The 70,624-nt window shown below is 48.2% G+C and overlaps 1 protein-coding gene across 1 annotated transcript; it reads left to right on the top strand.

Moving 5' to 3' along the window:
* The first annotated feature begins 6,314 nt into the window (after positions 1 to 6,314).
* Positions 6,315 to 46,513, top strand: TYRO3 (TYRO3 protein tyrosine kinase). The gene is made up of 19 exons (XM_074149467.1): positions 6,315 to 6,402; positions 9,944 to 10,127; positions 12,416 to 12,516; positions 16,551 to 16,721; positions 19,420 to 19,506; positions 23,607 to 23,722; positions 26,537 to 26,714; positions 27,183 to 27,325; positions 28,653 to 28,797; positions 33,072 to 33,201; positions 34,028 to 34,128; positions 34,593 to 34,688; positions 37,036 to 37,116; positions 38,855 to 38,947; positions 39,642 to 39,763; positions 40,036 to 40,145; positions 41,596 to 41,755; positions 43,157 to 43,293; positions 46,138 to 46,513. Exons 1-19 carry the CDS (start codon positions 6,315 to 6,317, stop codon positions 46,511 to 46,513), a joined length of 2,619 nt encoding a protein of 872 aa, XP_074005568.1.
* The last annotated feature ends 24,111 nt before the right edge of the window (positions 46,514 to 70,624 follow it).

Here is a 70,624-nt window from a genome sequence, read left to right on the forward strand (position 1 = left end):
TCCCTGCTCCTCTGTTTCCTGCCTCTCCTCCCATCCCACCCTCAGTCTGGTTTTTTTTTTTCATGTTTCAGTCACAGCATTTGACTGCTGTTGCCACTGGAGGATTTATAAAGCCTGTGTTTTGCAGGGTATTTGCCCTTTGGATGCCCTGCAAGATAAGAAACTCAGATAGAGCAAGGCGAAAGGCACGCGGCCAGACAGAGTCAAGTCAGAAGGAGAAATCAGATCTGCAGGCGCTGAGTCACCTCCTGCAAACCCGAAACAAGGTGCTTTTTTATTTATTTTATGTTCACCAGTCTTTTTTCTCTTCTGTCATTTATTCTCTCCTTTCTTCATGTTTCCTCCTCTTGCTTTACCTTCATCTTCATTTTTTTTTCAGTTTTCTTACTTCTGCTTTCCAATTTTCTCTGGGATTTTGCAGGTGAGGATGTCTTTCAGGGTGTAATTGCCTTCCACTGGGCAAAAATAAGGTATTCACGGCACAAATGTCACTGACTGCTGACACAACCACAGGCTACGCCCCTGAGAAATGCTGAGGACTTTTTTTCCAAACTAGTGTCATGCACCAATAAAGCAAAAAGCCCTTTGCTCACCTTGTCCTGCCTGGTCTGCAGCAGAGATGCTGCTGCGTTTCCAGCTGTAGTTAACCTTGTCCGGCTCCACCCCTGTTAGCAGTCTTTGAGAGCTGTAATGTAGATCAGTGCCCTGTTAGTGCCACTATTCTTAGGACTATAGGTCTGGTTTGTGGTTGTTTCATTCCTACCACTTGCTCAGAGCAGCACGGGATGGACAAGGGGAGAGGGGCTGGAGAGGGAAAGGTAAATATGGTATTAACCCTCCCACAGATAGTCCAGAGCTGTTAGGAAGCTCTTCCACCCACAGCGTCTATTGGAGCAGTTGCAGATCTGCTCATTACCCTCAGCTTTCTGTGTGCCCTGGGGAGAGGTTTTGGCCCGTAGCCCACTGCCACCTTCCCACCTTCCAGGCTGGATGCAGTGCCACCCCAGCCCCAGGCAGGGAGCACAGCTCAGAGCCAGCCTCACTAGCTGCTCCTGATGGTGCTTCAGGCTCTTCCTGCAAGGCTTCCCGCAGAGCAGGTGCAGCACCTTCCAGAAACTATCAGATTAGTCCCAGCAATGCCAAACCCAGAAGGTGTCCGGTCCAGGCAGAGCGGACCGCTGCACTCTGGGGTGTGGGCTGCCCTCCTGGCCCAGCCGGAGACCCCCCTGAGAGCCAGGGACTGACCCAAGAAGCTTATGGCCACACTGAGGTCCCACCAGGGACCTCGCACCTGCCAAACCTCCATCCCATGAGTGATGGTCATATGGTGAGCAAGCTGCGTACCATTTTGTCGTGTGGATGGCAGAGATTGTTCTCCACCTTGACTCACAGGAGAATGCAATACGATCGCAATACAGTCACTTTCAAAAACAAAGTGTTGTCATTCCCTACTGCAAGTAGGTAAGAAACCAAGCCCCCAGAGGGGCTGGCAACAAATGCTTCCTCCCAAGTCCATTCTGTGTGTATCTACGTGTAATAGGAGGTTTGTAAAGTCATATTAGTATGTGTAGATTATATATAACTCTGCATACTTATATGGTGATTTCTTATGGCATTGACTGTTGCACCATGTTAAATACATTTTGGTTTGGTTTGATGACTCCGTTTTGATGTGCTGTCTTTATTTCAACTCCAGAAATAGAAACATTGGCAATACCTGGCTACCCTGCTGCAAATGATGGCACCACCAGAAAGGTTGTTTAAATTAGCATGAGTCGATTTTTTTAATGTAAATACTTTACGTATGATTTATGTGACATTTTCATTCTGACAGCTTGGCATTTATCGCAAAAAATAGATAACACATATGATGTGTTAGTTTATCACCTCTAAAAAAGAATAACCATCCCAGACACATGGAGGAAACAGGTTTGGGCTTGGGGTAATGATTATGTTTGGGCTGGGGCCAAACTTGATAACACTGAAACTTAGAGAAAAATCCAAACATAGATCCACCCTACAGTGACCCAGTCCTAGTCTCCCATCTATACCGTGCCACCTACCACCCCCGGGCAGAGCTGGGAGAGTTTGGGAACTAGGAAGGGATCAGGCCTGAACTTAAAGCTCTGAATCATCACTGATTTACTTGTATTCTGGAGACGAAGTAAATGTAAGTCTTTAATATGGTTCCCTGCCCTTATCTTCATTCACACAGAAACTTAAAACCAGCACATATGGAAGATTTAAGAGCTGGAGGAGGTGGAAACATCACGAAACAGAGAGGCTGGAATATTTCAACACAGTTTCTTACTGAAGGAGGTGGTAGGGAGGAAGACAAGAAAGGAGAAAGGAAGGGATGGTAGAATAATATAAATTAAAAGAGAACAGAGTTCAGCTGCAGCTAAGATAATTCCCAAATGAGCAGCATAACTCAGTTATGGCAAGCTTAGCCCAGACACAGGCAGGATGAGTTCCAGTCTTCTTGTGTTGCTGTTGCAGCCACCTGTGGCTTTAAATTTCATGTCCAAGGTCTTGGCATGGCCAGTTTGGTCCCGTATGTATTTCGAGATGGAGAGTTATATTTGGGTCCTCAGAAGTGGCCACGTTAAACAGTATTATTATCTGAGATGAACAAGCTCTGGCAATCCCATTATTATGATGGGCTGGGCAGAGAACAGAGACAGTTTTTGCCCAGTTTAACCTTTTCAGTGTCCTCAAAAGCCACTGTAATATCCAGCAGCTCTCCAGCTGTGTCCTTGGCACGGTTTGGACAGCCCAGAGGGTTTCTGCTTCCTCACTCTTTGTGTTCTGGCTCAACTTCGGGGCATTTATTTGAGAAGCCATCCCTAAGCTGCAAAAGCCCTCACACACATGGAACTCCTTCCTGTCACTTGCTGTAGCCTCTGGTGGTGACTGAAAAGCTGGGAGAAGCTCCTGTTCTGGCCTGGGGCTGAATATGCTGGTTTCAACACATCACCCACTCAGGAAGCACCTGAACAGCCATCCTGGCTCTCCTACACCAGAGAGCAGAGCTGCTCCTGCGACCCTTGAATGCCACTTCATCATCACTCCTGCCATCGCCGCACCTTCCTGACACAGGATGAGGGATCTGTCCCTTAGCAATGCAAGGAACGATGCTGCTCTTCAAATCCAAAGTCAGAGGATGGAGCAGACAGATTCTCGAATCCGAGCGCAAATCAGGCAGCTGTATAGAAAATGCTTTGTATGTAACGTGGGGATTTTGTATCCAATTGCAGACTTCAACAATACAGCAGTGGCATGCACCAGCAGCTTTTGCTGAACTTTTAAGCCTATGGCTTCTCATGCAGAAAGGAGTGGTTTTGGGTGCTTTCTCACTGGGATAACCCATCCTTGTCCTGTTGGGTCTCAATAATTAGAAGAGGCTGAAGAGCAGAGGAAGATGAGGAAGTCCAGCAAATAATTCTGTCACTCCTGCCTTCTCTCTCCCCCTCCTACCTCCCTTTCTTCTTTTCTTCCTTTTTCCTTCCTTTCCTTCTCCCTCCTCTTCCCAGCACTGGGAATTCACCTCTTGATTATTATTGAGCTCTTCAAGCATTTTCTAGAACACGCCTACACCACCCAGCAAGTCCAGTGAGATGTGACAACACACTATCGCAACAGAAGAAGTAAGGAAAGGACGTGAGCCAGGAAGGCACTGGCTTACTTATAAGCCGCTGTGCTGTATCCCGTGCGTGTGAGCAGTGAGCACTGTCAGTGGTGTCACGGCCTGTAGAACAAAGCCACATTGCTTAATTCAGTGGCATGAATGGCCAGGAGACTTTATTTGTCTTTGGTTCCTAAAAGCATTACAGAATCACCAGTTCCTTTGATTTCTGCATGGTAACATTGCACTCCTCCGTAAGTTTTCCCACAGCAGTTTGCACTCCAACTGGCAACGTCTGCAAGATTTCAGTCCAATTTTCGTATGGCTCTTCCTGCCTATCACTGTTGACAGAAAGCCCTTCTTGGAAGAGCTGAAGCCAGATTCCCTGCTGGGGAAAATTCCCTTTTGTCTTCTGCTTCCAGCAGATCTTTGCTCTCAGAGTCTGGCCTCTACAACAGAGTCTCAAAGTCTGGGCTGTGCTACAACAACTTCCGATCCCGTACTCCTCTTTGCAGATGAAAGCTCCTTTCCCCTCCTTCTTCCCGTTCCCAAAGCCTCTGGGAGCATCGTGTATAACATTTGGACGAAGCACAACACGCGTGTCGAGGTAGAGGCATGCTCTGGGAACGCAGCTTGGAGTCAAGCCTCTCTCAGCCACTGCCTCTCCAGATGGGCTTGGCCAAGTCACAACACTTGCCTGTGCCTCCTCTCTCCTGCTTCGACACTGGAGCTTTTCCTGAACCCATGGGGTCAGGAAAGCATTGCAAGCCTCTGTAATTGTAAGGCTGGAAGAAATCCTTAGAAGGAAAACGCTGTAGAAACACAGCTCTATTCTAATGGCCTTTTTTTTTTTTTTTTTCTCATGAGACAACTAAAATCTGCAGAAGTAGCTACTTTCTGGAAGGCGCTACCGCCATGAGTAAGTGCAGAAACATGCCACGCACTGGGAGAGATGGGTATATATGGATACACGGGGGAGAGAGAGAGCAGCGACAGCAAGTGCGCGTGAAGCTTTTTGCAAGCACCGGCGCAGAAGCTCTCAGCCCAAGGGTCGTCATCCTGATCCCAGCGAGAGGCATGTCACGATTTCCTGTCCCCAAGAGCACCCAGGCTTCCCGCAAGCTCTCGGGTGGATGGTGTCTCCTCCCGGCCGCCTCGATGTGGCGAGAGGCACCGGGGAGGGAGTGACATTTCCATTCCAGTCATTAATTCTTCTTGGCATTGCTCCAGTCCCCTAGGAATTCCTATCAGAAAAGCAAATGGCTTGGGGAGGGGGGAAGATCAGAGCTTGGGAGGGAAGTATGTGAGCTTTTCGTGCCTCAGTTTCTCCATCCCACTAATGGGGAAAACGCTGTTTCCCGGCACTCCTCCGTTTAGCCAGGTTTCCAGAGTATTGCTGGAGCCGCTGGGCAAGTGTTGCACACCCATGGCTGTGGCAGAGCTGAAAGCTGCATCGTGCTGTAGTGATTTTGCTCCTTATGGTGCCTTTCAACCCAGATTCTCACCGTAACTCCTACAAAAAGGCATCACCAGACTTTTTTGAGAAATGGTGTGTCGGTGACTTTTTCCACACCGCGCTGCTAACTCTGTGGCAGCAGAGATCTCCTTCCTCAGTCCTCTCCCTACTTTTCCACTAAAGGGGAAGAGAAAGGAGGGCAAGGCCGAGCAGATCCTACTTGAAGGGCGCGGGCACATCTCCTCCCGTTGCTGGTTGCTCCTCTACAGATCGGGCACCGGCACAAGGTTGTCCGGCATCCCAGAAGCCGAAGTTTGACTGGCGAGGGGAGCGCAGCCGAGGCAAGGAACTGGAGAGGTCTGGCCAGGGAAGATGATGGGGCCAGGGGTGCTGCTCATCCCGGCAGAGCCTTGGTCTGGGGGGGGGCTGAGCCCCGGTGGTGGCCCCAAGCCCTCCTCCCCAGAGTGGGCTGGAGGGCCTCCTGCCTCCATATGTAGGTAGGGGAATAAGCGACCTGGTTTCCCCCTCCCCGCCCGGTGCCCCGGCAGCTCCCGTCGATGTGGGTCACCCGCCGCCGGCGCTCTGGAAACCAGGCCGCCCCGTGGAGCAGCACACACCCCCCCCCCGGGGGGGAGCCGCCCCCTCCCCGCCCCGGCCCGCCCTCCGGAGGGGTCCGATCCCCGGGCATGCCGCGGGGCGGGGAGGCGTCCGCGCCCCCGGTCCCGTACCGGCGCGGCGGAGCGAGGGGATGGGGCGGCGGGCGGGGTGATTCGCCGCTCCGGGGGCGGCGGGCGCCCGGCTCATGCATATTCATGAGCGTGATGTCAGAGGGGGAGCACGGCGCGCGGTGACCGCCCGAGAGCGCCATTTCCTGGAGGAGAAGGCGGCGGCTGAGGAGGGACGGACGGAGGGACGGACGGAGGGACGGGCGGGCGGACAGACCGGGGCTGAGGAGCCGCCGAGCGGCGCCGGCAGGGGGAGACCGCCTGGCGGCGGCGCCCGCATCGCACCGGACCCGACCCGACCCTGCCGACCGCTCCGTGGCCCCCCGCCTCTCGCCCGGGACGGAGCTGCAGCCAGAAGTTTGAACGTCCCCGTAGCCTCCCGGGGGAGTCCGGTGGCGGGGGGCGACGCGGGGCTGCCTTAGCCGCTGTCGCCGCCGCCGCCTGCGCGGGCGGTGGGAGCCCCCCGCGGCGCCGGGAGCTGGGGGGGGAGGATGTTGGTGCGGGAGCGATGGAGCTGAAGCGGAGCATGGCGATCCCGCGGCTCCTCTTGCTGGGACTGTGGGCTGCGGCGCTCCGGGACGTCGCCGGCGTGGCAGGTGAGAGGGGCGGACAGCCCGCCGGCGGGGCGGGGAGGGCGGCCGCTGCCGCTCGCCGCGGCTGAGGGCCGGGGGCGGCAGGGCGGGCAGTGCCCCCAGAGACCCCCCTGGGCGCGGCGGGAGGGGCTGCGGGGCACGGCTCCCGCCGCCGGGCCCTAAGGGGGGAAGCTGCCCCTCCGCCGGCCGAGTCCCCCCGCGGGCAGCCCCGGCCGCGCCGGCTCTACAGGTGTCGGCTCCCGCCGGGCAGCGGCTGGGGGACCGGGGTTGCGGGGTCTGCCCGGTGTGGCGGCCGCGGGGCCTCGGGCAGCCACAGGTGGGGGTCGGGGGGAGGGGGCCGTTTTGGGCCCCCCGTCCCTCTCCGTTGGCGGTGGGGCGCCGGGGGGCTCCGCCGCCTCCGTGGGTCCAGCGGCCGGGCCAGATACACGCCGCTGGGGAGGCGGCGGGGAGCCCGGGCTGTGGGGGGGGCTCCCGCCCGCAAGTACGGGAGTAGTAAGTCGCAGCCCAAATAATCCTCCTCGTTGTTTGCGGAGGCATTGCCCTGGTATTTGCCTGGCGCGGATTGCCGCCGAGGAAAGCCGGGCGCTCACGCATTCCTGAGGGGCTTTTGTTGGGTTTGGGTTTCTTTGGTGTGTGGTTTTTTTTTGTTTGTTTTTTTTTTTCCCCTCCTGAACTCATTTTCCGAAGTTTCACCCCCGAGTCGGCAGGGAGAGGCGGCGTGTGAGAGCCGCTGGGCGCCGCGGGGGAGCTTCCCGCCAGCTTCCCCGGGAGCGGGGGGCTCCGCGCTGTCCGTGGAGTGATGTGCGTGCAGTGACACGGGGCTGGGGGGGGGGCTGTGGCAGAGGGGAGGTCGCTAGATCAGGGTCCAGAGGAGTCCGAAGAGGGAAAAACCTTCCTCTTGGCGTGCATTGGTAGACACCTTTCTCTCTCTCTCCACTCCCAAAATAACTTCACAAAGAGCGTACCGCTGTGCCTAGGAATCATTCAAAGCTGGCAAGTTTAAAAAAAAAAACAAAAAAACAAAAAAGCCCCCAAACAAACAAAAAAACAGCAAACAAGTATGTCATGTATTTTGACAGCTAGTGTGTTTGTTTGCTGTCAACTTTGTCTGACAACTGGTTGATAAGAAATTTAATGTATTTTTGCTTCCTAGCTATACATTTCAACTCCTGCAGCTCTTACAGGTAGGCTTGGAGGAGCCTGTTTGGATGAGATTATTTCATGCGCTGGCAAGAATGTTATCAGATGAGAAATCGTGAGTGGGAGAGTAGAAGGAGGTATAGGTGGAAATTAAAATCCATATTGGCCTCCTATGTGCTTCTTCCTGGTACCTGCAGGAAGAGATGCTGCAGCTAAAATCGGACTTCTGTCAAAAAACTGTGAATTTATTAAAAACTCATGATCTGTATTTCTTCATTTCATTTGATCTTGACAGAGGGATTATACTTGGGCGATGTGGAGAATTACAACTCGGGCTGAACACTTGTACTGGATATTAATTTCCTACATCATTAACTTGTATGGGAACTGAAAACCATCAAGGGTCTCTAACAACACTTCTTTGTTTAATTTGTAGCTAATTCTTTCAGCAGGGCAGTCTGAGGAGGGCTGAGTAGTTTGCTTTTCCAGGAGGGCACCTGTAGTGAAAGTGTCTGTCAGTTTGCGCGTGTGTTCAGCAGCCTGGCTACATCAGTTTCCTCTAACACAGGGAGAGCTGCTGTGAAGCTTTCATGTTTTATTCCAATATTGTTAGTGGTGAAAGGGAGGATTCTTTCTGGCATGCACTGGGACATGTAATTTGTGTTACAGATGAGTTAAGTAATGCGAGGTTAGGTCATCCTCACCCAAAGTGATTAAATCCTTAGCCCGGCAAACGAGCTGTAGCAACTAAACTAAAATGATCATCTTAGCAGTTTTTCAATGCTCTCTGTGAATTTGCTAAATTAATAACAGCAGAGATAGAAAGGCAAAAGACTGAGTGTGGGAAACCAGCTGGTAACAGGCTGGGGGATCTCATTAAGGAGAGAAATAAAGTCCTTCTGCCTGTGTTCTGGGATCACTCCTGGACCACTGGTGCACTGCTGGGTGCCAGCTGCCGGTGGCAGAGCGCCGGCAGGTCCCACAGTGCTGGCTTCCCTCTTCTTCCAGCTGTTACAGCCACGCTGCGAGTAACTCTGCTGTTGCGCTGCCCTTTGAGCCGATGCCCTCATGGCTGTGGGAGGGTGGTGGTGTGTTGGCAAGAAGGGAAGTATTTGATCACCGGTCAGGCTGTAACAGAGTTTGAGAGCAGCAGGGCTGCTTACTTAGCAGTGCTCTGGGTTTCACAAGTGGCATTTTTCTGTCTGGCTCTGTAGGCTAACAAGGCATCCTGTGAGAAGCTGACCAGCTGGTGAACTGGGTGAAGTTGTAATGTATTGGTGATACATGGCCTTGCAAGGGCAGCAGAGTGATGTGGAGTCATTTGTTTCTGAAGGAAGTGAAGGCCACTGCCAGGGCATAATATTGAACTAGGCTAGACCTGTTCTGGTCTGTCAGTCCTGTGCCACTGCATAGGAAATGGCCACTCTCCCTAACAAAGCTAGCTTTACATTTATTTCCCACCTTCTTGCTTTCCCACGGTCTCCTTTGATCCTCTGGTTCCTCCTTTATATGCCTTTCTTCCTTAAATGCGCTTATGTAGTTGGCTTCCGTGTTTTCTCATGGTAACACATTCCATATATTCGCTTCTGCTTGAGGGAAACACTCCCCATCCACCCACACATGTAACAGTGCTCCGGGCCAAATTCTGATCACTTCTGTGTCAATGTAAACCTGAGCAGCTCCACTGACTCTGGCCCTGCTGCTTTGGGGTCTCAACTACATAGCTCTGAGTATAACGTGGTCCTTTGACTGGACTGAAGGGTCAGGGAAGGCTGGTTTGAGCCGCCCACGTCGCACGACAGAAATATCTGTTCTGTAAACAGTTCTCCTCCTCGGCGAGGTATGCTGGGGAATAGGGTTTTGCTTTCATGGGTTTTGCAAATTGCAGAGAAGCTTTCTGTAACGCACAGGAACAGTGTACGCTGAATAACGAGACGTAATTGATTCTTTCTCGTATCCCGGCTCTTTACAAATGCATACAATGGAGCAAGCACGATGATTTCTTAGCAGCACAGGAACACCGTAGCTGAAATTCAAGCCTGGGGAAAAGAGGGAGGTGTGGTGCCGTGTTGAGCGAACACGCTTAGCAGAGCTGGATCACTGGCACGACGAAGCTTCCGTCGTTTCTGCCTGGGCACTGCTCTGCAGATGCTCACCCTGCTGTTACCTGAGTTGACAAAAGCCCCCTGTATGGACTGACCCACCACTTTTCTCCAGCAATTGCGCTTTCAGTGCTTGCCTTTGACTATTGCTTAGCAGACAGTAGAGCAGTGCCGAGACTAACAGACCCCTCTGCAGCGTGTGCTGGTAGGGTATGTAATTCCAGACCACCAACCTAGAGTAATTTGCTGTACTCCAACCCCCCTTCTTCTGGGGGTGGGGCGGAGTAGTATTTTTTTTTTAGGTATGAAATTTACAGGATCTCCAATCAAATTAAAGGTGTCCCAGGGTCAACCCGTCAAACTAAATTGCAGCCTCGAGGGAATGGAAGATCCCGAGATGTTGTGGATCAAGGACGGAGAAGTGGTGCAAAGCGTAGACCAGGTGTACATTCCAGTAGATGAAGAACACTGGATCGGCTTCCTCAGGTACAACAGATGCAGAGAAGGAAGAGTATCGCGGAAACTATTGCACAGTTTTCTGCTGTCAGCTATATCTATGCAACTGTAGTGCCCTCGGTGGGGCAGGGTCCTTGGGTCTGCAGTTCAGCACATGGCAAGGGCATAACTGAGAGCGGAACTGAAGCCACCGAGGGCTGAGATTTTATGCACTAGAACCATATTGGCTTCCTGACTACTGTGGTGACTGGTGCTTTGCTAATGCTTGTGATGCTTGAGATGTGACTTCAAGGTGAAAGGATGTTCTTGCCTTGTTTGTTCATCTTGTTCTGCCGTGAAGCAGGAAAACTAAGGTCTGACTTAATGTGAGTAGGTTTTCTCTCTCATACTCATTTTCTTCTCTTACTTTCTCTTGAGCTGTCAGCCTGTCTAGAGGGGTGAGGGTTGTTAATTGAAATGAAACTCCCAAGGCTACATCCCCTTCCTTTCTTTGGGGAAGAGTGTTCGTCACCTGAACCCTCCCCGAGTCATTTTGCAGAGACTTTCCTAATGCATTTACACTGCATGATAGCAGTCCTGCCCCACTCAGAGGCACAAGAACTCTCTTCTGCAAAGCAGCTCTCTGCCTTTATTTCAGCAGGAGGGGGGATGTCAGCTAATTCTGGAAGTATCGAGTTAAACAAGACTCAAGGTTCTGCTCTGGCTTTTTCTGTGCGTAAAGGGAGCTTGTACAGGCAAGCGTGCCATCACCGTGAGGCCTCAAAACTGTTCACTGACTGAGAATCACTCTTCCCTGAGCTCCAGCTTCATCTCCTGTCAGGTTTCTTGGATTTATGTTGCACAGGTTCTCCAGCAGCCAAAAGTCTCTGTGATAAAGCTTGTCTGTAATAAACATTTTGACAGGAAAAAAACCTGTTCCCAGTAAAACTACTGCGTAACATTACGTTGTGGAAACAGTTTGTCTTGAAATTATACCGTTTACTTTCCCCCAGTTCCCCTGGTTAACTCTCTTTGCCCCTCACAGTCTCTGTCTGATCTCCTTTCTGACCTCTTGTCTTCCTTCACTGAGAACTTTCTGCAGCTCCAGGGCTAAGTATAGGGTGCTAAATCTAGATGTACCTGTATCTTTTTCTCCTTTTTCCTTTCTTCTCCTAAAGTGGTCATTTCTGCCACCCACTGTGTGACTTTCTGCGATCCCTGCGTTTCAGAACATGCGGCTGGATGGGCAGGACAGCTGATGCCATTTGAAGGTGCAGCTCTGAAAAATCAGGCTGTAGTGGGTCCACTTTGTGCACTTTAGCAGAGACTCCCCCTTTTCTGTCTTCCTTCATGAGACGTTCTTCCCCATCCCCAAGACGGACTGCTAGCGTCAGGAAGGCGGGCGTCAGGTCTGCGGAGGACCCCTGCGTGGCAGCAGATGCATGGCTGCACATCCCGCAGGGGGGGCAATCAGCATTTGTACATTGACAGATGCTCAGAGTCACACTGGTGCCTTCAGTAGCTGAGACCTTGTCGCTTGGGGACCAAATTCTGTCCTTGCTCACCACGCCAGCCTTGTGTCGCTAACGGCAGTGAGGGTGCCGCAGGTTTCCAGCAGTGGAGCAAGGGGCAGAAGTTCTCCCCTGAACTGGAGGCCTGTGATTTGAATGCTGCTCAGTCCCCGTGGCTGCCTTCCCCTGCTTGGATGCATCTTCTCAGAAAGGGGAGCTGTTGCTGAGCAAGGGAGGACACAGGAGAGTTTGTAGGGTGAGGTCCTATGCAGGAGTAGGGCAGCATAACCCCTTGAAATCACAAATTGAGAGGCCCAGGGAATTTTGCAGTGTGAGGCGCTCTTAGGATGAGAATAACACTGAGTGCAGTTGGGGCGAGGGGCTGCCTTTTCTGACTCATCTGTTCCTGTATGAGCCTGTCACCAGTCCTGTCACCTACCTGAGGCAAAGCAGTCGGGGTCATTGGAGGTTTGTGATCTGGAGTTTCCTGCTAGCTCAGACATCGTAGGCCAAGCCGTCTCTCTTGAAGGCTAGCTAGAGCCACGATTCAGGATCAAGATGACCGACCCCTTCCTATCCTCAAAGGACGCAAATGATGGGTTTTCTGTGATAACGTTTCAGAGGAAGGCTGCTCTGCTGAGGATTCCCTCCAACCGCTTGAGAGAGGAACCTCCCGTCTCTGCTGTTTTGCCACGCTTTGTGCTGGCTAGCTGTTCTCCTCCTGGGTGTTATCTATGCATCTGGTTTGCCAAACGCTGGAGGGTCCTTTGGGGGCAAAAACATGCTTTATCCACGTAAAATATCCATATGGCTTTTGACTTTTTTCAGCTTGAAATCCGTCGAGCGGACAGATTCTGGGAAGTACTGGTGCCAGGTTGAGAACGGGGGGAAGAAGGAAGAATCACAGCAAGTGTGGCTCATAGTGGAAGGTAAGGAGTAGTAGTAGTGCTGGTTTCCTTTCAGGGCTGACCCACCAATATGCTCTAGGTGGAAGTGGTGAGAGCAGATTGCTCCAGTGACAGGCTTCTTGGCTCTGAACTATTGCTGCTCACTGCAGTGAGATCACTACAGAGCAGGAGTAAGAAATGGTAGGAGAGTAGCTTCGAGAAGAGGAGCTGTCAGTTTATTACATCCTAGTTTTATTTTGGCACATTAGGAAACAAGTGGAAGATCCTTTTATGCTCACACATTTCTTTCCAGCCCCTCAATCAGTTGTTGCTTTGGTCTCCAAATAATTTGTCGAATGATGGAATGGTTCATGTTGAAAGGGATCCATGGGGATCATGTAGTCCAACCCGCTTCTCAAAGCAGGGTCACAGCCTGGTTCTGTGTATCAGCCAAACAGGTCTTTGAGAGCAAGGTACAGTTTTATCCCAATTCTGAGTTTTGGGAGAAGTGCTGTACGTCAGTGCTTCATAGCTGTGACCGTTCCACGTGGCACTGTTCTGCCGGGTCTTGTCTGATAAAGAAATACATGGTTGCCCAAAAGTCTCCCATGCCAGCATGGATTGGTGGCTTCTTACTGTCTCTAGTTTCATTTTCCTTGAGCCATGATTATGTTAGATCCTTGGAAGCTAGTAGCCATAGGATGGCTTAATATTCAGCAAGGAAGTTGACAGGAACAGTGCATTTGCAGCAAGAAGTGGCTTTTTGGATGTAATTGGTAACGTTTTAGGCCAGAGCTGAATCAACAGTCTTAAAGACGAGGGGTGGGGAGAGTGTGGTGGGAGGTGGTGTGGTCTGGGTGTTCTACAGCAAAGGACTTGCTCAGAGACATGGAAAAATGTTCATAACGGTTCTCATGGGAGGAGGAGCGCTTACTTGCTGCCTTCCATAAATCCCAGGCTTTTGTCCACCTAAATTTTCAGGTGCAGTATCAACTGGAGAACGTTGTTTACAGCTTAAAATGCTCTCTATTGTGCAGGGTTTCTATTTCTATTCCAATTACCATGGCCCTCTCCAGAGGTGGCTGCGTTTGCGTGGTGGGTGCATTAGGAGTGATTGGGTAGCTCAGTGTGCTAAGCCATCTGAAAAACAAAGGAGCCCTTCTGGATAGCACAGGCAAGAAATACCGAAGTCGCAAACCCCAGCTGCAGCTCGGTAAGGGGGAGTGTTGAGAACGAAGGCCAAAGCTAACAGCGGAAGCTGGAAAAAAGCAAGTACAGCAGAAGCTAGTTAAACTTGAACTGAGTGTGTAATCATGTGAAAAGGGAGTTAGTGGAAAAAATTAAAAAATAACAAGTAATGATAAGGGGTGGATTTTTAAAAATGTGTTAGCTGTTAGCAAAAGAAAACACTGGGGGATGCAAAAGCCTATCCGTCCCACTGTCACTGTTACCGCTGTATGTATTTCTCCTCTGGGTGTACCAGCTTTGTCTAAAAGTGGTTGCTGTATTTTGATAACAACCGTGTCCTCTTTGACTGAGAGAGGATCTTTACTCTGATCATTTGCAGCCTTTGGTGGGTGCTGGTACCCTTCACTGTGCCACACAAGTGTGGACGACTGAAGTGAGCTCGAATGGATTTCTATGCTGTCGAGTATCTGCCTTGAGACCCACTTAGCCAGTCTGTATCAGGCAGAATTTGTAGTGATGCTATTTAAACTGTCTTTGTAATACAGCTAAAATGTTTGATTTTATGAAGTACTTCTTAGAATTTACAAAACCAGAATTATTTGGGAACTGTTTTCTGGTTTAGAAACCAGACTCCGGCCCTACTGAGAACATGATAGTGTTTGATGCCCAGAGAGGTAATCGAAGAGGCACACTGTGGAGAGTGACCACCTGAAAAACATGGATTATGTTTCTTACAGAACTTTCCCTCTGAAATTACACCATAATTTCTGGCTCTGCGGCTGTTCCTGGGGCTGCTAGCCCCTGTTGTGGCTACAGTCAGAGCCTCAGCCGTGCCTGTATGGACATGACCCCCTTAATTAACACTGTCTAAAAGCTGAACTGTAGACTGGATGCTGGAACAGGGAAGAGGCAGGCTAATTTCCTTGCTTTGCCACCGATTTCCTGGCTTTTGGCTGCTCCGTGCCTCCATGGTGCATCTGTGGAAGGGGGGTGCCGGCAGCCGCCTCTTGTAGCAGGAACTAGGAGGCTAAACGTGTCGCAGACAGTGAGGTATCCAGGTAACATATGTACGGGGGCAGTGCAAGTTCCTGAGCTGGGTGAGTCAGCTATACTCCCTGAAGGATGAGAGGTTTTAATTGTGGTCTTGTCTAATCTGGCTAGCTGCTCTTGAAGTGAGAAAACCTGCCAAGCTGGGCAAGATCCTCCTGAAAGGTTACCTCAGGTGCCATGGCAGAGGGACAGGAGGAAGGGATCCTGCTCACAGGTAGAAGAAACAATGGTATTTCCCCTTCTAATCTTCCTTGGAGAAGGAGGGAAAAGCAGGCAGAGGTGTCACAGCTGGTATGTGGAAAGTTTGTTCACTTTTATTGTTTATGTATGACTGCAATAAAAAAAATGAAGTAAAACATGTAAGCAAAAACCAGCAGTGAGTCATGATGATGGATATACCTGTCCTGAGCATTAGCCTTTGTACAGATTGCACCATCATTCCTGAAGTGACCTATTTTTAGACCTGTTTTAGTTTGTTCATTTACTTGCCACTCTAAACAGAGTGGCAAGGAAGCGAGGAAGGCACAAGGAAACTGCCACCTGAAAGACACAAACAGTGACTGAAGGGTCAGTGAAAGACTGAGGACACCCCTTCCAGCTGGAGTGTAGGGGAAATGCCAAGCCTTAGACTTCTAAATCTCTATTTAGGCACCTACGTTAATTGCTGCTGTTGGAGGTGCTCAGCATCTGCCACACCAGCTGATGACAGCTGCTGAGGCCAGGGACAGACAGACAGGGTAACTTAAGCATGTGAATGCACAGTGTTGTTGGTTCCTCTGTTTCTGTGGGGCAGCAGATCAGCAGTTCCCAGAAGACGCTTTTTTCCAGCTGAGAATACCTACTTTTGGTGTAGATGAGTTGGTAGCAGTTACGCTTGACCCCCAAAGTTCTGAATATAAAGGGGAACTCAGTGTTTCTCTGGACCTTCAGTTCTTCCACCAGCCACCAGAAGCGCACACCAGCTGTTCTGGTGCTGGTGGATTTGGTATGACTGGTTTGGAGTACTGAAACCACAAGAGTTTTGGTATTGCCCACAAGAGGAACCATGTCTTGTGTTGAGTTACGCTTAGCTGTTGCCACTTAGAGATGACCTGATGTAGTGAGTATTGCAGCTGTGTTTTGCTCTCTGCGGACCTGATCTAAGGCCTGTGGTACCAAGCAGGAGTCTTTCCATACTGGGGAACAGAGAGTTATCAGGAGAGCTGTGTTCTCGGATAGCCTTTAGCTCTGAAACAAATTAGCCCTAACTCCAAGGCAGCCTGGTTCTCGTGGTGTCGGAGTGTGCTGGAAGGCGGCTTGTGTCAATTAAGCTGTAGAGAGAGCATTGTCGACGATCCCAGTCTCTCACTTGGGGGATTCTTTCCTCATTCATGGGTTTGTTACAGCTGCTAGTTCAACATGTTCACCGGTTTTTAATGCATAGCAAGAAGTATCTACAGATGGATTAGGTATCTTTTAAAGTGGTGTCTGCCACCGCTAAAGTTATTGACTGTTGCCTCTTTAAACTCCAATCTCTCCAGCTGAAAAACTGAGCAAATACAGCCACTAAAAGTGACTTCACAGGGGAATCTTGAAGGAGACTTACTGAAAGTGATTTTTCAAAGGCGTTTTGGGAAGCAAACACTCTTTTCTCTCTGACTACTTCTAGTGGGATTATGTAGACATTCATGCTCTGAGGTGATCCAGCGTATCTGACCTTGGTTCTTGTGAAGGGCTTGGAGGGAGTCGGATTAGAGGCAGGGCAGGTGGGTGTCCAGTGTTGGGCACTGGTATTAGTGGAAATAAACAAGAGAGGAGGAGTCTCTCCAGTTATTATCACTTGTCTGTTGCTTTTCTAGGTGTGCCGTACTTTACTGTGGAACCTGAGGATGTGTCCGTGTCCCCTAATGCCCCATTTCATATGGCCTGTGCTGCTGTTGGTCCCCCTGAACCAGTGACAATTGTCTGGTGGATGGGAGACTCTAGAGTGGGGCTTCCAGACATCTCCCCCTCCATCTTAAATGTGTCAGGTAAGGCTGCTGCCGATGCAGGGGAGCACTTTGAGCATCAGAAGAGGAGGAGAGCTCTCTTCTGATGATGCCTAGCGGCACTGGGTAGCCACATAGTGTGAGAATGGTCTTTGCCTGTACATTGAGGGCTGAGAGATCGTGATCACATAGAAAGCCAGATCATCTTGAGGGATGATCGTTGCTCTGTGTATTTTCTGCTGGCTTGAGGTGTGCAGCCTCTTCAGAGCTTGGGTGCGGCTGGCACTGCGGTAAAGATGCTACAGGGCAGATGATGCATTGGGTGCCTCTTTTGTTCCACCTCGTGGAGGGCATTCATGTTTATATTAAGTGACTCTGTTGGTGACATTTGGCTTGGAAATCTCCAAGCGTTCACGTGTAACAGATGCCACCTCCTCCTTCATTGCACAGCCATGTCACGCACTGCTTTCCGCTCTCTTCCCCCCCTCTTTCTTCTTGCGGGCTTGCTGGATGCTTTTATCGTTGAAACCTAACCACCTCATGTAATTGTTTGACACTTCTAGAGTGGTTGTGTTGGTGCTGAAGGGGGCTGGTTGATATCAGAGACCAAGGTTTGCCCCACAACAGGGTCAGCTGAATAGCTCAGGAGCCAGTAGATATTCAGGTCTCTCTTCAACCCACTTTCAGGGAAGGCGTGATGTATCCCTACCAGGACCTGACTGCAGCTATCCTTGTATCTACCTAAAGGTAGCTTTGTGCTAGTTAGTTGCCAACAGCTTTGTGTTACATCTTCTCTTTGCTGCTATTTTATTATTCACAGCAGCCCTGAGCCGAAGTTGAGCTAGCTATTTAGAAAGAAAAGGTTTTACAACTTGGAGTTGTCTCTGGGGCCTCTTCAGCAGTGTTAATACAGTTACACCCAGGGAGAGTTTCTTTCTGTACATCTTTGGCCATTCTTTGAGATATCCAGTCCTATGAAACCTTTAGAACCTAATTTATATGTAAATCAAAACCTGTTTTGTGATTTGCAATGGTTTTATCATCTGCTCCCTCTCTTACGTAGCCACTCAATGCTGTTCCAAGTTGGAAATGAAAACTGCTCCCTTATGATATAATCTGCCTGTTGAAATGAAAACTGAAAAGATTGATAGTTGAGAGGGGAAAGACAATAAAAAAATAAGTCTCCCTTCTTCCGCTGAACTCATCCCATGGTGCCTCGCAAAACTTCTGTCATTGTGGGGCAGTGGCATGGGGGGCTGAAGAAGTGCCGCTGCTCCTAGTGATGCTCCAAATGAATTGCTATTGTATATATTTGTCACCAGCACCTTTCTTTGCCCCTTTCAGTGTTCTTTCGGATGTCCTTTGGGCAGAACTTGTCTTTGCGATTGGAAAAAACGTAGCAGGACACAAGCTGCATGGTCAGATTGCCAAAGTATGTCAAAAAAGATGGTTGGCAAGAAAACAAGCATTGATGCCTAAAGAGAGTATCAAATTTTGAAGAAAATAATAATAATAATGAAGTACTGGCTAGAAAGCAAACATTTAGAAGGTTCAGCAAGCAGTTGGTTTGGTAAAAAGATTGTTGTATTTGGAAAGCGGTGCTGGCAACGGTGCTATAGAGTAAGGAGATCGTGGTTTGTGGTGTGTTTTGTGTTTTCCTCAGGGCAGGGCTGTGTTTGGTTCTGTCTTTGGGACGTGCCTACTACGTCAGGTGCTGCTCTGCTGCCTGGCCTTCTGCCTGCTGGCAGCATTGTCCTCTGGCTTACTAGGGTGAGTGGAAGAAGCTAAAATAGTTTGCTCTTTCGTTTTATAGCGGTCCCTCCTCTCTTCCACTACAATTTCTTCGCAGTGTTGTTAATCTAAGGCTTGGGAGATGAATCAAAAGGCAAACGCTGCGCAAGCAGTCTTTTTCCATCCTAAACTGTATGCCCAGAGTGTGCCAATCCTTAACTTTTCTCAGATAGTGCCCTATAAGGCAATTGAGGGCCAAGTCGAGAGAAAACATATGCTGGACATGCTTCTTCAGGCAGCTTTGCAGATCTGTCTCAATTCTGATTAACTGGCAATACCTATATGAATCTTGGAGCCTCTGGACATCAGTATGATGCCATGTTCAGGCCCTGTGGGATGGATGCTCACAGAAGACAGGGAGCATAATTCTCATCTGCATTGTATCACCCCTGGAAAGAGCATCAGTGCTGATGCAGTAGCATTTGACTTGCACTTCCTTTGTGTGTCTTCAGAAGTCTGATGCAAGGTGAGGGACAGGTGGGCATTAGCTTGAAATTTGCAGTGTCTGGTTGGAAGTTTGCCTGGGTTCGTGGCCAGTTGGAAGATGGTTGTTGCTCAGGTGGCCGGCTGAGGTCCAGAGCATTGGGCGTTGGGTAAGCACACGGTTCAGCACCATCCTTGCTCCAAAGACGCTCAGCAGAAAGTGAGAAGTGGACATCTACTAACTGAGCACTGTGAGCTGCTGTTCTGCCAGATTCATCCTTCTTTTTCAGTGCTTTCTGAAGCTCCCGTGGAAGCTTTTCTACATTGCCACACTCTCTCCATTAAAAATGTGTTTAGCACGTTAATTACATTGAAATCCACGTGCCTTTGATTGGCACCCAGCTCAACCTTCCAATTGCCTGTACAGCTTGAGCTGGATGTCACACATAATTGAAATTCTGCTGAAGGTTGAAGCTGGATTATATAGCTGTTTGTGTTTCCTTTCCTTTTCTTGGCTGATCTCCAGGTATTAATCAAAGCACAGTTTTCTCCTGCGAAGCTCACAACGTAAAGGGATTGTCTTCATCTCGGACAGCCACTGTTCAAATTAAAGGTGAGAGAGTGCAAAACAATGGGCAAGAGACTCGGGTTTGCTCTCTGGGGAGGGAAAGTAGGGCTCCTTAATGCAAGGGGTTGTCTCAAAGCTGCCAAGAACCAGACCCGCTGGAGCTCTCAGTAGTTGAAATAATGCTTTGTGCTCTAACAGCAGTTCCCGCTTGCTATGCAGGGCTGTATCCCAGGTTGTTGAAAATAAACCACATCTGATTCAGGAGTGGAAACGTGATGTCAAATAACAGTATTTCCTTGAAAAAGAGAGAGTCAGAGCAGTCAAATTGTCTGTGAGAGGTGTAACTGGCTATACATCTACAGCTGGGGAAATCTTTCCTTCTTGGAGATAGATGGGTCTTGTTAGAGCTAAAGAGGCCATTACTTCTGCGTGCTTCTATTGGCATCATATGAGATGCTGAAAAAAGACAAGGAAGGCGATCACCAGTGGCCAGTAAAGTCTGCTCATTCACATTGTTTTTATGGATTTTATTTATTTTAATTCTTTGCTCTTTAAAAACTCATTCAAAACAAATAATTCCTAGCCTTTGCATGACCAGTTGCCATTTGGAAGTCCCTAAGTTGATGTCATGTTTCCTCTGTTCCTTCAGGTGACTGAAACAGGGATAATCAGAGCAATCAGTTCTTCCCCTCCTCTTCATGTTGAGACGCTTCTGCATTTGAATTTTCAGTCGTGCATTAAATGACATGATTATCAGTTCCAGGAGAGGCATGTCACAAAAATCGTTTGTTCCAAGTGGTAGCTTATTGCTCAGCGCAAAAAAGAGCAAGCGTTTATGTCTGTATCAGAACTCACAGTTGTATTAGCTAATATTCATGAAAGGGTACTTTAAAATCCAGCTGTAGATCTACCGCTCTTACAGTGTGTTTTTCTTCAGGACATTGTGGTTACTGCTATGCCAAGAATGCAGTATGCAGGACTAGTAAGATTTATAACTTAATTTAAAAACGTTTGGAGTTGTTGCCTTAAAGGCTTGTCTACACAGGGGAATTAGTTATTGTGGTATAAATTTTCTATGGATATCTCTATGCTGGGGTAGAATTTGGTTCACAGAGCTATTATGCTTTAAAAAAATCTCGTCAAGCCGTAATTTGAAATAACATTTAGTATGCACAAACTTTTTTTTTTAATGCTAACACAGATTTAATATTTTTTTTTAACCGTTAATAAGATAACAGGGTAAAGGTCACAGAATTCTTGCATTTCCCAGCAACTACATTTAGCCAAAAATGCTCCGTAGGGGTCAATCATCAGCTAATGCATCCACACAACCTATTTGGGAGGGATGTATCACCATCACAGACTTGTGCACGCACACACACACTCTTTAGAGCTGAGGAAGAGCAAGCTTAAGTGATTTGGCAAATGTTGCACCGGTATGTGGCATGTCCTAGAGATAAAAAAATGGGTTGTAAAGAGCAAGTCCAGTGCTGTAGTCGTAAAAGTTCTAACTGTAATACCTCAAAGATACATCTAAAAGAGTAGTTATAAACTTAAGGAAGTGATGAGGCTCTTCTAAGGAGCAAAAGTTTTGAAGATCTAGTTCAGCCCTTGTTGAAACTGAAGCAGAGCTCCTAACAAGGGCATCAGCAGGAAAAGCAATAGGCCCAGATAATGTTTACTCAGTCCTTGTTCTATGAACATGTAGAATTCAGTGAAATTACTGTTGGGAGTAGTTGTCCATACACGCATGATTAGGGCCTTCCTCTCTTACACAGATCCATCTGCTAATGAGGATTCTCAAGACTTTCTACAATATATTAAACAATTTGTTTCTTCTGTGTTTCCAGAGGCAAATATTTTTGCTAGGATGTTTACAAACTGTTAACATTTCTTCCTATTTGCTGCTGCTGTTGTTCATTATCTATTCTCTCTAGTGCCCACAATGTGCTGGGTGTACCCCAAGCAGAAGATTACTGTTATTGTAGGGCCCAGTCCCCCGCCGTGTACAAAGCCCCGCTGTTCCAGCCACTCTTCCAGCACGGAGGAAGTTAACTCTCATTATGTTAACACTCCAGGTCCTGTTTCCAGGCTGGCTTTGCTCTCCTTCGTGTATGCAGCTAAGATTTCTATGGCCGTATCCCGTGTTTCGGAGCACAACAGGAAACAGCCACCCAGAGGTTGTGGTTTTTTTTTCCCCCCCAATGCGTGATGGGGAAATGCATCTGCCCCTTCTACAGATTGCAGAGTTAGGGGAAGGTGCTGGCCAAGCCGGGCCTCTCCAGCGGTTTGTCTCCACTACAGAGTGGATGTGTTAGCAGTTGATTATTTATTCTTACTGGTGGTATAGCTTATACCTCTTTTGGGCCTGCCATCCGGTGTTGAAAGCTGCATGTTGCCAAGCCCAAAAGGAACGAGCGTGTTTACAAAAGGCTTGAGTTAAGGGTGATGTTTGATACCTAAGTAAGCAGTGAAAGCCAGCTTTTTTCCCCCAAAAGAGCTTACAAACTTGAATCAAAACGGGAAGAAACCAAGACACGGAAAAGTCTAAGTTAACTTTTGCTGAAAGGCAAAGAACTCGTTGCCCACCTTCCATCCCAGCCCTGTGCTCTGCTGCCCCACCTCCCACCCACGCGTACTGTTCTTATCTACATGGCAACCCCCTGCCCTGAATGCTGGTAACTAGTTAACCAGACAACAAAGGCTTTATAAAGTTAATCTGTGGTACCATCTATTCCCTGCCCCATCCTCTCCTCTAGGCCTTCTGTAGACAGTTGGGAGGGGGCTTTGGTCTTAGCCGTTCTCCTGCAAGATGGCCCTTTGGAGATGCTGAAGGTGGTATTTTGGTTGTCCTCAGTGCAGTGAGAGATAAAGGGTGCTCTCTAGCAGGGTAGAAGATGCAGCTGAAGGAATACTGGTTTGCCATTACTTTTCCACTGGATACAGCTCAGGAAAGGCAGAAAATTCAGTCTTTAGGTAGGGCCTTGTCCTGAGGACCCTGTGGTGTTTTTAAGAGTACTCCCAAGGGTACAGTCTGTTGAGGTGCTGCAGGAAAGGTATTACTCATGGCAGCAGTGTAGCGTTTTTCTTAAATGAGCAAAAGGTCAGGGGAGAGATTAGTATTCATTAAGCTGGTAATTTTTTCAGGAGTGAGATGCCTAAACAAAAACAGAGGCTCGGGAGTGAAAAAGAGATGGTGAGGGGTATATTGGGAAGAATAGGAAGTAACTGTGTGGAATTACAGTGGGAAGAAAAGGCAAAGGGAAGCATTGAGGATCCTAAAATGAAGCCAAAGAGCTCAGGTTAATGTGACAACATAGTAGAGGCCCCTGCAGTGATGGAGGTGCCTGGTCAGAGGGGGAGCAGAGGGGCAGCGCTCTGGTGCTCTTCTGTGGAGGTAGGAAGCACAAACATCTGATTAAATGGCCAGTCCGGGAATCCTATTTTGTTCCTGGCTCTGGCTTTAACTTGTAATGTGTTATCAGCCACGTAATAGGTACTCCCTTTGCCTGTAATTGCTCCTCTATAAAACAGTGCTTTCTGAGTTTATTCATCCCAAGCCTGAGGGAGGCACAGTTTTCAGTCCAGGCTCCATCCCAGGGTGTTTCAGGAAGGGTTTCTAATGGATACCTGAAGGCAGCGCTTTCAGAGCACCAAGCGGTCTACTGCAAGTCCAGCTGCAGGGTATTGGGATTACTACAGCAAACCACCCGTCGCTGGTTTCGGGGGCTGGACTGAGAACCGGGAGAGGCATTTTAAAGCCCTGATTTGGTTCACAATGTAGGTTCACAAGCAGTTGTGTGCGAAGGGCTGGGTCATTCCTTTCAATGGAGGGGGCAGGGAAGAGGGCTGAGTAGCAAAGGTGTAAACATCACAGACTGGCATTGCTGCCAAAGAGATCAACCGCTGCCTGTGTGCATCAAGCAAGTATGCTGGGTTATTAAAGAATGGGTGCTAATAGCTTGTTGAATGTTAAAATAATAGTTTCATTCACAACAGCCAGGGACATTCTCTAAAGATGTGATATTGTACCATTTCTGTTAGTGATTTCATTGCATAATTTCTAACCTCAAACCTCTGCCATTTCCATGTGAATACCTGCTCGGTTCTGTTTGCACTGAAAGGTCTCTTTGTTTCCTTTGTAGCCATGCCTCTCCCGCCTCTCAATGTAACTGTAAGCCAAGTCACCAGCAGCAATGCCAGCGTGGTCTGGGTGCCAGGATTTGATGGCCGTGCACCCCTCCATTCTTGCACTCTTCAGGTATGGCCCCTTTGGATTGTCCCCTGTCCTGCATGAAGAGTGGGACTCCCCTCAGCCACGACACCGCTTGGACTGTCTTTTGCTCTCCTAACTGCTTTGTAGCAGTGTTCGAATTCTTACTCCGCAGTTTTAAAACATGGAAACTTAAAAACAGGGTGCGACTCAGGGCATAAATAGGTGCCCAACAGCAGGGCCAGTTCTGAGCGTGAGTTTTTGAGAACTTGAGACTGGCCCCATTCTCCTTCCCGACAGGTTATCACATCGGTTGCTCCGTGCAGGGTTGTACTTTGGAGCAGATATGAGGCACACGTTGCTCTGTGGGAAGTGCCCCCTTGGGTGGCCGCAGGGTGCTCGCCTGTCCTGCTGTCGTGGGGCAGCTGGCCCACGGTAACTTGTTCCAGTGCAGCGCAGTGGCCCGTGACTCCCATGGCACCTCAGCCCTGTGCTTTGCAGTGCCAGAAGAAGTGCTGGCATCTGGACATACTGGATACAAAGTCAGACCTATTTGCACATTTCGGTATAACTTTAAGCCCTGCCTCTATATCTTGATTGGTTTTTCATTGTCAAAGACCAATTCTGCCCAGAAAATCAAGGGTGATAATACCCTTTAACTCTACCGGGTGCTGAGTACTCAACATCTCTGAAAAACTGGGCTGCTTCTTTAGGTTCCTGGGAACAGCGGTATGTGCCAGAATTAGGTTTCTAGCTTTGCACACTTAGCTGTAGAATCAGATCAAACAGCTGGTAACCGAGTGTCAAAAAGAAATGGTGATTCCTGAAGCAGACCATGGAAACACAGGTAGGCACATTCCCCATGGATTTATCTGCCAGGTGTGAATATTGGGCCCCTACCTGATTACAGCAGCGATGTGAGCAGGAGTGGAATTTCTGTGGGGTGTTGCCAACTATGTAGAGGAGGATTATAAACACAAGGTATGCTGGAAGCAGCCTAGCTAATTTACTTGCAGTCCTCTTTTTACTTGGGGAGAAAACCAGAGATTTCATGCGCTGATGTTTTTTCCCTTTCATAAGTAAAAGAAACCATCATCTTGTTTTAACTCACTGGCAGAAAGAATGCCTGAGTGTAGCTGGCGCCGGTCTCTTGAGTTTTGTTGCTGCTTCTGTTCTTGTTCGCAGTTGAAAATGGTTTTCTTCCGCTGTTTTACAATGTGAGTTATCTCCAGTTGGAACAGCCTCTTCTCTCTGGCTCTCGGGCTGCAATGCTAATCACCCTGGGTTTTGAGTTCCCCCTCTCGCTTTTGGCAGGGGCAGGGGTGGGGGGGATGGGACATGTGGAAAAGAGGCTGAATCAGAGCAGCTCCGTTTCTGTCCGCTCAGCAGTCTCTTGCCCCTTTTCTAAGCCTTTTCTGTTCTGTTTGGGGAGGACGGAGTTCCTGCAGTTGGATCTGGGAGCAGGGTAACTTGGCAATAACCCTCCACGGACAGAAAGCTGCGCTTCCCCAGTCTCCCAGATTGAGAGATTTTGGGAGAGATGTTGACCCATATTTCCACGTGAAAATGCACGTGCTCCTGGCTCCCCACGATTGCACTTCTGCTTGGAGCCTCCCAGAAAGGGAAGGGGGATTGAAACTTGGCTGTGCTTTTCTGGCACTAGGGAATTGCAACGGGTGCCCCCAGAGCACCATGTTCAGACAGGCAGGTTGCTTCTGGGGACAGGGTTTGGGAATCATTGTGTTCACTGACTGTTAACATAAGCCATGTTCCAGGGCATAAAGGCGGCAGATGTAAGAGCACTGACTCTTCAGACTGTTGAACAGAAACACATCATCAAATCGATAGGGTTTTACACAAAAGTCTGCTTGTTTTTTCCCTGCTTTGGATGACACTGATAATGACAACAATATGCTTTTCTGCGAGGGAAACTTGAGATTCTTCCTTTTTATTAGCCAAATAAATCGGTGGGCCAAAAGTGTGTGTGAGAATGAGGAGAAGGGCAGGGAGAAAGGGAGAGAGACTGCTGTATAAAAAATATAAAGTCCATATGAGTGTTTCACTTTTGTCAGTACGCCTTGCTTTTACTCCCAGCTTTGCTATTTCATATGCTCTTGAGAAGAAAGATAGGCTGATCCTGAGAGCTTTGCAGTGATTTCTGCTATTGTCAGTACAAAAGCAGGAACATTAAACCTCTCCGTGCATTAAAAGCACACAGTAGTATCAGATTTAAATTAACATTCAAGTTGCTTAAAAGTTCAGATCTGGAAAAAAAAAAAAAAACCCGAAACAAAAAAAAAAAAAAAGGGTTGCAGGAGTGGTAAAAAGTTTCTTTTCAGTTTAATTTCAAACAGTTTAGTTGAACCAAGCCACCGGTGTCCACCATGTCTTTAATCCACTACAAAACTGAAAATGTATAAGCTTCTGAAAAAGGAGTTGAGAAAAAGGTGACACTAGGCAGCAGGGAAGTTGATCTACCAATTTCCATTGCTCAAATTCAGACAAGCCTCAGAGGCCAGCTTCTAGTACTCAAAGGAACAAGCACATTTAGTTTTCTTTCAAGGAATTAATAATCAACTGTAGAATTAGTGACATATGTAAGGAAATGTATGAAATCAAATTTTCAGCTGGTGGAAGATTGTTGTACTGCCAGATTTAGGAGAGTGACGTCACTTAAACCACATAAAGGCATGGCTCATGATTCTTAGTTTAACAACTCCCTTTTCAGTATATTAAACACCACTGGTGCCATATCTATTCTTACACATTCCTAAACTAACCATGGAATAGATTCTTATCCCTATGGACCTCTTAGTCATATGGCTGATGGTAGCAATCTTCTCCGTTTCACTCGTGGCACAGGTAGCTGAGTCACCAGATGGCCAGGAGGTCTCCACTGAAGTCACCCCAGTGCCACCCTTTGCCTACGGCGTGCAAGGCCTGAAGCATTCCACCAACTACAGTGTTCGTGTGCAGTGCAGCAATGAGATGGGCAGCTCCCCTTTCACCGACAGGGTTTATTTCCAGACCCTGGAGCTTGGTAAGCAAATAGGGGACAAGAACAGGAAACCAGTTCTGAATCTGAAAAAGAGACAACGATAAACTTCATTGAACGCCTCCTTGCTAATTCTGAAGTGCAGGAAACGTTACACTGTCAGATTGCTTGCCCACTCTAAGGGTTTCCGAACAGAAAATAATAATATGCAGTCAAATGTGTTGTTGCACAATTCGATCCAGTCACAGGGCTTCTGCATGCTGGGCACGTGTCCCACGCACTCTCCGAGATTCTTGGGGTCTTGGAAAGAAATGAGAGATGCTGACCAACCTTCTTTTCTCTACTTAAAACAAATGTAGTGCTGGTGGCTTGCAGAAGTTGTTCTCTTCCTTCATGCTCTCTCTTCCAGCTGATCTCAGGATAGAGGATCAATCTGTCTTTTCAGCCATTTTCAATGTGGAAAGTGCCTTATTTTCCTGCACGGGGTGATTGTGTTCTGTCCTCTGCTTTCAGCTCCAAGCAGCACCCCACAAAATATCCATGTTATCCAAAGAGATCCTGGTCTGATTTTGGAGTGGGAAGGTGTGGCTCCAGATGTGCTGAAAGAAAACGTCCTGGGATACAGGCTGGAGTGGATTCAGGATAATGTAACTCAGGTAACAGATTGAGAAGGGAGCTGAGCTATTGGGCACAGAGTTGGAGAACGTCCATATTACATTTTCTAGGCATTAGGGTCCCTCACCCTTTATCCATCCCAGGGGACTAGATTGCTGGCATTGCTTTTGTGTAATTTGATTTATTCTAATTTGCGACAAGTCCTCAGTATTTGGCCTCAAGATTCAGGCTTATTTCTCCCTTCCTGGCATATTCAGAATTCCTTCACTTGAATGTTCATCTGCAGACAGACCAGTTCTCTGCTGTTCCTTGTACAACAAGGACAACATAGAGAAAATTCAGTTTGTCTCTGCCTCTTTCTAGTGCTGTCCTAAAGGCTGCTCAGACGGTACAGGATCTGGGCTTTTTCTCTCCTGTGACTGGGGATTGACTTTCCAAATCCTAACAGCAAAGGTGTATTTAACAAGTGAATGAGTTACACTATAAATCACAGGAACAAGTTTGCGGATTGTTTTATTTAATTTACAACGTGTAGGGAGTTGAAAGGACCCTGTTAGGGTAGAAGGCCTTTCATTTGTTCTGCAACATTGACCTTTCCCAGGTATCTATCTGCCTTTGAAGTTCACAGCAATTCTTATGGTTTCTTGCTGCTTAATATTTATTTAGCCAGTGCTTATTAATGATGAACAAGCCTGTAATAATAGACAGCTAGAGGGAAAAGAGACTTATTTCCTTTTTTGCATGACCCATTTCATACTGGGTCAGCATCATTGACTTTAAATGACAATGTTTTGAGTTCCCATTGAATTTACGTTGTGTCAGTGGTGGCAGCCAAATCTTCATGGGTTTACTGCAAATGATGTGTATGAAGAAGATCCACAAAATTTCTGAAAATATGTTGGCCTTGCCATCCTAAGTGAAAATTGGCCATGAAATTCAGAAGCCATTTGGGATTTGGCCAACAAGTTAAAACAGACAGAATCCTTCCTTGGCTTAAAGCTGTCAGATGCCTTGCAGCATGTTAGTGCATCTTTGTGTTTAAACCACAAGAAGGAGGTGTATCTTTTAATAGCAGAAAAAAAAAACATTTCTATAGCAACTTCCATGGAAGGACCTCAACGGAGGAAATCATTAAACCTTGTATCTTCCTACGTCTTGGGAAACTGTTAGCAATTTTTGAGAAGAGAAACCCAAGATGATAGCCCAAGCTAGTGGCAAAACTGAGACTAGGACCCAGGAATCGCAGCTCCCAACCCTTGTTATAGTACCAGTGAACTACACAGCAATGTTTTGGTTTAGTTTTAGACGTGAAGTTTTAGACCAGGTTCCTTTTAAGACAGCTGACAGCTGGTTGCCGTTTGCTCTCAGGGGGAGATGATCGTACAGGATACAAAAGCTAATCTCACAACGTGGAATCCTCTCAAAGACCTGATCATCAGGGTGTGTGTGCTGAACTCTGCAGGATGCGGGCCCTGGAGTGACCTCTTCCTGCTTGAAGCTAAAGAGGTCATGGGTGAGTGTCCACTGCCTTCCCTTCGGGGGAAAAAAATTAGAAATGCTGGGACTGCTGTTTTTCTCTTGTTCTTCTCCTTTCTGTGCTTACGGCTGGCTGAGCCACTTGGCTTTACACAACAGCACACTTCATCAAGCAGAGTAGAAATTAAATAATATTTAAAGAGCTGGTATAAACAAAACAGCTTCTAGCCACTGCTGTGTCTTCATTAACAGGTTTTTGCTATGCTTAGTGCAGACCAGGGCCAGGGGAGACACAATAGAAGAGGTGCAAATCAAGGTTTTAAATCCTTCATTTAGGCTTAAGTCACACACATTTACAAGAGTAAAGGTGACAGAAAACTCCTTTAACATAGGTTCTTTTCTTTGATTTAATTTGAAGCTGTTCCTGACTAGTTTCGGTTGAGCCTGATTTAAACCATGGCCACATGGGGTTTTGTAATGGTTTTACTGATTGTCTTCATATTAAACCAATTTAGCCCCCTCCATGGAAAAGCTGAGCTACTGATAGAAGAGGGATACGATAGTACAGAAGCTGTACCATGCAATCTGCACCATGGTGGAAGGGTTTGTTGGGAGCAAAGAACATGCATGTGTGGAGTCCATTCCCAGTGATAAAGGGCAGTTGGGCTCACCTGCACTGGTTTGCTGCTGCTTGTATTTCACAATGAATGGGAAACAGGAGTCAGGCTATGGGGAAGGGCGGGATGTTATATGGGGAGATGGATAGAAGGGAGAGAAGGATGATGCTTGTGAAAAAAAACTGTAAAACTAGGAAGAAGATGTTCAGAATAAAATGACAGATTGGTGATAAGAAGTCAGTGAGGTGTGATTGTGAAAATATCTCTCAATCTCCCAAGGTTTTGTTCCCAGCGCCTGTGGCAGGACGAGACAGCAATCTCTAATCTCTAGTGCTGACCCATCTGCTGCTCCTTCCTTCCCAACCCACATGTCTTTTGAGAAATCCCATGGATGTTGATCCCTCCTGATCCCTCCACGTTTAGGGATGGCAGGGGGAAATTAGAGTGGGGTTCCCAGGCAAGCAGGAGGTGGGGGATAGGGGCAGAGTAACCAGGAGAGAACTGTAGCCTTACTTGCAGTAGTACATCTAATGCTGGGTTTATTTTACTGGGTTTATTTACTCAGGCCCTTTGCCAACCCAGTTCTTGTGATGAAGTCAGTACTGATGGTTATGTGTGAGCACACAGTCACCGTGGGATCAAAGCCCTCAAATTATCTAAAGCAGAATGAAGGGGTGTGGAGGTCCAGAGATGATGCTACTAGAGTTTGAGCATTGGCTCCATCAATTTTTTTTCTCCTGCTTTTTGCTCAGTTATTTTCTGTGGCACCCAAATACAGAGAAAAGTACCTGAAAGGACTAGAATATCCCTTTGGAAGATGGCCAATGCTAGCAAGAAGCCCCAGGGAATGCGTAAGGTTAGCATTTTGCAGGGAGCTGAAATGGGATAATCCTGAAAGCAGAAAATGTTTGCTTGTTTTTATTTACAAACCACTTCAAAAAAGTAGCATCAGGAGTGGTGCTTGTTTTGGCTAAATGCTGTCTGAAAGCACATGTATTTCTTCACAAACATAACAGGCTGGAAATAAAGGTTCACAGTGGAAACACTGACAGGCCTTAAACAGCACAGCTGCAGAAAGGCTGCAGTTTTGTTTCAGGCCTGGTAGAAAATATAAGTTGCTTCCTTTCCTAAAATAGCAAACTGGCGCTGGTTGCTTTATATGAGAAATGCCAGGGGTGGTTTATGACCAGCTCCCAGTGCGGCAGTAAGGATGACTAAGCTTGTATAAACTTTAAGTTGTATTTGTCATCGCAGCAAAGCTAGTGGGAGCTCCACCCTGCTTATGCAGAGATCTTGTGCACTATTAACAGAGATTGTTTTAATATTTTCAGAAACATTTTCAGCAGAAACATCTCTCTCTCACTGCAGACAGAGGAACAGAATGGTCTAATAGCTTTTTCCTATCTGTAATCTTCATGGTCATATACAGGAGAAGACCCTTGGATTATGCTTTTTGCACACCTTTGTGATATGAGACCTGCTACAGAAATAAAAAGGGCTCTCTCATTATTAGAGGGCTCCTAAATACTCATTTAAGCTCATCTAATACTTTCTTCTCTCTGCTATATGCAGTCGTAAGGCATGTGTCAGTTAGAAAAGGGGGGTGTGGGAGATGAGAGAGACAGAGTTGGGAGAGGAGAGGCAACTCAGTCTTTACTTGGGCTGCAGCCAACCTCTCTAGCTCAGTGGCATGAGTCGGAAGCAATGATCTGTGGGGCAGAGGAGGAGAGGCAGTGAATTTTAACATTCATTTCTATTTCTGACACATTTGCTGTAAACTGTGGGATGGGCTCCTAATTCCTACCAGTTTAGAAACAGGGACAATAATTTTGTTTTGTTTTCATCCGTTCTCCTTTTGGAGGGACCCCCCCCCCCCGAAGGTGACCTAAATCCCTGCTCTCTCACCAGGCCAGCTAGCAGACAGAGACTGGAAAAATAGGCCAAGAGAGGTTGTCTCACCATAGGGGGAAGGAAACCTTATTGTTAACTCTCAGAGAGGACCTTTTACATCAGTGTTGTTAATTGTTTCTACCCTGATTGTTTGGCAGGAACAGCCCAAGTGATTGGCTTGGGAATGTGGAGAGGGTTGGAGTTGCCTTTCATTGTATCTTCATTCCACTTCTGTTTCTGATCCTTCTCCCTCCTCCTAAGCAGCCTCAAAGGCCAGGTCAGAAAATGCAGCAAGAAGAGAGTATCATAAAACCCAGAGCCTGTAAAGCCTTCTGGGTGGGAAAAGAATATATGAGTCACTGAAGGAGATAAGATGCTGGAAAATAGGTGCTAAAGCTCTGATAATTTGTTTCAAGTGGAGAAGTACTAGTCTGCTTCCTCAGTGGTCCAGAATTCTGTTTCTTTAAGCTCTACTTGTTTATTAGACTAACATTGCTTCTTTAAAAACTTGGATAATAAGGCTCGACAACGTAACTAGTAATCAAGCCTTCGAAGCCTTTTGCCTGCCAGGGCTCTGCCGATGAGGGTGTTTGACTCCTTTTCACATGCATCTATGCAGACATTTATCCAAATCTCAGCCCAGTAGCCTAACATCTCTTTTAAAGACAGGTTTACTTGTATTCTCATGACATGTAAAAGGATTAGTTACATCATCAAAGATGATTCTTCCTTAGTTTCTGGTAAAACACAGTCAACTGTTGAAGATGAGCAAGGAAGCATGAAGATGAAGGAGGTGCTTGAAACCCTCTTACCTGTTCTTGTTTGCTCTTAAACAATTTGGAGATATGAGGGCTATCCTAGATTTTAATAAACCCATTCAAATTCACATGTAATCTTTAGTAATTGTATTTGGAGAAGAAATCTCTTAGGGAATTGGATTAATTTATCTGTTGTTTGCCAAGCATAGATAATATTCTTTTATTCATAACCATATTGCTTATCTTCCTTCCCTGGCAGCTTACTCAGATTGGCAGCATCTCCATTTCTTCTGTAGACAGTTTGTAGTCAAAAATATACATATTCTGGGAGCAAATATTAGACCAGAATTGGAAGCTTCATGCTGGCTAACTTATTTCTTGACTTGCAGGGCACTTGTTAAAATTGACATTTTCTTTGGTAGAGAGACATTGAGAAGTTACAACCAACCAACGGCATTGGGAAGTTACAGCCGATACCAAGTCCCACAGGGTGCTTCTCTTTGTGGGAGGGGTGAGAGGGGAAATGTAAATATTTTCAACCAGATTGCAGTGAGGCAATTGTCTTTCTCTTACTGTCTTTCAAAATGTTATCTCGATGGCATTCAGGCAATACTGTGTAGCCTGGTCATGGTTCTGCTGGCTGCCTCAAGCAGAACAAGGTGAAACCTGCACAGAAAATGCTCATGTTAAGCAACCTTTTTGTCCTGAGACTCTAGTTTATAAAGTGCCCCAGATCATGAACTCATGTAAAGTGGTATAACCTGGAGCAGCGCCTTTCACTTTCTTGAGGCTCAAAACTAAGAATAGGTTCTGATAACTGGATGCATCTGCTCTGCCTTCGCTGTGTGAAACAGCGAGTTTGTCTGATGATTGACTGGGACTGAGTAGCTGTTTATGCCAAATTCCAGTGTACAATGATCCACTGTGTCCACCAGATCCAGCAGCACGGCTTTTCCATTTAAAGCAAGAAGAACAACTATCCCAGTATGGTCTGTTTACCATTGACAGTTTTCTATTTCCTGACTGGTGTTTTCTCTACCATCTAGGTGGCCAGAGACAACCTCCTTATGGAACATCCTGGGTTCCTGTGGCATTGGGCATTCTCACAGCTCTGGTCACGGCTGTTGCCCTGGCTCTCATTCTCCTTCGAAAAAGAAGAAAGGAAACTCGGTTTGGGTAAGGGAGGTTCTCCTTGTGCTGGTTAGAGAGATGTTTGCTTTCTCCTCTAGTGTGTTTTCTGACTCAATTATTTTTCAAAAAGCATTGTGGATTGGGTACCTGTGGCACTCCTTTGGATAACCGTTTTTTTTACAATTTTGGGGGTGACCCTGAATTAGAGACTAGCAGGAAAGTGCGCTGCCTTCTTCTAAATGAGAACACCAAAAATACAGTAGAAAAATGTTATGTTAATAGCTGGGCTTTATTAGAATATGGAAATATAAACTAGATCAAAGTAATTCTGTAAGTCCTTAGCGCTGCTGCTTAAGAGATCCAAGAGAAAAGACCCACAGATGAATCACCTTCTGTGTTCTTCTGGGCTGGACTCTTTATTCCTTGCTGGTTTTCAGTCTAGCTTGCAACTTCCTGACTGCCCAGAACCTTCCAGATCCCCAAGAAAGTCTCCTTTACAGCACCTCTGACACTTGGCTGTGGGTTGCTCCCTGCTGCAAGCGAGATTCCTGTTCTTTTCAGTCTCCCAGACCTCCCTCTCACAGCAGCATCTCTGTTTATGTGACTCTTAGAACCTGTCTCAACCTGCAGCTTCTCCCAGGCCCTCAGGAGGAGCGATTACCCTCTTTTGGAAGGCTCCTGTCCCCTCTAGGTGCGTCAGCAAGGCAGTATAAACCCATTGTTCCTCCTCTCCAGCTACACCCTCTTTAACAAAACAGTCTGTAGTATTTATATGGCAAGGGGTGAGAAATCATCCATGTTGTTCAAAACAACCTTTTAGAATTGAATGGCCCATGTAATCATGGCCCTGTGTGTCTTTTCTGCCTTCTAGCCATGCCTTTGGCAGTGTGGTTGGCAGAGGGGATCCAGCAGTCCATTTCAGAGCTGCCAGGTCTTTCAACAGGGAGGGCCCAGAGCTCATTGAAGCAACATGTAAGTAAAACGACCTGGGTGATTCTGCCTGAGAAGCCATGTTCATGCATGTACTACGCTTTCTCTTTGTTTTCGCCGAAACTGATGTTTTGGATCAAGAACATGGGATTAATTTACAAGGAGACTTACACACTGTGGATGGCAGAGGTGAAAGGCCAGAATTGCTGTTGCTGTACCAATTACATAGCACTGGCTAATTACAGCTACAGTCATTGTGTATACTAGTGCAAGACATAAATTTGCCACTCCCCTGCCCCAGTTTCACACTACAGGGACTCCTTCACCTGTAGTGTTATGCAACAGGGAGATAAATATGGCTTAACAATATCAGCAGTACGCTTTAAACTCAGCGTACAGTATGGGCATTGGATTGGAGATGGAGATTAGAGCAGGTGACTCTTGATGTTGTGACTGAATATTTAAGTATCCCTTATTTGATGCTTCCTTTGTTTTTTTTTTTCCAGTGGAGAGCATAGGGATCAGTGATGAGCTGAAGACGAAACTCAAAGATGTCCTAATCCAGGAACAGCAGTTCACCTTGGGAAGAATGTTGGGCAAGGGTAAGAACCAAAACTGAACAAGACTTCACATTGAAAGTCCTTCTTGTGTTACCTTTACTGTTGAGTAGGGAGAAGCAATTATAAGCAGCATGTTTTCTCTCCTTCTGCTTGTAGGTGGCAATTTAAATGGAACTCTCCCTTCCTCTGGGATAAAACATTTCAAAGGTTTAGCATAACTAAGAGGATATTGGCTAAGCCATTTCTATAATATGGCTTTACAGAGTCATGAACTGCAGTCTATGCTCAGCTTTCCAAAGTACCATTGATTCACTGGTGTGTGAATTTCTTTCAAGGATTTAAACAAAGGAATATTTGATTAAACTTCCGCTTTTTCTACTAACAAAGTGGTGCTATAGAATTCCTTCCTTTTGCATAAGCATACTTTATGTATGCGTAAAGTATTAAATGGGCTGATACAATACAGAGAGAGATGATCTACCTCAAAAACTCCAACCCCTCAAAAAAAAAAAATGTTGATTCAGTTTCAGTTATTCTCTACATCTGGGGTGGTTTGACTCCAGATTTTAGTTTGGGCTCTTATAGAGGCACATTTGGAACAGATACTGAATTTTGCTGACATTTGTCCTCATTAGTTCAGGTCTTTAGGAGCTCTTCTGACTGTGGACCTCCATCTGGATCTCCCATACAGGTGCTCCTAACATTTCTCTGAGGTTTTCAGGTCAGGAGGGATGGGCAGAGTAAAGGTGGGATGCTTCTCACTTTTAGCTAAAAGATTGGCCCAGAAACTCTGTGTGAAAAGCAGGTTTTGAATTTAGATTTCCTAAATGGCAGGGCAGGGTGCTAACTGTTGAATCATCCTTCCCTTCTTCTTGGGCTGAAGGCAATCTCTAGAAATAACTAAAAACGTAAAATGATAAAGCCAATAACTAAGAGAGGAGCATAAATCAGGGGTCATAAGCAAAAGGAGGCTGAAGTGTTTGGCTTCCTTTTTCTTTATAAGACTAGTTTTATTGCAGCTTTTGATGACCCTTTCCCTCTGGGAGCATTCTTCTGCTCCATCCCTCTTAGACCAAATGCGTTTCTTTCAGAGCAGGAAGATGACCTTGTGCAGAAGTGGTCTCAAAGGGCTTAACAATGCTAAGTAATTAAATAGCCTTGTCATCTGTTTGTGAATGTCAGCTCTTGGCCATTTTCTGGGATTCTGCTTCAACCCTTCTGGGCTGCCCCCATGACAGGTAACAAACTGGAAGTGAGCTGGGGATGGCCTTGGTGGGAGGATGGTAGCTGGCAGGATCTGGTGTATGTTGTCAGTCCCATTCCCCGAACCCCATGCTCAACATACAGGTTATAAGATGGCATTATCTTGGGCTCTGCTGACTCTACAGTTGAGCAGCAGCTCCGTAATACAGAAGCAGTACAAAATGCCTTTGCTTCTTCCCGCTTTCCTCTTTTGGGGTCAGATGCGCTGCTCGTGATTATTGTGAAATAAGCATGTGCCATACAGTAGTGAAAGACGCTGGTGAAAAACTGGTGGAAAGATAATGCTTTTGGGGTAGGTGTCCTGAGCGCCATATTTTGCTTCCTCCTTTTCAGTACCAGAGTTCCTCATACTAACGCATGTTGGGTGGGGTAAGCAGTTACAAAATTAGGGAGAGCAAATCTAGAGCCAGATCTAACGCAAAGAGGCTGTTATGCTGTGGTATAAGGCCACTTCAGGCTAAAATAATTTGAAGAGGGTTTGGGCAGTTGCATTTCCCCTTATCTCCCTTAGAGAACACACCAGGGTAAACACTTCCTCCTGTGAATTAGCGTATCACGCACACATGAGTGGGTGTTCTATGTTTTGTCTGGTCAGCTGTGATTCATAGAAGTCATTCCCCATGTTTTGAGAGATAAGGCCTGATTGTGTCTCAAATGGTTGAGTCCTGGCACCATTACTCAGCTCTGACGGCTCTCAGCACTGAGAGCTTCTTCAGCCAACCCATCCACTCGCTGCTCCAGCTAATAACCCTGTCTCTGACCAGAGCCTCTCTCAGACTCGGCCCTCATGATACAGCTTCTCCAGAAATGTCTGCCTGGGATCCCAGCTCATACTCTGACTCTGCATTGTCCATCTGGTAGTGGACTGCTTTCTTTCCCTCCTGTTTTCCTTTGCCTTATGGACTGCCAGCACAGTGGCCTCTGTCTGCTGGCAGTGCTGCCTCTTCTAGGCGCGTGTGTGCTGAATGCTGCTGGCTGGAACAGCAGAATGAAAAATGAATCTGGGAGCTGCGTTTCTTATGGTTATTCAGCTTCTTTGCCAGTCACCCCTGGAGTGAACCTGCTGTGAATCACACTTTCTTCACAAGAAGCTGTTCCCTCACTGCCTGCTCTGGTCATTTCACAGGGGAGTTTGGGTCAGTTCGAGAGGCACTACTGAAGCTAGATGATGGCTCTTTCCAGAAAGTGGCAGTGAAGATGCTGAAAGGTAAGTGGAAGCAGGGCTACCTGAAGTACTTAAAAGAAGAGAGCTTGGAAAGATTAAATGCTGTCTGTCCTGTTCTCCAGCAAACATCCCCTGATGCTCTTTACTCCTCTCTGAGCTTCCCACTCAGCCACTCTACCTGTGTTGTCTCCCATCCCTTTCATGTCAGTCTTTTTGTAGTAGAAGCTCTTCAGGGAAGGACCTATGCCACCTTAGTTGCTTGTACAACACCTAGCATGTGATGAGTGCAACCAAAACCAAGGCACAGCTACAGCTTCTTCTGTGTATAGAGGATCTTGTTCAGTTGCTTGATTTAACACAGCACTACATCACGTGGCATAGACAGCTCAGACAGGTCTGCTTTTTCCTAATAATTCAGCAGTGAAAGATGGTACTCCTCCAAGCATATATCATAGAATAAAGAGAAGAGTGTTTGGGCTGAATGCAGCGACAAGCTAACTCATCTCAGTCACGCATATTTGACAAAGTAGTCTAACTCCCTTCTGATTTGTTCCTTGGTGAGTGTGCATAACCAGGGCAACTAGCACATTCATCAGGCCGAAGTCTGTAACAAGAAAAGCAAATCATAGATAGGTAAAAGTCAAAGCAAGCATGTACATAGATATGTGTGTGTGTATATATATGTTAACCTATGTTATTTCACCCCTGTTGCCTGTAAGGCAAAAGTTAACTGTGACTGACTTAAAGCAGTGTCACACTCACTTATCTTTGGAGCTGAGTTTCCCAGCCACAGAATACCAGTTTGGGCTAAATATACTAGTACCACACTAGTGCGAGTCGCATCATTTTATCCAGTTTCAACAATAATTCTAATCAGTTTGCAGGCTTTTATGTAGTCAGACTGTCTACCTTGAGGCATGTAACTTGACAACTCTCTGTCACCCTCCAGAGGCACCTTCCTTTCTCCATTGACTGTAAAAAGGGAATCTACTCTTATCTTCTGAATCATATTTAAATTACTTGCCTAAAGCAGATAATGTGAATATTCCCCTACAGGTCTAAGTCTGATCTTGTAGCAGGACTGGAGGACTCCTGCTAAATTCAGCAGCAGTAGTGGGGGAAGTAGTCCACTGGGCTAATTCTTGGTTATATTGATATACTTCCATAAATCTGGAGTAGTAGCAATGAGAAATAATTTACTCCAAATTTATGGTGATCTATGTCACTGCTGACTTTGGTCCAAGTTCTCCAGTAGTGTGGTTATTTAAGAAATCTTAGCTCTTACACCTTAGAAGACTGAATCATGCTATGAGTCATAAAAGGCATTGATCTTTCATGCCATCCTTGTCAGAGATGAATTGGGGTCTGCTGTGCCAGCCAGGGCCTCCAGGCCATCTCCTCGGTTTCAACACTTTCTTTAATTTTGTGTGTCCCCACCCTGACATTGTGGTTTAGGTCCTTTTAGCTAATTAATTTTTACATCTTTAAGCCACACATGATTTGCATGGCTTCCAAGGAAAGTTGTTATTGGGAGGAGAGCTGCTAATCAGCAGGTCCTTGCTCTGCCAAGAACCAACTTACCAGATGTCCCTGATGTGCGCTTACTGCTGCCCATCCCAGGAGAAAGTGTCAGGCTCTGCTTTGTTGTAAACTGGCTCGTCTAGCTGTAGGTCTGAGAGGATGTGCTGTGCCACAAAGAACAAGCTTCTGATCATCATTATCTGTAAAGCCCCTTGGAGTCACCCACAAAGGAAGAAAACTTACAGTCACTTTTTTCCAGCGGACATCTTTACCTCAACTGACATAGAGGAGTTCCTGCGAGAGGCTGCGTGTATGAAGGAGTTTGACCACCCGCATGTCACTAAGCTGATCGGTAAGCCAGCACTGCTGCTCATGGTGCCACAGAGCACCTTCTGTTCCTGCACAGTCCCACACAGCCCCACATACACACCCCCACTGCTGTCCAACAGAGGTTGTTAGTGCCACCACCTCTGTGCTGCCTGAAGTCCTGCGTATATCAGCATTGCTCCTTCCCAGGCCTGGAGGGAGTTGGAGTGTGACACACATAATAGGCATTTCTTACTTAAGCCATTTCTTTGGTTCTTGCAAGTACTACGGGGGAGTGTGGCTGGCTGAGAAATGTCTAAACTGCTGTGAAATGTGGACAGGTGGGTTGGTAGACAAATAGAGCAAGAGGAGGTTGTGCCTTTTTGAAATACTGGGTAAGAACCAAGACGTTCATGGATGGGTGCTCATGAAACATGGACAACTTCCAGAATGTGGAGATTGCTCTGCAGACCCTGGGGTTTGGGGCTGTCTGGTCTGGAGTGATCCTAGAAACTTTTATGTCACTGGGCACTTAGTGCTGCCTCTGAAGTAAACAGGGTTAGAGGTATCTTCACACTTTCTGGCATGAAGCCATGCAATGGAGCTTGGAGCATGGAACCTACCAGCCGAAAGTGCATGTTTTCCTCCACATTTATAAGAGAAAGGCAAGCAGCCTGTAAGATTTCCCTTGGGACTCCTCTGTTTACTAAAACCCCTTTGCTTGTGTGTGTCCTCATTAGGAGTCAGTCTTCGGAGCCGTCCCAAGGGCCGTCTCCCAATTCCCATGGTGATCCTGCCCTTCATGAAGCATGGAGACCTTCATGCTTTTCTGCTGATGTCACGGATTGGGGAAAACCCTTTTGTAAGTCTGTCTTGCAGTAGAATTCCTTCTGGGAGGGTACGGATTTTCAGAGAATATACTCAGGTCAGTTCAGGGTTGGTCTGATACCAGAGGAAGTTATTGGATGTGGTGTTGAAGTATTTAATTCCATGCATGATGAGGACCAATTCCTCCATTCCATCCTCTCTCTATATCCCTTGTCCCTGCTCAGTAATCTAGCAGCAGATCTTGCAGTTTTGCCATACACGCTTGAAAGCTTCCAGAAACAGGACTTAAACTCTTATTTCTTTCAGAATTTGCCTGTTCAGACACTCCTCAAGTTCATGATTGACATTGCCAGTGGGATGGAGTACTTGAGCTCAAAAAATTTCATACACAGGGACCTCGCAGCTCGGAACTGCATGTAAGTGACCCATGAGTTTTTAGAGGAAAGAAAGAGGGTGAGAGAGGGATGAGAAGCCTTTCATGTGACAGAAGTGGGGAGGGATCCTGCCCGAGGATGCTGATCTTTGCCTTTAAGTGACAATAGGCATAGGGGAGCCGTGGCCATGAGGTTGGGAGTGTGTGGTGGTGCTGTGGGGAGGGAGCAACTCTTGATGTCCCACTGAGCTTCCAGATCGACCCTATTTATAAGGAACTTTTCCATCATTGGTCTGCACATATATTTTCATAGGGTTGATTACAATATGTGCTTGTAATTAGTTGCTCTGATGGCTGTGTGTCAGCATGGGCTATTTGTTCCGCAATATAATGTAACCAACAGGAGAGAATGGGTTTGGCTGTGTTAGGAGAAAGGAACTTTCATTGTAGCCTGAAATATATATTTCTTGTATCTATTTTGAGGACTTGATTATCACAATATAAGAAATGTAGAATTTCCATAAAAGCTTGTGAAGAATGGCTTATGTGGAGAATGCTTTTAGAAATAATTGCATGGTGAACATGCTGTATGATTCCACATTGCTGTTCTTGTCCCAAAACCGCCTTGCCTGCTTTGAAGGGAAGAAAAGTCCTTCTTTTACGCTTTTCCCTCTGCTTCTTCTCTGAGAACGGAGTAAGGAACAACCCATTCTGGCAGACAGAACTCTGCTTCTGAACAAAACCACGACAACCAGTAAAATCCACAATGAGACACAGATTTCCAAAGGCATTTGAATGTCCAGATGTACAGGCGGGACCCTGACAGTCATAATGAAAAATGATGGATTAGGCTGCTTTGACATTTATGAGAAACCCATACTGATTAGCTATTTTTAAACATTTTTAAAAAATGCAGACTTCCTTCAGAGCAAGCTGAATGCCTATTTCATCATCTCCTGGGAGAAGCAGGGAGTCCTTTATAAGACCTGGGAGCATGAAGTCTTTGTGGGCTTTACTTGCTCCATCTACCATTGTGTCTAGGTTTAAGTGGGTGACAGGGAAATTCAGACCATTAACCAGGTACGGAGAGAAGATCTTGCAGATCTGGCCTGAGCAGTCTAGGCAAGGACCTATGTTTTTTGGTTGCCTCTACAGGGCGTAGGCCTTAGTGGTAGCAATGAGCACTACAGATGTCCTCTGTTAATCATGGAAACTACAGAAAGTATCTGAGCTCACTTTGGCTGACAGAGTAGACCATCTGAGCATGGCCATTTCCTTCCTTAGGCCTAATTATCTCCCTGTTAGTCTCAAGGAACTGACTTGAGACCACTAAACTATTTCACATTGGTCAAGTAGATGAAGTCGTTATCCATCTGGGCAGTACTTTGTGAATGATATACCTCAGTTCCCTGGCCAGACAGTCCTGGACGTACCTCTTTTTTGCCTGAGGTAGCCAGTAAATGCTTTTCTCAGTCCTTAAAACTTTCCCTTAGGTTGGATGAGAACATGAACGTGAGTGTTGCAGACTTTGGGCTTTCTAAGAAAATCTACAGTGGAGACTACTACCGTCAGGGCTGTGCTTCCAAGCTGCCAGTGAAGTGGCTTGCTCTGGAAAGTCTGGCGGATAATCTGTACACAACACACAGTGATGTGGTGAGTTTTGCTCTGGTGCATTTGGGGACCACCTGTATTCCTGCTGCAGTGGAGGAATCCTGTATTCGTTGAACATGGGAAAAAGCCCTGGTGATGGGAAAGGGAGTTTTCCTTGTATTTGAAGGACAGTGTTACCTCTGCCTTGGGTGCTGTCAGAACTCAAGACTAAAAATATGTGCAAGAGCTTTATGGCAGAAGATATGAACCCTTTTCCTCTTGTCCTTTGGTCTTTCATTTTTCGGTGCTTATCCCCATCTTCTCTTTCACCTTTTCCTTTCTCCTCTTCCTTTTCCTCTGTTCTGTGCAGTCTCTTCTTTCTTACTCTTTTTTTTCCTTTCTCTTCTGCATGACGGTTTGAAGGTGACATTTGAAATGCATGTAACCTACGCGCTCATGTACCAGCACAGTAAAGGTACTCTGTCCTTCAGAAGGCATTGGTGGAACTTCATAGATTCTGAATATATCAGTGCTTAGGCACTCTTTATAACTTCACCCATGGGGAATGAGGCGAAACCCATTCACCTGAAATTTTTGCTTCCTTTCCCTTTGTGTTTTGTTTTGGGTTTTTGGTGGGCTTTTTGTTTTGTTTTTTTTCTGATACCTTCTCCCTTCTTCCTTGTTGCCTTTTGATCTGATTTCACACTAGTTTTGTCCTTCAGGCCTTACCCATGTCACAGTGTCCCTGAAGAGATCAGCGAGAGTGCCCTGTAACTTGGCTGCTGCGTTGCCCAGTGATTGCTGTAACCGCTGCAGTGTTCAGTGATTAGTGATGGCTAGTTCCACCGGTTTACAGTCAACACTGGACAGGGTCTTGCTTATGAAAATAGTTATTTTTTGCACTCAATAAACGTTGCAGTTTAGTTTAAATGTACAAGTATGACTATTGCAGTGTAGAGCACAAATGAACGTGAGCCATAATTGGTTTGTTCCTTGCCCTGCTTATTGGCTAAATTCTTCTTTCATTTGTGCCCATACATTTCCAGGAACTCAAACTATGGCTCAATGAATTAAGAAACTGATTTGTGAGCCCCAAACCAAAATCTTCTTGTATCTGGGGTCCACAAAACTGATACTGCGTACCTTAAAGAGCCACGAGTAGGAGATGCTTGGGGGAGGCCTGCAGGTGGAAGATAGCAGTAGCTCCCAAATCTTCACCTGCTCCACTGCAGGATGGGGCCAGCAGGGCCTTCAGCTGTCTTCCAAGATGGTATGTCAGGATCAGCCGCATCTGATGGGTCATTTCTTTGTTTTCTAGCTAGAGTTTGGATAGTCCTTGCATCACTGCTGCTCAGGTGACATTACCCTGGACTGGGAGGGTCAGCACAGTCTGAGCATACTGAAACCCACCCCGGCCATCAGGGAACTGTCTGTTCACTTGTTGTGTGTGCTGTTCCCTTTCAGTGGGCCTTTGGGGTGACCATGTGGGAGATTGTGACCCGAGGGCAAACCCCTTATGCTGGCATTGAGAATGCAGAAATCTACAACTACCTCATCAGTGGGAACAGGCTGAAGCAGCCGCCAGAGTGCCTGGAAGATGTGTGAGTACTTCCTCTCCCTGCTGACATGTGATTCCTTGAGAACTTTGGCTCACTGGAAGGAAACAGGGGCAGCTGGCTGGGATGCTGATCTGAGTCTATCCGCTTCCCAGTACACAGAGCCATTCACTAGAAAGTCTCTGGGTTAGCTACCAGATACTGTCTGCTGGCAGGGCTCCCTGGAACCTGTGGTAGCTACACAAGCAGCTAACTTGGCTCAAGGGTTTGAACAGAGTCAACGTTAGCAGCTCTTGGCTTTGTGGAAACTATAACTGTGTTTCCAGAAACTCACTGCTCCCTAGCTTCTCAGGCCAGCATCTGAGAAAAGAGATGAGTTTTGTGGCTGAATAGAAGAGCAATCTAGCAAGACCACGAGGAAACTGGACTGCAGAGGCAGTGGCCTGCATATGTCTTTCAAAGCTGGGCCCAGTTTTCAAAATTGGATCTACTGCTCTCACAGAAATAACAGGATGAAAGAGAAGAGGGCAGGTAGGAGGATATAAGGTTCTGTAGATCAATGTCCCACCTTAAATTACAGGTGGAAACAAAATCAGGATAATCTTGCAGATACTGGTTTCAGAGATTTTCAGACTTGGAGGAAGGACTCGGGTAGCCCAGTGGGGAGCAGGCAGCCACATGCTGCTGCCTGTGCTCCTGCCTTAGTCCCGCAGCCAAGGGACCATTCTTGGCCAGCAGATTACCTGATATGGTTGTTCAGGAACCCTTGATCCATGGATGGTGGCTGGAGTTTCCTGGAATTCATACATGGGGCTGAGGTCCCTCAGGGAGTGTCACCATAACTTCTCCCAGGGTAAAAGCTTGCCTAGTCTGGAAAAGGTGAAATCATTTCACTGAGTGCCCAACCACGTTTCTTTTCTCAGCATCCTGGCCAAAGCAGACATAACTATGAGCACTGACCTTAGTGACCTTTTCAAGCCATTCCATGTGTGTGAAATGGACAACATGAAGTCCTCTTTCTTCCCTTTTCCCTCCTGTTGTAATGATGGATTATTTCATGTGGTTTCCTTTCTCCAGCCTTTTTTCCACATAGGGAATAATCTGTACACTTGTTATTAAAGCTGTACACTTTCATCTTCTCAGCAGTTCATTATAATTGTTCCTGAGTTTAAATGAAAACATTGTTCTACCACTGCTTAAATTCATTGTATGTTTGCAGCTTGATGGCTGTGAGTGGCTTTTGTTCCAAATTGTGGAGCTTATGGCCATAGAATCTTATAGATGCCAAAAGTAGAGAAGAGATTCAAAAAGCTGCTAGGCATTGAAGAAAAATCCATCAAAAACTACTAAAAAGGTACAACCTCCCTTTCAAGAGGCCCTTGAGCTACAGGTTATTGACACCCGAGAGAATATACTAGAAAGATCTCCCATTTTCTACCGGCCACTGTCAGAGGCAGGGTACTGGGGCAATTGAACTTTTGGGCTGACTCAGTACAGCCAGTAGTTTTCTATCTCTTTCAAATTAATTTCTGCTGTTTGCTAGCAGGGGTAAAATAATTGGTACCACGGAATAGGAAGTTTCTATTTTACCTGGAGCATTTAGAGTTATTTCTACTGTCTGTGAGGGACGTAAGTCAGGATTAAGACAACTGAACCATAGAAGCTCTCTGTAAAACTAGCTTGGGACCAAAAACAGTCTTGTAAAGCTGATAGCAAGCAAGGGACACAGAAAGTAAAATAAAAGCCATCATGAAATGCTTTATTTCCCAGTAAGGGCCATATCGGATTTTTTCCATTTACAAGTTTAACTGAGGGTTCGTTTGTCTGCGGTGTTTTTCAGTGCCAGTACTGTGCTTTGTTCCCGTTCCCTGCAGAACTGGCAACAATACCGCCATAGGAATGCAGCTGCCAGTCTTGTGAGTGATGCATAAAGAGGAGGAGGACAATGGCTCTGGCCGTGCTCCAGCCCAGTGGGCCGGCGGGAGGCCAGCCAGCGCAGGCCCTGAGCCGCAAAGGCGGCCGCAGAGGGAGCACAGCTCCTTGCCCCTTGCCCGAGCCCAGGCCATCGGAGCCAGCGGCGTCTCCTCACGCCGGCCCTCGGGCAACCGGAGCTGAGGTGGCTGGCGTTTGGCTGTAAGAGAAACGCTGCAAGATGGGGCCTGGGGCTGGTGATGGCACTGAACACGTCTTCTGCGTAGGGGGTGGTGGTGTCTTTGTAGTAGGAAGGCTGTTTCAGCTTCCCATCCTCCAGCAGTGAGGCTGTTGTCCGTTCCTCCACGGCCCTCTAAACAAACCCACTGTGCCTTTTGCCAGTCCCGCTGGCAGCCTGTCAGGCAGCACCAGCGGCACACCTCCATTACGCCGGGAGCGCTGAGTTAACACGTTGTGTGAAAAAAGAATATTCTGGAAATAACTTTCACCTCCCTCAGTTGGATCTCTGCTTTCTTTCTTCCTGTGTTTTATCTGCTCTTGAAGTAGAATTTGGAGGGATGGCTTCGGCCGCAGCAGAGGCTGTCAGGATGCTTTGTGTGAATAAATTCATAAGCTATTACTAAGTAGTGTCACACTCACGATCCTGTTCTAGCTCTCCAGAGGCAGTGGAACAAGGTTTTTACCAAGAAGTTCAGCATCCTTTGTCAGGGCTTTTGGGGTTTTTGGTACTGTATAAGTAATTACTTTGACCAAAAAGAATGCCTTTGAAAATGGGAAGAAACAAGGAGTTAGACCCATAATGGCTGCCCATGTGCTGTTACCTTTGCAAGGCCAAAGCTGATAGGTTTTGAGGAAAGTGTCTGTGCGTTTTAAGCTACACTGCATGGAGCCCCTCTTCAGAGGTGCAGGGGGTGGCTGCTCTGCTTCTCAGTGCTCGTCTCCCTCTGTATTTTGCAGCTACGATCTCATGTGCAGATGTTGGCACCCTGAGCCCAAGTTACGCCCCAGCTTCGCAGTGCTCCGCTCTCAGCTGGAAATGATTCGGGGGAGGATGTCCACACTCTCTTCCAGTCAAGATCCTCTCTATGTCAACATTGGAAAGGACAAAGAGGTGTCTACAAGTGACCCTGCCCTGCACACCTCCTTTGGAAACACGGACGGTGAAGAGACTGTTGCTGGGGCAGCTGCTGCTGTCACAAGTGACTATCGCTATATCATGAGCCCCTTGTGCCTTGGAGATGATGCCGAGGGTGAAAGGCATCCAGATGGGCAGGAAGGGGAGGACAAAAGCCTTCTGTATGAGCTGGAGACAGAAGGAGAGAAAAGTTGTTAGCCTGTACATAGCAGTGACACTCTGCTTCCCTGGGACGGGATCTGTGCAGCAGCAGTGCCATGTTGCCTGGGGCTCTGATGCTGGATCTGGAATGGCTTTGAACAACACTGGCCAGAGCTCTTGGGCAGCTTTTGTAGCTTTCACCACTTGTGTGGGCTGCAGTGGCAGATGGCTTGGAAGGACCACAACCCTGACAACCCCTTGGATTTGGGGGAGGTGGGCTGTAGGGTTACAGGTTGATCGCATCCAGCTGAAAGGAGTTCAGAGCTAAGGTGGGCAGTGAGAGTCTATGCTCTGCTCCTTCTCTCTGACTGCTGGAGCAGAGCTGAATACACCTTCTGTTCAGTCAGTGCTTGCTCTTGTGTAGATGTTGTCTTCGATCCTGGCTGCGTGACTTCAGGACTGGTACCTCTGAAAACACTAGTGGTATTTACACCGTCATTCAGGACAAGAGGGCAAAATTCCCCTTGTGTTCGCTCCACAGTACTGCCTGGACTTGTTGCCTACCTCAGTGGTTCTCAAACTGATCTGCAGATCTGCTTCTGCCCAGCACTGAATTTGAACATCTGGCTTACTTCATGCAGTAACACTTGCTGCTTCCTCAGTTTGGGGCTCTTTTAAGAGTTTCGGACATCTTGGTGAGCGATGAAATTAGAAAAAATGAAAATCCTGCATCCCTTTTCACCTCACATACCTCTTTTATGTCTTTCTTCTGTTTGATGCCAATTCAGGCCTGACCAGACTTGCAGCTGGCATTAAAATGCAAAGGGAGGGAGAGCAGCTGGCATGTGTGAGGACAGAATCCAACTTCAAAGGGATGGAAAGGAAGCAGTGTAGAGAGGACTTAACAGCAGTATGGGGAAATAGTGCTAATTAATGCTAAGTGCTGCCCTCCAGGAGAGGAAGGAGACAGTTTAGCTACAGAATGGCAGACTTGCTTCAGTTTCAGTGGGAGCAGGATTCAGCATTTGCTTTAAAATAGGACTCGTTTAATCTTTCTCTTTAACAGTCCTATGACTTTTTCAAATAACAAAGTGCTGTAGCTGCTGCAGTGACAGTGTGAAATCGGTTTTGGGAAGGTGTGTGTGTTGGGGAGAAGGGATTAACTGGGAGATCTCTCTGAAGAGAGAGTCCTCATGATGAAAAAGCTTGAGAACCACTGGCCTTCCTAGTTAGGAGGTCTTCTGGCATGCTGTAAAAGTCACATCAGAACATAGACTAGTATCACTGCAGCCTTTCAGACAGAGCAAAATTAATGGTTTTGCCCTTCGGGTTTTGTTTTGTTTTCCAATCAGCATGTCTGACTCACTATAACTGCAAGCGCTTGTGTGGTTTTTAATAATTTAATAATATTTTATTGTAAATCAGCATTTGTTTTGTGCAGTGGTTCCCAGCAAGGAAGTGCAGTTACATCTTGCTCTACTGATCCTAAATATTTGCTAGATCTTAATTTCTTTTATTTCCAGTGTGCTGAAAACTCGGCAGTATCACAAGACTTAGGATTCCACATTGCTCTTTCTCAGAAACGAATTCCACAAATGTCATCATTTGCTGAGTTGGCAAAGGTGGGACCAGTTAAGTCAAAAGAGATTGCAGTCTTGATACCAGAACGCTCTGCCTTTCGATGCCCAGTATTTGTGTATTGTAAGGTTTGGGACTAAAAAACTCAGGTCCAGTTTCAGCCCTTAATGAGAACACTTCCTAGGGAAGGGGAATCTCAGCCTGGGGCATGGGCATGGGTCCTTTCTGTAAAGTTTCCTACTGAACAGTGACGTCCTACAGATGTCTCCTGAAGTTCTGTACCGTTTCTCAGTTGCAGATACAAACTGCACCATCTTACACCCCAGGCAGTACAGAGTTTTTTCTCTTCATTTGGCTGGAATACTGTAAGTGCAGGTGAGAAGATAACACCTAACAAAGGGTAACAAAAAGCTCTGCAGTGCACGTTTGCAGTGAAGGCAGAAAGCTATGCTCCCTGCAGCTGCCTGGGAAGCGCAGATGTACATATAGACTCTAACTTTGGGAAGCATGTCTTTAGTTTTTATGCATTTTTTTAATAATAAAACATGTACTGTGTCTGAGTCCCAGCCTCTTATCTGTGGCAGGGTTTGTGGTGATGCTCACTTACAGGGTGGGGTCTTAGTGACTCTGTTAGCCCCAGCAGAAAGACCTTTCTCCCTTCACCAAACGTCACAAGCACAATTAAGCTACTTCTTGGAGGCAGAGAACGTTTGGCTTCCCCAGACTGCAGTTACTCTGCATTGCTCCAACCTTGAGACTTTGAAGGCTGAAATCTGATGGGCACAGGCCAGTGATTCCACAAAGAGACAGGTACCGCTGTGTGGGAGCCTGAGGAGAAGCCCTTACTGGCATGTCCTGCATCCTACCTGGGAGTGCAAAACCTCTGCATCAATTCCCCCCTGAGAACTGTTGCCTGCACCCATCCAACGTCTGGCAGTGCTGTCTCTAGGGAAGAGAGGTTTGGAGGCGGTGGGTAAAATTCAGCTGCTGAGTCAAATGTTCCAAGCGCAACATAAAAGAGCCCCTGGATTTCCAGCTCGCAGAGAAGAAAAGGTGTACCTCACGCTTTTATTCTTCATCAGCAAACAGCACGTTGCACGCCCTCTGCCTGCCAGCTCACACAGAGAGGAAGAGTGATGGTAAGCGGTACGAGCACTCACACCCCCCGCTCCCCCGCATCTGCAATGCAGGAAAAATGACTTCCGAAGCACAAAGCGGCTGATTTAGTTAATATTTTAAGGTTCCATTGCCCAGTGATGTCCCTTGGATCTGTTTCAAATGATGATTTAATCCTTTCGCACACGAGCCTGGTCAGACCAGGTACAAATGAGGTTGTGTTGTGGGTGGGAGAAGTGGCACCAGAAGAAGAGCTAGTGAGAAAAGAGGGAGGGAAGGAGATTTTAAAATGGGGACAGATGGGACGAGCTGTGAAGACGGCAAACAAGGGATTGGGAAAGCAGAAATGGGGAATTTTATATATGAAATCCAGAACGGAGAAAGCATTGACCCGGGCAGGGGTCTGAGGTGGGGGCTGGCTCTGTGTTTTGGTTAAGGATGAGGTGCTCTGGTCTGGCCCCAGTACCCTGCAGTCTGTTTGTTGCTCCTGAATCGTGAAGAGGCTGTACACAGCTGGCCTGGCTCTGCATCTACTTGGTGACAGCACTGTGACCCTGACCCCAGGGAAGCTTTAGCCTAACTTCTGATTTAGGCACCAGTCTGGCACACTGGGTTCCTAACTAAACCAAACATTTCCCCCACGACCACTTCTTTTTTTTTTTTTCCCCCACTGCCCCGGGGAGAACAGTGCAGTCCCTCCCATCCTCCCACGCAGCAGCTCTTGCCCCATCCTCTGTGGTGGGACAGCCGAGGGGCACTGCGTGAATCTGCTGAAGCGACCTCTATCCCACACTGGTAAGCCTGACCACACTCCTCCATCCACACCTCCCCGAGGATGGAACAGGGTCTCCTTTCTAACGTAGGCTCAAGGCACTTGGGGCAGTTACCGGCTCAGTCATGAGACAGCGTGACCCCGCGATGCTTCACAAGGGCACGGCAGAAGCTCGCAGCACCGTCTGTGTCACATTAGGGGTAGTTCATGCAGGAGGAGAGATGCCCCAGTCAGCTCCACGGGCAGGGCTCTAGACCATGGGCTGGGCTGGCAGCTCAGACTGCGGATATGGGGATGCTCCAGCCCGATGCGATACCTGCCCGGTGTGGGGAATAGCGAGCTCAGGGCTGGCAGCTCGGCAGGCACCTGCAGCGTGTGGATGTACCTCGGAGCCTATGCACACTGAACCTGGGACCTGCCACCTTCCTTCTTGACCTGTGTTTTGAGGCAAGTTTTGCTGTCTTGACTCACTAAAAACCCTCCCTGAAGTCAAATGCCATTAATTTTGAGTAAAAGTTAGAGCCTGGCTGACCAGAGAAAGGAACAATATTTGCACACACATATTTTCCTGATCCATGTCCTGTTTTGCTGGCAGTATTCATTTTCCCCTAGTGCTCAGCCAGCCACCAGGTTTTGCAAATTCCTGTATTTTTCACCAGGGATTTCTGTGAGGCACCTTTATATACAGTCCTAATTTTATACTGATTTGTTACTTAACACCAATTATGGTCCCTTAAAATAGCAAGTTGTTCTATGAACGCTCGGAGCAGAGGAAGCCTGGTCTCCTGTGGCTTTGCATCCCACAGGTGGTTGCAAGCACCGGGTGAAGCTTGCCCCTAGTTAAGGTACTTACAAGAGCTTTTCCCATGGTGGAGCCTCTGAAGTCACTGAATTTCCATCTGTGGTGAAGGTACCGATGTGGCACTAATAGGGTCTGCCACACACAGCCTGTTTTCAGAAAACTTGTAGTAACTTAATTACCCTGCAGACCTCAATCTTGCCATCGCATTTGCCTGAAATGAAGCAGTGGATTCAAAAGCTATTAGGGCCAACACGTGCAGCTGGTGATCAGAAAGCCTGGTTACCATGGGAAACCCAGCTAAAAATCAATTACTTAGTCCAAGAACAGAAAAGACTGACGGACATGGGTTTTGATTGCATTTGCTCTGTCATATAAAAGGAACTAAGCGTCAGTATGAGTCAGACCTCAGTCACTGCACCGAGGTCCAGTGACAAAACAAAGATGATCAACTCCTCGCTTACTAATTACTCCGTAGATCCTCCAGCTCAATGCACACCAAGCCAATTCATTCCTAAATGCGAGTAGGCTGGGGAAACGGCACATCTTTTGGTCGGGTCGACAATAGGACCGAAATGAGGAGCTGGGTGTTTCGGCAGCGTGGTCGCTGGCTCCCACCAAGCCCAGCTTTCCAGCCGGGTGCTCCGATGAGCCACCAGTCGCAGCTTGGAAAGTATCTAAACAGCTTTTGTTTCCTCCAGTTTCTTTTCACTGGCTTAAAATAGAACTGAAAGAAACATTTGACCTCAGGAAGTGGATAGCACTAGTTGATTTAATATTTGTTGAGTTCAGTAGGGATTTAATGGGACTGGACTAGTTTCCAGAAAAGTCTTTGTAGGAGCTGGCTCTTGCCAGTCTGTGGTGTGAGGAAGCAGGAATTCCAGAACAGGAAAGAGGGTTTGCAGGCATAAATGATCTAATTGGGAATATAAGATATTGCACTATATGGTGATAAACACGTTGCCAGTAAAGGTGACAAAATGGGGGAGCTGAGAGAAACGGTGGGACATGGGTAAGAAGCACGCGCCGTACACTGCAGCATGGCAATTAGTGCAGCATGGCAATTCAGAAGGTGGCTGCTTTCTTAGTTAATGTATAAGACAATGATCCTGGCTGCTACCCTGTCATTATCTGAGCTGCGTGGGAGACTGCTGCTGCCTCTTTACTTCTGCTCCGCCAATGAATGCCTCTGCAACAGCCGCTTTGCTTGCACGGCGCGGGTGTTAGCTGGAGCAGAGAGCCCTTTGGCCACTCACTGCTGCCCCTCCTTGTTTCTTCTCATTAAATTACCTTAAAAGAAGCTAAAACAACCCAAGGTTCACATTGCTAGATGATGTAGAGCAGCACGCCTCCACTAACATCAGGTGAGGTTCAGACCTAATTAATACATTTCCTGGTAATATTTGTCTACATTATCCCTCCTCTCGCACAAAGATACACAAAGAGAAGCAGGAGCAGAAATATTTTGCAGGCTTGTGCCTGAGCTTTAACAGCCCTTCAGTGCCCATGGACCTTGTACCCGAGCTGCAGGGTGTGAGGGCAATGGAAGATGTAGACTCGGGGGTTACACAGGGCATCCAGACTGTGCCCCGGAATGAAGCAGACACTTAACTGTTTCCAGAAACCCTGATACTAAAAAATCCTGTGCCAAATCCCGACTTCAAGGCTTGGCTTTTTCTCAGCAGACAGCTAGGGCAGTTCAAGACCCATCTCCCCAGTATTTGTTTGCTCCCCCTCTGCTGGGACTGGGGATCCCGGCAGCCGGGGCCTGCCCTGCCAGCGCTGCTGAAGGTAGGGAAGACGGCAGAGGATGCACAGAGAAGTATGAAGCACAGGCACATGTTTCTACCAGTACTGCTGTGGGGGTGGAAATCTCCGGCAGAGCAAACAGCCGGTGACTTCTCACACTCCCTCCCCCCCAGTCTGATTCACTCCAGCTTGTCTGCCAACACTCCCGATTACGCCAAGGCACTTCCATTGAAGCTGATGCACTGGGCTGTACCTGAGGCAACGATTGGGCTCACTATGTGAAATATTTCCCATATTTTCCACCTATTGATGAAATCTCTCTGGGTCACCGCTGAAATTGCTCGGGGCTGCTGCCCTGCCAGCGGGCCAACATTTTCTGCAGACATCATCAGGCAAGGATCCAAATGAGAGGAGCTGAACCTATTTATAGCAGAAAATAACATGGCTCGGTATTTCTCCTTTTTCTCTCTTTAATATAGTCCGGGAAATATCGCCAGTCTGCCGAGCTCTGTCAAGCTGTAGGTAGGGGGCTGCAGTGCTGTAACTGAAGGCAACAGTTGGCCCACGGGGACTTTATTTGGGGGTTTATGCTCTCACATTCAGCCATTGTTGTCTCAGTGGAGCACACCTTATCCCAGAGGCCTCCTGCGCCATGGGCCTGACTCACCCATTGCTGATACTGGTGTAAATCAGTGAGAAAGGCACCAAGATCATTGAAGGTCAGTTCCCTGGCAAGAAAACAGCACAACTGAGAGAAGGACGTGGTCTGTAATCTGGAAATGCACCCAGCCTGCCTTTATACCATGCCCTGACCTCCGCTGGGTAAAGAGGAGTTGCTGGGATGCCATTGGTTTTCCTCCTCATGCCTGTTCAGCCGCGGAAGCGTTATTTAGCACCGCTGAGCCCTGATGCTGATCCCGCAGCGGGGGCAATGCACAGCAGTTCACGGAAGTCCAGGGGATGATGCCGTCACAAGGCTGGCAAGAGTTCAACATCGTGCTTTACAGCTTGCCTGTTCCTAGACTAATTTCTATTGGCATCAGAAATCTGTGAATGTAGAAAATCTGCACTTGCCGTCATTCCAGGAAGGCTCTAAACTTTCACGAGAAAAAAATAATGGATTTATTTTCTCAGTAAACATCTTACAAATGGTCTGGGCGACAGAGCATCACTGACAGTGAGCTTGGCAAATAAAGAAAAAAAATGTTCTTAGCTCAACATTAATGCAAGTGTGGGAAAAATCCTAAAGAAGACAAGGCTTTCTGTGGTCTGTCTTCCTATGCATTTGTGGGGTGAGGTGTATCTCTGTCTCCCCCACAACTCTCTTTTCCTGGACCTGCTATCACAGGTGGAAGCAAGGCACTGCCTTGTTTTCAGCAGGTGCGGTGGAAGGGCACAACGTACCTTTCCCTCGGTTCAGATGAACCCACAGACAACGGCGACTGCCTGGTTTCTTCCCACTTGAGCTTTTTCTTGTAGGGAGGATGCTGGAAACGGGAGCTGAGCTGGCTGTGCAGGCGTTGGTGGGATCCCTCCTGAGGTGCGCAGAAAAGCCCCAGGGCAGCCTGAAGTGGGCAAGGTTTTACCCTGAGGGTGTTGGGGATCAAATTCATTTTTGGCCCCAGGTCTGGCTGCAGAAGGCTGGCCAGGGAGCCCGCATTGACTGCTTCAGTGGAGAGCCGTCAAAGCTCAGAGGGGGCAGTGGTGGGAAAATGTGCCCGTGGGGATATTTTCTCCTCTGCAGTGTGATGTTTGTGTCTCAGAAACCCCGGGCTCCTCTCCTGCAGCAGGAATCAGAGCTGCTCTAGGGACTTGGCTGAGGGCAGACTTTGCCCTGGTCTTTAAAATCCCTCACATTTCATTGTTTACATTCCCCAGAAGTGCACCCATAAAGGTGGTTGAACATGGGCCCTTCAGAAAGCTGAAGACATTCACTTAACGACCTGCAGGTCTGTGGGAGAAACCCTTCACCATTTACCAGAAGGTCCTGTTTCCCCCACAGCTCTCCTTCCAGCCTGCCCTCCTGCCTGCCCAGCCCCAAAATCCTATTTTGCATCCTGCAAATGCAAATTCAATACCTCCCCTCGGCCACACTCTCCTTCATGTCCCTCTCCTGACCAGGGTAGAGAGCCACTTGTCCTGCCTGGCTCGGGGCAGCCTCAGCACCAACAGCAGCCCCTGAGCCCCAGCGGCATTTCCACCCACAAGCACGCTGTGCGTGCCTGTCTGGATCCTTCACCTTGCTGACCAATTCAAGACCTTTGCCACCATCCCACTGAACCATCCTGGGAGCCCAAGGGGGCAGGCATGCTCCCCCGGCTGGCCTGGGTGATCTAGTCTTCTTAGCAGTCTTGCTGGTGAACAGCGAAGAGTAATCCTGCTTATGTTTCTTAATATATATTTAAACGTGATTCAGCTGTCGAGAGGGAGTAGCAGATTGCTGAGAGAGAGAAAATTCTGGTCTCTGGCTCCACACAGTCTGAGAGTTGGGAGATTTTCTTGGCCAGACTTTTTCTTCTGCTCAGTTACACCTATTGACTCCTGCAAAACTACAGGAAGCAACTGAAACGAGAGTGCGGCCTCAAACTAGTAATTCTGGCTTTGCATTGACCTTCCGCGTGCAAAACCTGATGAGATTTCTGGATGTACAGTTGGTGAGCTCCCCTGTGAAGCCAACAGTGAAACAGGCTTGGGAGAGATGCAGAAACGCCTTCGACAAGTGCCAGCTCCCAGTTTGTGCAGAGTTGGCTGCATGTTCGCTCCCTAGGATGCTTCTGCAGTTTTGTGATGTGGTTATGCTGTTTATCGGCAGCATCTATGGAGAAAGAGCTTTGCGTATTTGATGGCTGCCTTGCCTGTGCCATTTTGTAATTTCTCTGGATGCATTTCAGTAAAATACATAACATGCGAAGACTGGCTTTAACTGGAAACCTTAGCGTGTCCTTGCTTTGGGTAAGGATGCTGCTTTCCTAGCGGATGTCCTGACACCTGTCCCTCCTCACCACGCATGGGGGACTTTTGGCTGAAGCCCCGCTGGGAGATGGGCCATGGGAATGCACCTACGGCTCACAGGCTGCCCGAGGGCCACTGGTTCCCAGGCCGGGAGAGAAGCTGGACTGAAGCAACTATTCCTGCCCCAAATGGGTACAGCACAAGCGGCAGGTTGCGAGCGCCAGCTGTTTTGCCCTGTGAGTACGCTCTGGCTGCACTACTCACTGATGCAGCCATGGCTTTCGAGCAAGTTTCCTTGCCTCAGGCGAGATGCTGAGGGCTGGTGCTCTGCTGCCGGGTGTCTGAGCTATCTCTGGGTTACGTGCCTGCCTCAGGAGCTTGATTTTTCCTTTGCATCAGCCTCTGAGGTAGGACATGGGTGGCAGCTGAGCAGGCGGATGCCTAGGCCAGTGAGTTCCTTTGGGTGGCAAGATTGCCCCTCCTGCTGCTTAGCTCTGCCAGGGCAGCGCTGCTGAGGCTGGGAGACAGGGGAGGGGAGAGGGTGTCCCCACACACACGGGGGACGGCTGATGCCTTGGGCTCCCCCCACCTGCTGTTGGCCACTCACTCACCCTTAGGGAGGGCAAAAATTTTGCAAACATGCAGGAGCCTCTAGATAGCCCTCAATGGTCTGAAGATGGTTTCCAACCCATCCAGCAAACCTGGTGCCCCCACTGCTTCCCTTCTGAGCGGTGCCCCAGCCCCTGGTGCCTGCCCCTTCCCTTTCCCCTTCTCCTCTCTCTCCCTTTTCCTTCCTCCCTGTTACCCGTGGGGGAGGCCGCCAGCTTTGGGGAAGGGCCAAAGCCTTGGCCCCAGCATGCCAGCGGGTGGCAGCCTGGGCTGTGGGGGAACCTTGCAGGAGGGACAATCTGTGCCTGCTTCACGTCCCTTTGCACTGGTGTGAGACAGGATGGAGAGGCTGCAGAGCAAGGATACAGTCTGTCTTTTAGCGCCATTTAGATCTTTAAGATCATTTGTGGCTCTCAAAGGCTGCTTTAAATGACGATATTGCAGCACGAGCACTACTGGGCTTCACATATCTGAGAAATCATCAGCACTTCCAGCTTACAAGGAAATAATTCTGGGAGCCAGCCAGCGGCTTTGGCGCTTACGGGAAGGTCAGCCGGGAGCACCGAAATCAGGTGCCTCAAAACCACAGCTGCTTTCACACCGGTGCTGACAGATGAGTGTAAAGGGGTTCTGCAGCTGGTGCTTTCTGCTGGGGTTCTCTAGGGCAGCTCCCTGCTCGTTTGGACCAAGAGCAACCAGCGTTTGGGTCCCCAAAAACCCCAGGCCGGGCTGGGGGAGCAGGCACAGTGCCTGCCCACCTCCCGGGAACCAGCCTCCCTCCGCAGTGTATTTCAGGAAAGGTTTATCCCCACCCCCCGCCCCCGTTTATTAAAAGGTCTCGGATTTATGTGGTTTCGATAATGATCTGCCCCTGGGGAGTTACTCCCGCATCCTCCTTCCTGGCAGCTTTGGTGGGAGGAAGGTTTAACCCCTCGCTCCCAGAATGTCCCGGTTTGTCGCCCATTGCAGCAGGGAAGGGGCAGCACAGGGTGGGTTTTAGCTGAACGGGCAGGGAAAGGTTTGTTGTGCTGCAAGGCCTTCAAAAGGGGAAAAGGAAAGAAAAAGACCGGGCTCGGCAAGGCTTATCGCAGCAGAGGAGCCAAAGCTCTGGCAAATGAAGCAGCTGGGGGAAACGGTGAGGCTGGAAGAGCAGCGCTGGGCTGTTTGCTGTTCCCTGAGGGAGCGATGATCTCGAGCCAGATCCCAAAGGTAGCTCGTGCCCGCTAGGAACTGGCCCACAGCAAGAAAGCCAAGTCCCAGCTTCTCACCACAGATGCATCCCCAGGAGGTTTCTGCCTTAAATAAACACCGTGCCAGAAGGGAACTGCAGAGACGCGGAGCAGCCAGCAGCTCGCCTGCTTTGGGTGCTGCGGCACGTCTCTTCTCTGTAGAAAGAGAGGCTGAGGGGCTGGAGTGCAGTTCTGTCTCTGCCCAGCCTTCTTCGGGCTGGGGAGGGCAACATGGGAATTCAGAGGTCATGACTGTCCCCAGTCCCTGTGGAGGAAAGCTGGGATAGGATGACCCCCGCGCAGAAGAGGACTTGGCCATCTCGCCCATACTCAGAGGCGCAGGCTCTGACATGTGTGTCCAGAGACGGAGGGGTGTCTTCACCACCACCGACCGGTCAGGAAGATGTTAGAATGAAGGAAGGCTACCAGGGCAAGCAGTCCAGAGACCTCGAGTGAGCAGCTGGTGGGCTTTATTACATTGGTGAAACTAAAGCAAGAATAAAGCTAGGGGCAGGCCGTCTACTTTGCCTGCTGTTCTTCCTTGCAGAATGACATAAGAAAAATCTGGACAGGCTTTTCTCCTAACCTCACCCCCCAAGTCCCAGCGGCCGATCCCTGCCCTCAAGCTTTGGAGAGAAGAGCCTTTCTTGCTCGACAATGACGCTGCTACCTTTGCAGCTCTGGTGACAGGTATTAAGGGAAGGTTCAGGCTGAAAGCGTGACGATGATGCACAACAGCAGCAGCTCTGAGTGTAACCAAGACAACTGATCTTTTTTAAAACTTTGCCCGATAAAAACAACATTAGGGAACTCTCAGAAAGCGGCCACCATCAGTGACCCCTTTCCATGCATTCAGATAAGAAAGTCCTTATTTGGGATGCAAAATTGACACTAGAAAGCTACTAAATGCCAGCTTCACAATTATCTCAGCAATCTTTATCTGGCTCCCATGTGCGTAATGCTGATTTCATGAAAAATTCACACTTTATTTTCTTCATATGATCCTGACTCATTCGGTGCCCAGGAAGTTGCATCCTTAGTTCTGACATTTTTGCAGACTTTGAATGATTGATTACAGCATTTAAATAACATACTTCAAACATAAGGGTGGTGGTTGTTGTTAAATGTAATTATTGTTGTTTAAATGTAATTATTTTTACATTATGACTAATTATAAATGGATATTATTAATGGGAGAACAAAATTTGTTTATCGGGGTTTGAATTCTGCAGTCACCAGGAATAAACACACCAGGTAATGAGTTTGGCAATAAAATGCCAGCCTTAGGCATAGACCAGATTTAGCACCGCCCTTTCTCTTTGTATCACACTTCCTTCCTCCCACGAGTTCAGCCCACTCAAAACCTGTATAATTTCTTCCTAGAAAAGGATGTGCCTGTTTCTGCTCAGTTTTCATAAGCATATGCCTTTATTTCCTAAATATGTTCCTCAGCAGGAACTCTCCTAATGGATTTACGGACCCATTTTATCACCCTTACCGGGATGGGTGGGAATGGAAGAGTGGAAGGAGCTGGGGTTTGATTTCGAGTGAAGGGGAGTCCCACGGTGAGCCGCCTGCCGACGGGAGCAGAGAGAAGTGGGATAATGAGGGAGTGGGAGCCTCTGGGTGAGCCGATGATGTGGAAAAGCAGCGCGGTCCCAGGCAGAACAGGTACTGCTCTTGCCCCAGTTTCCCCTTTTAAAGGTTGTATTCAGAAAGGGAAGCGTTGGGAAGAGTAGGAATATTCTTTTTCTCACTTATTTAAGCTCCCTGAATCTCTGGTGAACTCTAGCTTCCCAATGCTCAGCTTTCAAACAAAAACAACAAAAAACCGATTAGCCAACAAACAGGAGATTGTTCGTAGGTGAAAAAAAAAAAAAAAAAAAAGCAGAGGGAATGAGCAGCAAAGAATTTTTCTGCAAAACCTCACCACCTCATTTGGGCATCTCTGCTTCAAATTACATGCACATTTTCAAAATTGAGATTGCTGAATCTGACTTGCATAGGAACTCTCCCAGCAGAGCAGCCGTGAGATCTGCCTCTCTCACACAAAGGATGGGGTTTTGCATTAAGAGACCAAACCAACACTTTTTTTTTTTTTTTTTTAAGCTGTATCCCACTGTTGGCTCATTTCTCTGATATTCACGAACACGACCAGGTTTCCTTCAAAACTGCTCCAGTCAAAAGCGTCTTTTTCCCTCGAGAAATAAATATCAATGACCTACTTCCCCTGTATGCGGTTTCCTTCATTTCTCCAGAGCCCCCGGCATCTTTGATTGCCTTTCCATCGTTTCCCTGTTCTCTCCTGGGTTTGCAGCCTCATTACGTTCAACGTCAAACGGTAAATTTCATTTGCGTGAGGGTAACTCAAACACACCTTGCAGCTGGGAACGGGGCACCGCGTCCCTTACAGCAGCAGGAGTTTCAAAGAAGCCGGTCGAAACTTGGCTGTCCCTCGATCTGCTCCAAAAAAGAGCGGGAACGCCAAAAAGACAGGACCTAAACCCACCAGCGCCTACGCAGCTGGGACCTAAACGCTTCCAAACCTTGGCTGCGAGATTGCAAAAGCCCACCAGAGGGTTAGCTTCTGCACCGGTTAACACGTAACCTTTTTTATATGGATCCCTCAAAAGGGAATTCCCCCCCCCCCCCAAAAAAAAAAAAAAGGTATTTTTGATCTTCTCAGTGAGCTGGGACCACCCACTTCATTCCACTGGAATGCCGTATCAATTCCAAAGGAAGTTCAATTTTGTACGAGTATAAACGTGCGCCTAATTACACACCTCCCTCTTCGCATCCCTCGTGGGCTGTTTATTGTCACAAATTCTCCGTTAAGGGCTACCGTGCCCGGGGAACACTGGTTGCTCCCGTTGACGAGTGCTTTTCCAGGCCCAGACCTCCATCGCAGAGAATTTCAGCCTGGGCCCACATCACGCAGCTGTTTGCCACCACCGTCTGTTTGCTTGCATTTTTTTTTTTAATTGGTTTCCACTACCCGTGATCCGCCTGTACCCGAGTCAACCCAGAATTGTTTTTTCAAGGCTGTGGTGAAGACGCCTGGCCTTCTTCATCGGCAGCCACCGCGCTCTCTTGGTGGCCACGGCACCTAGTTCATCCAACCCCCACCTACACCCATGTGCCTGGCGCTCGCAGGGGCTGTGGGGGGGGGGGTTTACCTGTTTTTTTTCCCCTTTATAATTTATTCCATTATTTTACTTTGGACCAAATAGAGACTTTCTGGAGGGGACTCTCCAGAAAACCCCTTTTGTCTCAGATGCATCATTGACCAGGGCCCCCGTACAGCCTCGATTCGTCAGCAGCCTCCCGCTAATGCCCTAATTGGTAGGGCTGCAGCCCTGCCGGTGCTCCACACGCACGCTGGCCCCCGGGAGCCCCCGCTGGGCGCGGGTAACGCCGGAGAGGTACGGAAACGTCGACGAACCACGTTTAACCGCCCCGCCCCGCGGCCGCTTGCCCGTAGCTCGAAGGCCGGGCCGAGCACCGCGCCCCGGTGCAGAGGAACCCCCCTTTTCCCGACGTTCGCCGCTGGGCGGGAGGAAGGAGGACGGAGGAGGCCGCGGAGGTACCCGCTACTGCAACGGGGCCGCCCCGCCTCCCCCCGGGAAGGCGCTGCGGGCGGCGGGAGGCCTCAGGAAGCCGGGGCCGGGCTGGGCCGCGGCTCCCCGCGCCGTGAGGGGGCCGCCGGCAACGCCGCAGCCGCGGGAGGAGAGCGCCCACCGGAGGCGGCGGCGGGAACCGCGCCGGGCAGGGGGGCCGGCCCGGTAGCCGGTGATCCCTCGCCGCCGGCCACCGGGGAGGGCGCCCGCCACCGGCGAACGAGCGCCCGTGCGGCCCACGCGCGGGCGGCGTGTTTCCCTCGCGCGAGGGCGGGGGAGGGGCAGGAAGGGCGTGGCGCGGGCGGCGGGGAGCGGAAGTGCGTCGGCGGGCGGCCCCGGCCAATCGGCAGCGCGCCGCTGGCGGGCGTCGCGAGGCGGCTTCACGGCGGCCGCCGCCGGCTGCTGCGCTCCCCCCTCCCCCTCCCCCCTTCGCCGCTGGGACGGCCGCGCCGGTACCGGCCTCGCGGGGGCGGCCCTAGGGCCGCGGTGGGGAGGAAGCGGGAGGAGGGAAGGGGGGCAGGAAAAACGGGAGCGGCCCACGTGATGGGCCGCTGCAGCCAATGAAGACGGCAGGAGGTTGCGCGTGGCAGGCGAAGGCCGCGGGAGCCGCGAGCGGGGCGCGTGGGCCGGGGCGTTGCTCGGCGCCGCGCAGAGCCGGCGGCGGGAAGGCAGGTAGGAGCCCGGCCGCCCCCGGGGCGCGGCCCTACGTACACCCACCCCCCTCTCCCCCGCTCCCCACCCCGCTTTTGAAGTTTTATTCGAGGAGGTCGGCGTGAGGCGTGCGCGTCACGTGAGCGCGGCGGCCCAATCACATGTGCGCGCTCCCTCCCCTGCGCCTTTGAGGCGAGGGGGCCGCCGGCCCGCCGGAGCGGCCCTGGCGGGGAGCGGCGGGCGATAAAGGGAGGGGACGGACTGGCCTCGCTCTTCGCCTGCCCCCCTTTCCTCCCTCCCCTCCCCCCCGCGCCGCTTCCCCCGGGGTCGCAGAGGGACGGGGGAAGGGGGGGGGTAAGGGGAGGCTGGGCAGTGGCTGGCCGTCACCTGACGCGGGGGAGAGCGGGGGGGGGAAGGTAAAAAGGGACCGAGCAGCCCCGCGGCTCCGCATCCGGCCTCTCCGGCAGGGAAAGGTCGGGGTGAGGCCCGGCCCCGAGCAGCTGCCGCCTCCCAGAACCATCGCGCTCCCGGGGACCGTCCCCCGGTGGGGAGGCGTGGCCGGCGCCACCCGTGCGACGGGGCCGGGCTGTCAGCGCCCCGCCCCGGCGGGAGAGCCTTTACCGGGGACCTGCCCCGGTGCCCAGGGGACGTGCCCGCCCCTCCGCCCGCTCGGCGCCACAGAAGGGCGGCTTCGGGGGTGGAGCGGGGAGCGGGGGGGGAGTTGGGGGGGATGGCGGCTGCCGGGGCCCCCGCAGCCGGGGGCGGAGCGTAACGGCTCGGCGGAGCGGCCCAAGGGCGGCCGCTGGCCCGCGGCGGCGCGCGTGAGGCTCGGCACGTCGCGTGCAGCGGCCGTTGGCGCCGGGCGGGGGCGGCTCCCCCCGCCTTCACCAGCCGCCCCGCCGAGCGCCCCTTTTACCCGGGGCTCGGCTGCCTGGGGCGGCCCGGCCGCCGTCGTTCTGGTATCTTCAAGTCTTCCCCCGGCGGAGGCCGAGCGCCGCCGGGCCCAGGACGCGCCAGCGTGGCGCGGGAGGCGGCTTCGTGTGGCGGGGTTGGGCGCTCAGCCGGCCGGGGTTGTTGTCGCCGCCGGTCCCGCCGAGGGGAGCCGGATAAATAAACGAATAACGGCTCCCTCCTGGAAGGGCGACGCGGTGCCAGTGTTGGGTTCAGCGGTTGATGGGTGGCCGTAGCTACCAGGCTGGTTGATAAGGAGTTTAAAAGGGGGTCAAAAAATGGTAAGGTGAGCTCAGTCTGTAATTGGTAGGCGTGAGGGTTAGCAGTTACTTCATCAGTCTGGTTAGATGAATGGTTCCCAATGGTGCGGTGTGAGCTGCTTGCCTAGCTTCTTTAAGATGTCAGAGCCTTACTCCTGACACAGTGTCCGAACTCATGGGTCGTCTTTAATCACACTTGATGGACTAAAGCCGCTGAAGACTTGAAGTTACTACAGACTTTGAAAACGGAAGGTTGTGTAAAGAAGAGGGGACAGGCTGATGAGTGGGTCTTGCCACTTTAAGGTGTTTTGCCCGATGCAGCCTCTGGCTCTGCCGATGCAGCACCCTTTCAGTGCCCTCGGGCACAGTTCCTTCCGAGTCTGTATTGAGAACTGGAATGGGAAATTGATTCTGCTTGAAAAATGTTGCCCTGGGTGAGCGTTTTTATGTGTGTGAGTTTATATGGGGAAAAAAAACATAGCTCTTAGGTCTGGCAGAGGTGGGCAGCATTCATTCACTTATGTGTTCCATATGGCAGTGGCTGACTATTAACCTCACCTGCTGTTTGCTCAGTGTTGGTGCAGATGCTGTTGTGCCTGTCCTTGGAGAGAAACGCAACTAGAAGAAACCAGTATTAGTCCCACTTGTGAATAAACTTGTTTGGTCACCCACCAGGATAAAAAATAATTGAAATTCTTTCTCTATGAGCTTATGCCACTTCTTCATTTATGCTCAAATCAACTTGATCTCTTCTAAAGTATGTGGTTGTGTATGTTGGCTTTTTAAAACCTAATTTCCAAAGGAATGGGAAATCCAAGACATTCTTTTTACAAACACAATGAAATAGATCTCTGCCTAGAGGAGTGAGAAAGAGAGCTCTCATCTGAGAAGAGGCTGTTGTCCTTTTGCTGTTTCATAGACAGCAGAGGATCTCCTAAAAAAATTTCAGCTGTGGTATGCATGTAGGAAACAGTGCCATTAGCTATGACACCAGCAAGGCTTACTTGATGTCTTGTTCTTCCATAATTAAGGATGTGGTGTGTGTGTGTGTTGGGAATTTTTTTGCTGTATGCGCGTTTTTGTTTTGTTTTGTTTTTTAATACAGCGTGGCTTTAGAACAAAGAATTGAATGGTGGTGGTGGAGTTGTTCTCTCTCCACAGAAAGATGGAATGTTCTTTTACTTTGGATTCTGGCTGGTTTTTGTACCTATGATAAATCTTTGATATATCTTTTTCTGAACTGGATAAGGAAGAATGCAGTGAGAATGATATGGGTGAGAAGAATAATAAAGGCTTGCCATGAGAAGAAAGCAACCAGAAGAAAGGTTTTTCTTGGCTTTTTTTTTTTTTTTTTAAATCAAGCCCAAACCAGAAGGGCAGTAAGGGATGTCAGCAGCATAAAAGGCAGACAATGAATGTGGGAGTCAGATAAAACATATCTACAATAAAAATGTTTGCATTTATTGTTGCTGTCACTATCTTCAGGAAAAGCCAATTTGGAGAATGACAAGATTGTGACCTAATTGCTGTTAAACAAACACTTGTAGTAATGGAATTGTGCTGTTTTGTGAACTCTTGCAGTACAGTGCTTTCTGCTAATATGCTAATACGGTGTGGTCTGCCTGACCGCAGGGTAAGTCAGTAAGTCAATAAAGAAGATGGATATGAACCTGGAGCCCATCACCAACAGTCTGGTACTTTAATTGGTGTTATTCTCCTTTTTGGCATAACACAAGTGGAATAGAGGTTCCCCAGCAGTTCTAAGTTGATGAACCACCGTCGACTCTGTAGCAATGAGTATTTCTATAAGACAACAGCTGAATGAGTAAGATAGTCCTGAGCTCAGGTGCAGGCTTTTTTACTTGCCTGATTCATTTTGCTGAATTCTCTTATTTTTGCTCTCTTTTTTTTTTTTTTTTCCTATGATGTGGACAAGTTCTCCAGACGAGGATTCATCATGTATGTGATAGATGTTCCTCATGATGGCCATAAAGGGATTGAAATTAATCAGAATGGTGTTACTCCTGCTGATTATGGCTTGTTGCTGATTATGGCTATGATGGTTGGACTAGATGATCTTAAAGGTCCCTACCAACGTAGACAATTCTGTGACTCTATGTTTCTGCCACTGGTGCATGGCAAAAAGCATGCAACATTGCTTTATTATTTTATTTTGGAATTTTCAGTAATTGAAATAAAAGTATATTGAAAAAATACAGCAGTTATTGAATGTATGAATACTGGGCATATCAACAACTGATAAAATACAGAAAGAAATCTAAAATACATAATTTAAATATTGAATTAATAATTTCTTGTATACAGATAAAAAAGTGCAATTATTTGTAGCGAGCACTGGCTCTTCTCCCTGCCCTCTCACCGGTGGTTCATACTTTATAACAATGGATTGTGTGTTTCCATTTTGTAATCTTCAGTGTTTGGGAAAATTTCTGTATTGCCCCAAAGTTAAGGTCACTCTTGGGAGATGGAGAATGTCGTGCACTGTACATTGCAGGATTAATGCTGTTAAACAAAGCACCAGCTTCATGGGGGACTGAAAGTTTGGATTCTTGTGGCAAAGTGTTAGTATTGGAGAGGTGAAGCAGCTATTTCCCTCCTCCTCCCCCCCAAGTATTTGCCCTGTTCCTCCAATAGAAGCTGCTGCTTTTGCAGGGGTGTAGCTGACAGTTGATGAAGCACTTCCTGAACTACCACCTAGTCATCCTGCAATAGTCAGGGCTCTTGAGTGTTAAAAAGTGAATTTGGTTTTAGTAGAAAGTAATCCAGTGAATTTGATTGTGGTATAAAGTAATGCTCTGGGCTGAAATCTGCTGGCCCACAAGCTGTGTCTTACTTGCTGTGGGGATAGCGCTCTCTGTGTGCGTCTGGAGCACTGGAGCATGCATTTTAGCATGTCTGCATCAGCAAGAAAACAGAAATCTATAAAAGCAGATTTCTTGGTGGTGGTGTTTGTTTTTTGGATTGATTTTTTTTTTTTTTTTTTTTTTTTGCTCCTGCCAACAGTCCATTTCTTGTAATATTTTTTTTTTTAATCTCACACTTTTTAGCTAGATTCTGACACCACTTACAGTTTTAATCTTCTTGACACTGGATTATATTCCTCACTATAGCTAAAGGAGGAACTTAAGCTACTTCTCTATCATAAATAAAATGGTATAAACTTTTTTTTTAAAGGAGATTGGGGCTAGGTTTCTGTTGCCTAAGGACAGAGGTCTGGAGCTGTCATAGATGCTGCAAGTTGTTAGAGACATCTGTGGAGAGCAAACATTCAACCCTGGGAAGTGAAAAATCTTCTGGAGAAGCAGTTGGAGGCCAGTGGGGCTGGTTATGGTATAGAAAAAGGGACTGGATACGTTTCTGTGGGCAGTTTAATCCATCCCAGAGTTTCAGAATTAACAGACTTTCTTGTGGGGTGCTACTGTGTTAATCATTCTCCAAAGTGGCAAAACATTGGCTAAAGAAAGTCTGGTTTTGTATTTTAACCCTTCTTAGTGTGCACATTACACAACACTTCTGACTATACCGTCACTAGATTTTCAGGTCTTTAAAATATTTTTGTGGGTTTTTTTTTCAATGGCCAAAATTTGGGACTTTGTATGATTGTCAGGGCCGCCTGGTCGTAGTTGGTAATAAACTTGTAGATGAAGCTCTGCTGACGGACTGTTGCTGTGGGTGTATTACACTGGCACAGTTGGTTTTGATAGCTGTTGTTTTCAGCCAGTGAGCCTAGTTTCAGCCAGCGCTCATTTTTAGTTAGTGAATTTGAGACCTGAAAGCCTCCTTTATGCTCTAGTAATGCTCCAGTAGTAGTGCCTTTCAAAGTATACTGTATGACAGAAATGTCCTGTCGTGTATCTACTTGTGTAGCTGAGATCTTTGTATTCGAACTGAAAAGGGGATTGCTAACAAAAAGTGTAATCCGCACCTCCTTTATGGTTTTCCACAGGTTGGCAACTGTTAACATTCTGTTTAACTATGTCTGCAACACATGTTGCTCTCCCACGTACAGGTCTTTAGGAAAGCTTTGTGACCTTCCAGCCCTGTGATTTGTTACTGAATCTTCACTGAATCTTGTTTTTTTGGAGACAGGTTAGAAACAAGAGCGGCTGAAGAACATAGTGTTTTTGCTACAGCTCCAACTAGCAAAAACTCTGGACTGCTGGGTGGTGAAAGTTACAGGCTCTGTTACTTGTAGTGTGCAGGCTTGAACTGTGGCTTTATGCTTGCAGGCATTCCTGAAAGAAGGAATGTGATTTGGTGGCTACTGAAATAGTTTGTAAAGACTGTACTTCATACTTTCGAGGTGCTGCAAAGCAGGCAATATGTCTGAAAGAAGCATTTGGGGAAGGGGGTACTTCTTGGTAGTGGACTTCAGCATTTCAAATACAACCATCGCATTACTGCATAGTATAAGGTAACTCCCTTTGATCATGCAGGGCAGTATTCAGTTGGTGCAAAACAGTTCATTTCTGTGCTGCCAACTGGTGTTTAGCACAAACAAGGCCTTAAAACTGGTGTTTGTACTGATCTGTGTGCGATGTAGTTCTTTATTGCAGTACTCCTGTTTCCTGTCAGCTATAAGCTGCTCAGAACCAGGTTACTTAAGCTGGTGGGAATCTGTGGTACTGCTGTGACTTCTGCTGGTGGATCTGCTCTCTTGGTAAACTAGAGGTTCCGCTTTTGGTGCAGGCAAGGATTCCTACCTGCATTAGGTAAAATGGTAGCAAAATCCCTGGCAATGTCAACAGTCTCTGGTGTTGCTTCTCTTATCGTCACTGGAACATGTGGTTTGTGGGCCATGAATGTGTCTCTGTCAGTTAGTCAGTTCAGTGCAGCTGCTCTTAGGTGTACAAGTGGCCCTCCTGTTGAAGAAAAAAAGGCTTATTTCTGTATTGTACTGTTCAGAAACATATTGCTTAATACAAAATAAGTGTTGATGTAACCTGTGACCCTAAAACTTGATGACCGCTGTACCTAATATGTAGGTATAAAATAACTATTCCTGACCCATCCTGGATAACATGTCTTAGTGTTTTGATTGATGTAATTATTTCTGAATGAATTTGTTAAGGGGGAAAAATACTGTGCTGGATCTGACAGCTTGAGGCTACTGCAGCTCTGTGCCCCCAAGTATAACCAGTAGTAAGGCTGAAAATGTATTTCTGGTAGGCACAAGCACACGTGTTTGTGACATATACATGTATACACATCTGGCCGCACAGATCAGGCAGACACACAGATACTCACAGGAACACAGGCAGCAGCACAGCCTTATCCTCCTCCCCTCCCTATCTGAGCTAGATGGAGGTCTGCTAGTAAGTGTGTGTATATCTATTTTTATATATGCACACATATATATGTGTATAGATAGGTAGATTCCTTCCAGCAGCTGGGCTTTAAACCCAGCAGCTCGTTCCTGGATCCCAGTCTCCCCAGTTGCTGGTTTCTGGACACTAAAGCCCCCGAGGCCACAGCCGTGCTCCAGGTGCTGGTACATGCTGTCTCTGGGCTGGCTGGGGCTGCCCTCGTTCGCTGATGTCCAACACCCCTCCACCCCGCCTGGTCTTGCCCTTTAGAGAGGCAGGGATGTGCATACGCACACAGAGCTGGTGGCACTCCCCAGGTCCTTTGTCCAGCTGCACACCCTTCACCCCAGTGTTTATAGCTAAACTGGAATGCTTTCTTGATTCCTTTCTTTCCTTCTCATTTGCTATGTGAAACATGAAAACACTTGGCCGTTGGCCTTGTGCAAAGATTTTTAGAAACTTCTGAGAGAGCCACAATGTGAAGCTGTTTTAGAGAATGGCTGAACATGACCCTTAACAAAACACCATCTCTGTGTGATTTTTTTTTTTTTTTTTTTGTATCTATCTCCTTACTTCTAATTCCTCTGAACCTTTTTTTTTCCTCTCCAAATCTGCTGTTGCCAGCATTTGGGTGTTTCCCTTCCACTGTGCCAACCTTATCTGGTATATGGATGTTGTGGTTTAATCCCAGCTGGCAGCTAAGCACCACGCAGCTGCTCACTTGCTCCCCCAAGTTGGGGGCAGGGGGGAGGGGGATCAGAAGGGTAAAAGTAAGAAAACTCATGGGTTGCAGTAAAGCAAACTTAATAGGTAGAGCAAGAGCCACTCACAACAAGCAAAGCAAAACAGGGAATTCATTCACTACTTCCCTTTGGCAGGCAGATGTTCAGCCATCTCCAGGAAAGCAGAGTTCTATCGTGCGTAATGGTTACTTCGGAAGACAAACACCATAACTCTGAATGTTGCCCCCTTCCTTTTTCTTCCCCCAGCTTTATATACTAAGCGTGACACGATATGGTATGGAATATCCCTTTGGTCAGCTGGGGTCAGCTGTCCCAGCTGAGTCCCCTCCCAACTTCTTCTGCACCCCCGGCCTACTCGCTGGTGGGGTGGTGTGGGGAGCAGAAAAGGCCTCGATGCTGTGTAAGCCCTGCTCAGTAGTCACTGAGATGTCCCTGTGTGACCAACACTGTTGCCAGCACAAATCCGAAACATCGCCCCATACCTGCTACTATGAAGAAAATTAACTCTGTCCCAGCCGAAACCAACACAATGGGGGTAAAGCTTCCCTTTTGCCTCTGTCCGTACCTCACCTCTGTAAACTGCTACAAGAGTTAAAATCACAATCTCGCATTCTTTCGTGTTTGCAGAATTTGGTATTTAAGCAGTTTCTCTGTACAGTGAATGTGTTTAATCCTCATTTTCTTCAGCCTGATTTCATTCTTCTAGTTAAAAGGGAAAAAATATTCCATGGTCTTCTCCTGCAAACCTGCCTATGTTGGTGTTTGGGTGCACGTTTTTTCAAGTGTCTTAAAAATGTATTTTCTTTAGCTACGTGCTTCTGAGATGATCTCCCACAGCATAAACTTAACGTTGCCGAGAAACCTTCAAAGAGGTGCTGGCCTTTGTAATGTTGCTCTTATTTTGCCCGTTTTCTCCATCCTGACAGCAAAGGCACAACCGTGTTCGTTAAACTGAGGAGCAGCCCTAATGAAGTTACAGCCTGTGGTAGGCGGCAATCGGTATGAAATTCTGGTCTGCTGGTGACTGGACCTTGGTGTCAGCCTGTTGGCTCTGGTGCCTTGACTTTTTGGCACCGCTGTGTTAATGTCTGTCCTTCCGTAATGGGTGCGGTGTTGTAAAATAAATACCCTTAACGGAAAAAGGGTTGGTGAGGGGTTTCACAGAGGTGTTTACCTACAGCCACGCTGCATTTTGGTGTGACTTCCCTTAACATTCAGAGTTCTGCTGTATGCGAAGGACTGTGGGTCCATAGGGGTGGGGTGGTGGGCTGGGAATACTCTGTTAAGGTAATGCTTAGATAGACCGTGCTAAGGCAGGATTTTGTTGCTAATTAGTTTGCCTGACATCCCCCGGCGCCCCCCGGCCGTGGGTGCTCCGTTAACTTGGGCGAGCTGTCTGAACGTCATGGGGCGCTTCTGCACCGTCGGTGGCGTAGGGTCGAATTCTGATTGAGCTTCGGTAGATGGGTGAAAACCTGTGCAGGGGGAGGGAGACGTGATGCTGATCCTGGCCCTACCGTTACCTCCCGGGCTGACGCTTTCCCCGGGGTATCCACGTTCGTGCCTGGGCGGTCCGGTGCGCCTCGCCTTCGCAGAGGAGAACGGCGCCGCGGGAGGAGGCGGCATCTGCCCCGGGGATAGCTGTGCGGTGCCGCTCCGGCCCGCCCGCGGGGAAGGCTCCCTTAACGCCCCCGGTGCGCTCTGGCGACCCGCAGGGCTCTGCCGGGGCGCGGCGCGGCGCTCGCCGACTCTGCCCAGCCCGGGCGGCCGCATCCCGTCGGCGCCGCCCCCCGGCCGTCGAGTGCCAGCGCGGGA

This window comes from Numenius arquata, chromosome 6, assembly GCF_964106895.1.
Source record: "Numenius arquata chromosome 6, bNumArq3.hap1.1, whole genome shotgun sequence".
Taxonomy (NCBI): Eukaryota; Metazoa; Chordata; class Aves; order Charadriiformes; family Scolopacidae; genus Numenius; species Numenius arquata.

Coding starts and splice junctions, on each gene's coding strand:
- TYRO3 (XM_074149467.1), top strand. CDS start 6,315: ATGGAGCTGAAGCGGAGCATGGCGATCCCGCGGCTCCTCTTGCTGGGA. Junction 37,117..38,854: donor GGCAGTGAAGATGCTGAAAG/GTAAGTGGAAGC, acceptor ACTTTTTTCCAG/CGGACATCTTTACCTCAACT. Junction 43,294..46,137: donor CCAGAGTGCCTGGAAGATGT/GTGAGTACTTCC, acceptor TGTATTTTGCAG/CTACGATCTCATGTGCAGAT.